Source organism: Molossus molossus, unplaced genomic scaffold (assembly GCF_014108415.1).
Source record: "Molossus molossus isolate mMolMol1 unplaced genomic scaffold, mMolMol1.p scaffold_m16_p_4, whole genome shotgun sequence".
NCBI lineage: Eukaryota > Metazoa > Chordata > Mammalia > Chiroptera > Molossidae > Molossus > Molossus molossus.
Genome location: NW_023425377.1, coordinates 125,235,586 through 125,306,143, shown reverse-complemented (window position 1 = coordinate 125,306,143; position 70,558 = coordinate 125,235,586). Strand labels below are relative to the sequence as shown.

Below are 70,558 nucleotides of genomic sequence, written 5' to 3'. Positions count from 1 at the left end.
GGGCGGGATGATGACATCTCCTGGCGCGGGGGCTGTGTCAGGAATGACATGTCACTACCGGTTAGGGGGGCTTCAGACAGTCACTTGATTTTCTCGGGCAATTTGAGTGAGGACAGAAGATGGAAAACGGAACCAGGGAGGATCTCGCAGGGAGAGGGGACCCTCGCGGTGAAGGGGGTCAGCAAAGTGGATCCTGTATTGGCACCCAGTGGGATTTGAGCCAATAAGCCTTAAGGCGGAATTTTCCCAAGGTTTTCCGAATTTAAACACAGCCTCTACGATGACTTAACTTGATTTGTTTAAACTGTGGACCTTCTGTTTTAAAATAGCTTATTTTAAAAGGAAATTAACAACCTAAACAGTAATCTCTGTTTCATGGGCTGGTTATGTTTTGTTTTTTTTTTTCTCATACACATTAAAAGAAGTGAAATATTTGCTACGGGCCCAGCAGCTCAGCCTAAGGCGGCACCTCACGCCGTGACTGCCGTGGAGGGAGGCTGCAGGGTCTCGTCTGACCCCGGTGGCCGAAGCTCCTCGGGGTCCCCGCGGAGGCAGAGGCAGGGGGAGATGTTCCTTGAGGTCCTGCAGGGAGGGGTCCACCTCCCACACCCCCTCATTCTGCTGATCACAGCAGCTCACAGGCTCCGCTCCGGATGGGCTGGGCGCTGAAGGATTTATGGCCGTTTCTTCTCCATCTCAACTCATAACCACAGGACGAAAAACCCAGCGGAGTCAGCAACACACTCCAGAGGAGGCGGCGTTAACTGGGGATGTGCTCTTCGCGTGCTGTCGACGCTGTGGTAGGTGTCACTGTGTGTGACAGGAGGTCCGGTTCAGGAGAGCTGTATTTGAACTCTCACTGGTAACTTCGGGAAGCGGAGCTGTCGGGACACACACGTAAACACACTTCCCGTCGGTTGTAGGTTTTCTGCTCTATCTTTGTTTAAGTGAACTAGAAAAATCTTTTTTTTTTTTTATCCTCATCCGAGGACATTTTTCAATATTTTGTTCAGATAGAGTGGGAGGGAGAGAGAGAGAGAGAAACATCGATGTGAAGGGACACATCGAGTGGCTGCCACCCGCACGACCCAACCAGGGCCGGTGACAAACTGCAACCGAGGTACGTGCCCTTAGCGGGAACCGAACCCGGGTCTCTCCGGACCGCAGGCCGACGCTCTAACCACTGAGCCAAACCGGCCAGGGCAGAAAAATCATTTTTTATCATAAGAATAGGAAAAACCAAATTAAAGGCCCGTTTAATTTATTTTAACCGAAAGCAAACACAGAATGTCTGTACACCTCGTGTAAGCCTGGGGAGCCAGCCTCATCATGTCCCCGGACCCCAGCGTCCGTCCTCAGAGGTCTGGGCTGCGCAGAGGTCAGCAGGGCCCAGTCGCAGCTCGGACACAGGGGCACAAGCCTCTCTCATCCTCAGAGGTGGAGGTTAAGCTGCACCAACTCCTCACGCTGTGCAGTCCAGGCTCCTTGGGTTTAATGATGCTGCCTCTTGGCAGTGCTCGGAGACCCCGATATTCCCTCCTTGCCTGGGTGTACCCGTTCATGTTCCTCAACTCCTGGTTCTACTCCATTCCTGCTTTAGAGTTTGTTTTTAGTGATTTTTTAGAGAGAGAGGAAGGGAGAGAGAGAAACATCAATGTGAGAGAGAAACATCCATCTGCTGCCTCCTGCACGCCCCCTACTGGGGATCCAGCCCACAATCTGGCATGTGCCCTGACCGGGAATCGAACCGGGACCTCTCAGTTCATGGGATGAGGCTCCATCCACTGAGCCACCCCAGCCGGGCGTATTCAATTCCTGTTTGAAGAACAGACATGGCTTCTGTCTTCTCTGATTGGTTGCTGCTTCCTGTTTGAAAGGAACTCAAACTGTTACCTTGGCTCCATTCTTCCCGATTCCAAAATCTTTCTTCCTGATTTTGTTAACAAAGTGGCTAACGAGTCACACCGACGAGACAACAGCTTCACAGCCTTGATCATTCCCGTGGGCTCTTGGCAGACCAGGAGGCACCTACCCGATGGCTTTAAAGAAATTCAGTCTTTGAGAAGTTTCAGGGCTCACAACCCTCATTTGATTTGGTTTATGAGTAGAGACTCTACTATGAAAACTACACACTTCACCTAGTTAGACTTTCCCTCGAAGATTGGCAAGAGCTTCGTAATATTGACGCCTTTGGTTACCATGCACAGTAGTCTAGGGACTCCGGTAGGATGTGAAGAGCACACACATAAGTTGGCCAGAGATGGAGACCGTTTCGAGTGTGCTCGTTCTAACCAGCACAGGGAAAGTCCAGATGTAAGGCTGCGGCACGGATGCTCGTCCGTTGGCAAAGAAGGAAAGAAAACGAGTTTTCCATCCTTTTGTCTCCTGAGCTCCGAGTTTACTCTTATCTTATTGTGGTAACTGTTTGGCGCTTTATTGCATTGAAAACAGCAACACTTGGCATCATTAAGAATGCCCAGCTGTCCTCGAGGAGCGACGGGATTCAGATGCCCGCTGCCAAGTGCCCGCTCCGTCAGCCTGGAGCAGTTCTCCAGTCTGCTTCCTCGATGTTTTGGGTCTTCGAACGGGTGTCAGGGTTCCACAAACAATGACGATATAAAGTGCGAGAAAAACGCATCCACGGATGTTATCTGTTTTTTAGTATTGTCATTCCAGGTAAGGTTTCATTCAGACAAGTTTTACAGTCTCAGCTAGACAACCTAGGTCACTGAAGTATGCTCTCAGTGTATCAAGACTTGAAAATCCGAGCCAGGCTGCAGTGTTCACACAACTGTGAACGAAGGGATGGGGCAGCCAACACGGTGTGATGGAAGGAACGGCAGGAAGGTGTGGCCAGTGGCTCACTGTGATGCTACCAACAAGATGGGGAGCTGCTTCTGTGTGGCTGGGTGACCTGGGCCATGAAGCCTGACCTTGCAGGACGCTGGCTCCTTGTCTGTGTGACGGAAGAATTGGGAAAGACGACCCTTGGTCCGGCTCTTGCCGACGGTTTGCCAAACGCTTTCTGGGTTAAGGCACATTGCCGTTGATTTACTTTCTGCAGCTGGCCCTTGGGACCGTGAAATTGTCACCCTGATGTCGATTTATAAAGGTCGCTGAAGGACTCACCTCGATTTGTGAGTGGCTGGGATTGTCCAGCACGATGCCAAGTGGTTTCCAGTGGTTCAGCATCATCGCTGGTAAGTGACTGATCCAACGTCAATGTCCGTGTGTAAACACTCACGGATGGACAGACGCCCTGCCTGCTCGTTTATGCTGATCCCCCTGAAGGCCAGGGCTGGTCGTGCAGGGTGACCCAGATGCTGCAGTCTGGGCAGGTTTGCCCACCTGTGTCCCGGGGAAGCTCGCGTGGTGGGCTTGCCCTACCTACCTTTCCCGAATGTGTAGGAACACGCAGTTGACTTGCTTGGATGACATCATTGTTATCTCAAGTCATTCATCACATGACAAAACAAAACACAGAAGGTTTTGTTTCTCCCCAGTATGGTAGGTTTGGTTGCTTTTCAAAATTCATCACGTCTTCTGTACATTTTGAGCACCTGTGATCTCTGTAACCTCTGCTGGCCAGCGCTCTGTGCCAGGCACTGTGCTTGGCTCTGCGGTTACGGCTGTGCACAGAGCAGACGCTGGCCCTGTGTGCCAGTCCACGAGCATACAGTGTGTACGCAGGCAGGATCAGTTCCGTGTGCTCTATGACGTAGATGCACCTGGAGGTACATGGGACAAATACCTGGCCCAAGTGCGCAGGTCAGTGACACCTCCCCGGGGGAGGAGCTGTGGGTGAGTTGAGAGCTTGGTACACAGAGAACCGCTAACCTGAGATACAGGTGATCTGCACGGGAGGCGCCGCACCTGCACGGCCTCCAGGTGAGAGAGCTTGTGATGTGGAGGGAGAGCGGGAGCGTGGGGTTTGGAGGGCTGAGACCGCAGAGGAGGCCTGAAGTCACCGGCCACAGATCTGCACACTACTGCAGCATGTCCCGAGGAAGCTGGACGTGGCCGGTGAGCCACTAGAGGAGGGGGCGTGTTTGACCGGGGGAGGACAGTTTCGCGTTTGCCGAGGTCACTCAGCCGGCCGCGTGGGGAACGGACGGCCAGAATCTACGACCGAGCCGCGGGGCACGACGCGCACAGCAGACACCGGGCGAGGAAGCAGGCGCTCTCAGCCGCTGTTGGAGCGGAACGGAGGACAGACCGTGCTCAGAGGCTCTGGGGCGCACAGAACTAGCTGGACTCCGTGTCTGAGCGGGTGTATGGAGTAGGGGATCGGGACGATCCAGGGAGGGAACTCTGGTTTCTGACAACCTCACGAATGGTCATGCCTTTCCCTGTGACGGAGCGAAAACCAGGCAGAAGGCTCGAGTGACGGGAGAGGAGGGACACAGGGGTCTCGGGACATGCTGTGGTCTGAGTGCCTATGCACCACGCAAGCAGAGAAGTCCAGCGGGTGGTATCACGTGGGCATGAAGCCAGAGGGAGGTCCCGGATGCAGACAAGACAGGGACCGAGCCTCAGGGCGCGAGTCGCTGTGGATGAGATGACCGTCCAGGGGCGGCGTGCGGACCCCAGTGGAAGGCCGAGGACAGACCGTGGCCCAAAGCCCACGTTTTAGGTGGTCGGAGGTCCAGGAACATGCAGTCACAGCAGGTCAAGGCAAGGGGCACCCAGAAGGGGAAAGAAATGGTCAATCGTGTCAGGTGACCGAGAGCGGCCAGTAGCGAAGGGTCCAGACGTCTGTTTGGAGTCGGCGACCAGGAGGTCATGGGTGGCCCTCTGGGGACAGTTCCGCCTGATTGATGGGGACGGACACCAGGTCGCACAGGGTGCAGAGGGAGTGGGAGCTGGGGTGTGGTGACCGGGTACACAGAAAACCCTCTCAGGAAGTCTGGTTGTTAAGGGGGAGAGAGTGGTATTGGGAGAGTATAGGGTAGAAAGCGGGCTTTCGGGGACCCCAGCACGCTCATAGGCTGATGGGAAAAGCCAATAAGAAAGGAGAGCAGAGCGGAGGCAGGAGGCCCGCAGGGTGGGAAGGAGGGCGAGATACACTGGGCGTCAGTTCTTTACCCTCCAAGTCCCAGGAGGGAGGGTCGGGGGCCCCGATGTTGGCAGGTTGGGTGCTGGGAGACAGGGTGATAGAACTTTCAAGATGCGAAGATGAATGGTTGGCTCCAGGTCCTCTCTCAGTGGAAGGGGGGATACCCAGCAAAGGCTTCTGTTGTCAAGTGGAAAGTGACCCATGTCGGCCACGCAGCGTGAACGGCACCGAGTGGTCGCTCAGAGAACAGTGGTGTCCGGCGGGCTGGGGCTGCCTCACAGGGAGATGAACCCTGAGCTGTGTGTTGACGCGTGTGGGGAACTCCGAGGTGGGGACATAGTACAGCAAGAGGATAGTTCAGGCCAAGGGAAAATGCCCGTCACGCGAAGGTGCTGTTGGGGGATGGTGCGTGGAGAGATTCGAAGGGAATCTAAGAAGGGTGAGAGACCGGCGAGAAGGCTCCAAGTGGAGAAAGACACACAATCGGCCACGGAGGCGGCCGTTGGACCTGTTTTCCGCAGGCAGTGGGAAGTTCCAGATTTTTTTTTTAATGTTTGAAAGCAGAGCATTCAGGAATCAGACGACGACGGCATGACAGCGCAGTACAAATAGAGACACGGAGACACTGAATGCCGACCGGAGTGTTGGGACTGCGGTCGGTGCTGACGGAGGGATGCATGTGACTGGATGGAGGGGCGAACAGGAACGCACACTAGGCCCAAGGCCGGATCAGGGCGCCGCTGGCCTGCCTTGGCCACCAACAGCACGCGAGGGTCTGACGTCACCTCCCTCCCCGGTGCAGGCCAAACACCGCCTGTGTGCGGTCATTTCCCCAGCCGACTGGCCCACAACCCCCAGCCGACTGGATCAGGCGTCAGCTGAGGGGCTGGAAAAGGCGTCGAGCGGTTTGAGAACGAAGACTTTACAAGGTGTGGGCTGCGTTTGCCGGCGTGCCTACGGTACGAAGTCAAATCAAAAGTCATTTTGACAAGGGACTTAAAGAAAGACTATGAACTTGTGAGTTAGTTCTTGAAAAAGTGATTTACTTGCTAAATTTTACTATTATGACATTTACGTAAGGAAGACTATTTACTCTCAAGACTTTGAAAATAATTTTCCATTGTGAAGGCTTTGAAAAAAATGTAAGAGCGCGTTCTAACGATTTCAACTTAATGTTTTAAGAATACCCCTCAACTTTTATAGGGACAAAAAAGACCACTGTGTTTTTTATGGCATCATGGTGACTCAGACTTGCTTTATGAAATACGTACTCTATGATCTTTCCAATATATATTAATCACCCCTGAGGGTTTGCCAAGGGCCTGGTTGATTTCTCCTTATCAGCTGCTGAAAATATACACTTGTGGGGTGATGTGTGGAGGAAGCTTGTCATTAAGTTGGAGGTTTGAAGCCTCCAAGTAATACTGTGTCATAACTTGGTGTGTTCAGATTGTACTTGCTAAAGATAAATTAATAATTACTTCCAAAGCCTGTTTAATTATAACACGTCATATGCTATAAGGCATGAAGTTAATACTTTAGAAGTATTAGTCATAAACACTGTAGTGACAACAAAAAAACTGCTTCAGACACTGCCTTAAGTATGCTAAGGGCAAACCTGACACATTTTAGTTAATAAAGAGAATTTTTATACTTGAGGTAGCAACTTCAACAGGCCTGGAATGGAATTTGCAACTTTACTGTGCTATTTGCATTAGCAAATAGGTGAAATATGCACTTTAAACACAGTTGTGTATACTGGGCAAGAATGTATGACCACACAAAGATACTGTTTCCTTGAGAACTAGACAGACATGACTAACAGACATTCACATCGAACCTCTGTGTGTACCTTTCCACACTTGAGCTTTTATCTTTCTGTAGCTTTCGAGATTTTATTTAACTTCTGTGAACTGTGGATTTAAAGGCACATTTTATAACGAAGTTGTGTTCATTTGCTGCCGTGAAGCCTATCAAGGGTGCACACAGAGGGGAAAGTGTTCAAAAAAGAACTCAGCTTGAATAGCTGAAGTACAAACGCCGTAAGAGAGGCAAAGGTTTTCAGAAGATACACTGTCCAACGGCATGCGTTTTAAATGCTAATGCCATCAATGTAAAAAGAAAATAGCTCATTTTGAAAAAGGAAAGAAAAGACGTTCTCTGTCAGTTTTTAATGACGTGACTTTCTTTGGGGAAGTTTTAGGAACAAGACCTTCCCAGGCGTCACCTCGTTCTTTTGAAACAATAGCGCCATCTAGTGGACATTTTGCCAAGAAACAAATCTTTGATTCCAAAGGTTAAAAGGTTTCTTTTAATGAAACCATCATTAAAAGACAATAAAAAGATAATAGCATGTTTCCAGGTAGAGCTAGAAATGGAAATAAAAGCTGCCCTTGACCAATCAAAAGTGGCCTAAATATTTTAGTAAACAAATCCAATTATTAACCTGTGAGCAAGAGAAACCATCAACCACAAGGATTTGCCCCGGGCCAGGTGGCTGTGGGTTGACCATTGTCCTGTGCACCTAAAGGTCGTGGGTTCGGATCCTGATCGCGGCACATTCCCAGGTTGTGGGTTCGATCCCCAGACGGAGTGCGCGTAGGAGGCATCTGATCGATATTTCTCTCACATTGATGTTTCTCTTCCTTCCTCTCTCTAAAATCAATCAAAATAAACCCTCAGGTAAGGATTTAAAAACATTTTTTTAAAAAAGAGGAAATGACATGTTATTTCAGGCCTGACAAGGGAAGATGTTGTCAAGCTCGGGTTTTTAATTGATTGGAGTTTTATACAAAGAAACACGTGCACTAGGTGCTTTGCAGCCTGCGCCTGGTGCTGTTCGAACTGTCCTCCTTTGCTCCTCCGCGAGCGCCCAGTCCCTGCCGTGGACCAGGCATGGTGCTGAGGAGGCAGCAATGAAGCCCAGTAGACACAGGTCCGGCCCTCCCGGGCGCTCGGACGGCGTGGAAGGACCAGGGGGAGGGCATCTCTGCAGGGCATCAAGTCCGCCTCACAGCTGTCCAGCCTGAGAGGACCCAGGGGCACCCCAGGTGCGGTGGAGGCTGGGAGGCTGTTCTCAAGGGCAAACAGTTACCAAGTCCCTCGTGGGTCAGGCGCCCCTGGGGGTGTGCACCACGTGTACGCGAGAGTCTGCGGGGGGCTTGCCGACACCCAGCCAGGCAGGTCCGCGCCGTTTGGAGATGTGGTTCTCACGAATCGTGCTTTGCGTGAGACAGAGCAGCGAGGAGTGGGGGAGGGCGGCAGGCACAGGTCGGGCTGTGGTTCTCCAGTGATGCGCCACTTGGGCTGTGGGGCGGTGTGGGCCTTGAAGGCCAGCCCCCCGACCCCGGACTTGGTGAGCCCCGAGGCCACAGCCGCCTACAGGAAGGTCATTTGTCTGTGTTTTGTCCTCCCAGAGGGACCCTTTGTAAGATACATGCCCTGGGGGTGTGTCTTTTTAATCAGTGGTCTGTCCAAAGGGACCACTTCTCTGAACGTGGCACACACCTGGGTTTTGCCAGAGGCTGGGCGGGCATGTGAGTGGGACAGGAGATGACTTGGAGCCCAGAGCCCCCGGGAGGGAGCGATGGCTCCGTGCAGCCAACCTGCTCGGTGTGTTCTGACCCCCGGGAGTCCCCATGCTTCTGCACAGGCGGATTGTGCGTGGAAGTGCCCCCCCCCCCCGGCACTGTGCTTACCCGTCTGTCCTGGAGCCCCGACTCCGTGGGCTCCTCAGCCGCCTGCCCGAGATGCTGTCAGACATCTCAAACAGCTGCCGGGAGAAGACAGAGACACGGACTCCGATGGAAGAAAGCGGAGAAAATCGTGGCTCGAGTGGAAGGTAGTGAGGGATGAGGGAGGGGCACAGGTCTGACCTCGGGAGGAGGGAAAGGGGCAAGGGGCGGGTCAGGTCGGTCGGCAGCCCCAGAGTCGGAAAGAGCGGCCGTGTGTAGAGGTGCCCTGGCAGGAGTAAAGGCTCTGCTCGAGGGGAAGGCTGGAGTCCACGGGCAGAACAAGGACAGTCTGATGGGGGATGTAGCTCCGTGATGAAGAGAGGGGACATCTGTAGCTGGGGAGTGTCATCCTACAACGCTGAGAGGTTGTGTCGTGGGAACGGTGCCTCCTCTGCCTGCTCCCTCTGTCCACCAGGCCGCTCCGAGCAAGGATGGCACGACCGTGTCCAGACGGCTCAGGCCAGACCAGAAGTCAGACGTCAGGACCTCAGCAGTAAAGGCAAAGGCCCCAACGAGGCGATCGCGGTGTCCTGTGCAGAGCGTGTGGAGACCTTCGGCGCCCAGTCTGTTCCCAGTCAGTGTGACGGAGGAGCCGCTGTCGCCGGTCTGGGGAAGCTCCGTGGCATCCAGGCTGCCAAGGGCCCGGCTCTTCCTGGGCTCCGGTGCAACTTGAAGACCGAGAGTCTGCACGTCCAACGCGTCCCCAGCTGGTGCTGACACAGCCAATGGGACCAGGCTTCTGAGAGCCACCGATTGTGAACAGTCAGGTCCTGTCTCACAAGGAGATCAGCCCGCCGATGGGCGGAGCCACAGCTCCGGGCAGCTCGGGTGTTGGGTAGAGTCGCCCAGCTGCCCAGGTGCGACGCCTGAGTGAACGTGTGCACCTCACTGCGGCGAGGCTGTGCTGTGTCCAGCTGCCCCGTGCCCAGCTGCCTCGTGCCCAGCTGCCTCGTGCCCAGCCTGCCCTCTGCCCAGCTGCCTCGTGCCCAGCCTGCCCTCTGCCCAGCCTGCCCTGTGCTCAGCCTGCCCCGTGCCCAGCCTGCCCCGTGCCCAGCCTGCCCCGTGCCCAGCCTACCCCATGCCCAGCTGCCCCGTGCCCAGCCTGCCCTCTGCCCAGCCTGCCCTGTGCTCAGCCTGCCCCGTGCCCAGCCTGCCCCGTGCCCAGCCTGCCCCATGCCCAGCTGCCCCGTGCCCAGCCTGCCCTCTGCCCAGCCTGCCCTGTGCTCAGCCTGCCCCGTGCCCAGCCTGCCCCGTGCCCAGCCTGCCCCATGCCCAGCCTGCCCCGTGCCCAGCTGCCCCGTGCCCAGCCTGCCCCGTGCCCAGCCTGCCCGTGCCCAGCTGCCCTGTGCCCAGCTGCCCGGTGCCCAGCCTGCCCTCGGACAGTGCGTGCACAGAGCCGGGGCCACCCGCAGTGTTCCCCGTTATCCTGGGGCAGACGTAACGTCAGGCAAGGCAGACCAGTCATGCCACGCAAATGGAGGGCATACAAAACAAAGACAAGTTGGTTTGAATTTCCTCTTAAACGATACGAAGACTCCCTGAAGGAACATTCGAGAGCATATATTTGCTGCACTCGTGGGTCCGAGCGAGTGTGGGCTGCGGGTCTCTGAACGGCCGCTCGGTGTTTGCAGAACTGGCAGCCGGAGGTGGGCACGCAGGGGCGCAGAGCAGACTTCCCGGCACGGCGCAGGCAGGTCTGGGGGCCACGCCGATCTTCGATCAAAGGAACCCCACGGGGACCCAGCGAGCGGCCGCTCGCCCACGCGGCGTGTACGCCCTCCCAGATCAAGTGGCTGACTTGGCCACAAATAAATCACTGAGATAATTGGAAACAAAGAGCTTTTGCACACTGTCCTCCCTCCTTCGGCTGCTGAGCACATCTCCTCAGGACACAGCTTCGCCCCCGGATCGGGGCTCCTGTGGACAGGCTCACACGGGACGGGCTGCCAGCGTCTACCTGTGAGCGGCCAGGCTTTGCGTTAACATGTGTTCCTGACACGCCTGGTCTGTTACTAGGTAACCTCCCATGGACAGGCTAATCCGGGAGAACGGGAGGTGACGGGGTCCTTTCAGAGGGGACACATGTACCATGAGGCTGTTGTTCTGAAAAGTAGCGCAGTTGGTTCTGCAAGTGAGACCCTGTGGCCGCCAAACCAGCAGCCCGGGGACTGGACGGCCGGCGTGGGATTAGGGACACCGCTGGGCGGAGGGTGGCGGCGGGTGGGGGCCATGCCGTGAGGGGCAGGTTGGGACTATTGAGGGGCGCTCAGCTGCTCTCATTAAGAGGGACTTGAATGCAGAGACTGGCTGTGAGGGGCGGGCGGCGCGGCGGGGCGAGGAGGCGGCTCCTGCCCGAGCCCAGTCGGGGTGGCACGGAGGATCCGCACGAAGGACGCCTCTGCTGCTCCTGCGGGCACTGCTGTCTGGGAGGGAAGGCCGGCGGGTTCGTGAGGGACCCCCCTTTGGAGGGAGCCCTAGAGTGGGAGCCAGATGGTACAACAAAGGCCGGCAGAGGCCAGTTGCCGCGGCCCCCCGCACCCTGCGGCGACAGCTCTGACCCCCGAGAAAGGTGCTGCGGGGTGCCGGCCATGGACGCGCCCCGCAGATGCCAGGTGCCAAGACCGGCGCGGGGTTCCACAGGCCCCGCATTAGCCCTCTTCCCCCGCGGGCCGCATTCTGCCCTCTGCACGGGCTGGAGCTGGGTGACCTCCAGGCCCAGGCCGGCTGATGGCAGGAACGCGGAGCTCACGGCGGCCACGCAGCTCGGCCGTCTCGGTGTCACGGCGGCTCCGCTCCCCTGTGCGCTCTCAGGCGTGGGTGGGCTTCCCCAGCGTGGGGGTGCTGGTCCCTGCCGTGTATCCCCCACGGCCTGGCCTTCAGAAAGCGTGTTCACCGTGAGCGAGGCGAGGGGAGAGATGGGATTCGGAACGGGCCGTCACCGCTGCGTGGCTGTCTGCACGGGCTGCGTCCCAGGGACACGGTGCGGACGTCTGTCCTCTTTACACCGAATCCTGTGGGCGAAGCGCTGGCGTTCCTGAGCCGGAGCCTGGGGGGAAGGCCGCAGGATGGGGCTTCTGGAGGCCCAGCCGTCACCGCGGCGATGGGGTCCTCGCGTCCGCACGTGTGAGCACCCCTGACGCCACACAGCGAGCCCGTGTCGGGCCTGCCCCTGGAACGCGGTGACCCCTTTGTCAGCGCCCGATGCCGAGTCCTGAGGAGGCCTGTGGCCCTGGCGTGGGCTTGCGGGCGGCACTGTGCCCGGCCACCCAGTGTCCTCCCTCCTCTGCCTTCGCTTCAGCCGCATTTCGGTGAAACACTTATTGTCAGCGTTGCTTTTTCAAGTTCAGCATTCTCGGTGATTTGGGGTCGGTCTTAGGGTTGTGTATGATTGTTCTGTGGAAGGAACACGACGAGTCGCGCGGTCATGACGTTGATGACCACCCAGGACGGCTGCTCCAGACCCGGCCTCGTTCTTCATGGTGCCCTGGACAAACCCACCGAGCTGAAAACCACCACCACCGGCACCAGCAACAGGATATTAGCTCGGGGGTGGGGAGGTTGAAGGAGAACGAGCTCACAACAGGCAGGTATTTCGGTAGGAAGGTTGGGAATGACCCGACTGTGACCTAGACCTGCAGAGGTACGGCTGTCACCTCCAGGCCCCCAGACCTCACTGCCACAGAGAGCTCAGGTCTCCCTCGTCACAGCCGCTGCGGGGGGCATCTGCAGGCTCCGGGGGGCATCTGCAGACTCCGGGGGGCATCTGCAGGCTCCGGGGGCATCTACAGGCTCCGGGGGGCATCTGCAGGCTCCGGGGGCATCTGCAGGCTCCGGGGGCATCTGCAGGCTCCGGGGGCATCTGCAGGCTCCGGGGGCATCTGCAGGCTCCGGGGGGGCATCTGCAGGCTCCGGGGGGCATCTACAGGCTCCGGGGGGCATCTGCAGGCTCCGGGGGCATCTACAGGCTCCGGGGGGGCATCTACAGGCTCCGGGGGGCATCTGCAGGCTCCGGGGGCATCTGCAGGCTCCGGGGGGCATCTGCAGGCTCCGGGGGCATCTACAGGCTCCGGGGGGCATCTGCAGACTCCGGGGGCATCTACAGGCTCCGGGGGGCATCTGCAGACTCCGGGGGCATCTGCAGGCTCCGGGGGCATCTGCAGGCTCTGGGGGGCATCTGCAGGCTCCGGGGGCATCTGCAGGTTCTGGGGGGCATCTGCAGACTCTGGGGGGCATCTGCAGGCTCCGGGGGCATCTGCAGGCTCCGGGGGCATCTGCAGGTTCCGGGGGGCATCTGCAGGCTCCGGGGGCATCTGCAGACTCTGGGGCATCTGCAGGCTCCGGGGGCATCTGCAGGCTCCGGGGGGCATCTGCAGGTTCTGGGGGGCATCTGCAGGCTCCGGGGGCATCTGCAGGCTCCGGGGGCATCTGCAGGTTCCGGGGGGCATCTGCAGGCTCCGGGGGGCATCTGCAGGCTCCGGGGGGGCATCTGCAGGCTCCGGGGGGCATCTGCAGGCTCCGGGGGCATCTGCAGGCTCCGGGGGGCATCTGCAGGCTCCGGGGGCATCTGCAGGCTCCGGGGGCATCTGCAGGCTCCGGGGGGCATCTGCAGGCTCCGGGGGCATCTGCAGGCTCTGGGGGGCATCTGCAGGCTCCGGGGGCATCTACAGGCTCCGGGGGCATCTACAGGCTCCGGGGGCATCTGCAGGCTCCGGGGGGCATCTGCAGGCTCCGGGGGCATCTGCAGGCTCTGGGGGCATCTGCAGGCTCCGGGGGGCATCTGCAGGCTCCGGGGGCATCTGCAGGCTGCGGGGGCATCTGCAGGCTCCGGGGGGCATCTGCAGGCTCCGGGGGGCATCTGCAGGCTCCGGGGGGCATCTACAGGCTCCGGGGGGCATCTGCAGGCTCCGGGGGCATCTGCAGGCTCTGGGGGCATCTGCAGGCTCCGGGGGGCATCTGCAGGCTCCGGGGGGCATCTGCAGGTTCTGGGGGGCATCTGCAGACTCCGGGGGCATCTGCAGGTTCTGGGGGGCATCTGCAGGTTCCGGGGGGCATCTCCAGCTCCGGGACGGAGCCTTTGCAAACAGAGCTCGTGAAGCTCCAAGTGTCAGGATCCCGTGGCCTGGCGCGCTGCCCGCCGTCGATGTTTCTCAGCGTGGTTCCGGTCAGCTGCCCACGTGGGCCAGCCTGGGGAGGCTGCGCCATCACCTCACGCGCGCTCTGCCCCAACCTTCTCCAGCCCTGCTCGGTCTTCCCCACCAGCCCGCTCCCGGGCCTGTCCCCGTGGTGCCCACCGGTGGGCAGTCTGTCCGGCCGCGGCACTGCAGACCGCAGGCTGGCGGCGTGTGAGCAACGCAAGCTTAGTTCTCACAGCTGCGGAGGCTGGGAGTCCAGGACAGGGTGCCAGATGGTTGGGCCCTGGTGACAGCCCTCTTCTGACCCATCGAACGTCGGCCGCTCCTCCCGGGGTCCTCCTGTGGGGAGGGGGCAGACCAGCTCCCTGGCCTCGTTCATAGGGCCCCTGTCCCATCATAAAGTCTCCATGTCATGACCTCATCCCTCCCAGAGGCTGTCATCTGGGGCATAAAGTTTTCAACATATTGATTTGGGGGGGACACACATTCAGGCTGCAGTACCAGAAACAGACACTGTTGTAGACTGAACGGCATCCCCCCAACACTTCGTGTTGAAGCCCTGACACCCAGGACCTGACAACCTGACTTTATTTGGAAATGATGTCGTTGCAGATATAATTAGTGAAGCTCGGACGCGTTCACATAGAGCTGAGCAAACCTCTAATCCAGTACGACCGGTGTCCTTGCAACAAGGAGAACCGTGAGCACAGGTGTGCACCCCGGGGAACGCGGCAGGGTGGAGAACAGAGACAGAGTGACCTTCCCACACAGCAGGGAGCAGCGCTGGTGGCCACGTCACCGCAGAGCTCGGGCAGGCAGGGAACAGGGCTTCACGGCCTCCGGAGGGACAGCCCTGCCCACACCTTGACCTCGGCCCTCCCTGCCCCCGAGCTGCGGGAGAGCCATTCCCTCGGGAGGCCGCCCCCACTGTGGTTCCTTCCCCGCAGCCCTGGCTCATGCAGACCCAGGCCCGTCCCTCCGGCGTCCATGCTTCACGCGGACGCCGTCCTGGGGCTCGCTGCCAGCGCGGCTGTGGCTTGTCGCGCGTCGGGAAGGACACCCTCAGCGGCAGGGGCGGGTCCTCCCTCTTCCCGTGGGCCCGGGGGATGTGTCGGAGGCGGTCTCCTCTGAGGACGGCGCCTCTGCAGGTCGGTGTGCGTCCGGTTTCTCCAGGCTGTGCACCAGGCCGGGGGAGGCACGTGCGTGGGGGCGTCCTCCCCCCTCATTCCTCCAGCCCCTGCAGCCGCCCAGGGTGATGCTGGGTGGCCCAGCTCACAGGTTCTGGGTGTCGGTCACGCCCAGAGCTTGGGGACCCGTGCTCAGTACCATTTCTGCAGGCATTTTGAAATAAATGGTCACTTCCAACTCTCAAGTTGTGCCCCCAGATTAGCTCATCTAAGTCCAGTTTCATTTTCCAACTAGAGAATTGAAAACTTATGTGGAATTAGATTTGACGTGGAAATATATTTTCCTCTGAAATATCAGATTCATAGTGCAGTCAGTGTAAATGGATATTATGATATTCGTAACCATGTTCCACTCCACCATCTTTACGCCACGGTGAGGTGTGGTGTCGGAGGCTCTGCCGAAACATGACTTCAGTCGCTACTGTTGTTTATCTTTATCATTTTTATTTATCTATTTATTTTTATCCTCACCCGAGGACATTTTTTTTCTCTTTTGCATTTATCTTCAGATAGAGCAGGAAGGGGGAGGGAGGAAGAGAGACAGAGAAACATCGATGTGAGAGAGACACATCAAGTGGCCACAACCCCAACCAGGGCCGAGGACAAACTGCAACCGAGGTACGTGCCCTTAGCGGGAACCGAACCCAGGACTCTCTGGTCTGCGGGCCGACGCTCCAACCGCTGAGCCAAACCGGCCAGGGCACTACTGTTTTTTAAATCCCTACACTGTCCACGTGACTTCTGTACATTATGAATCTCCCCAAAACTGTCAGAAGTTAAGCCTTGAAGCTAAGGTATAAGGACGTTGTGACTCAAGAAAACAAACAAACAAAAGGTCAAGTAAATCGCCTAAGGAAGTCCACGCGGTGAGCAGAGAGCTGGGCTGAGACTCGGGTCCGCTGGCCCCGAACCTGTGTGTTTTCCACCACGACTCGGGCCGTTACGATGATGTTTTCCTTCAGAAGAGAGACTTATTTTAATATATTTGGGAATAATCATATCTTTTTATTTCACAATCTTGCCAGGCCGAATAGGACATCATATATCACAGTAGCAAGTTCGGTGCCCCAGACTCCGGCGAAAGATGGGTGTTTGTCCAGGGAACCCATCAGCTGCCCCCCCCCCCCCCCCCGCCCCCTGACTGCGTGAAATGGTACAGACATTCGCGCAGGATTTAACTTCTCTAACTTCCTGCTGGAAAGTACCCCTGACTTCAATAAATCTAATTTTTAACGCATTTTCTACACTCGTGACACTAACTTTAACAGGTATTACTTAGTTTATGGATGTTGAAGGAAGGAATTTTCACCTTCCAGTAATTTATGTCAAGTGGCGACACCCATTGACGATGTGTGGTACTGCAGCCTGGGGTCAGAAATTCTTCAGAGTTTAGACGAGGAAGAAACTGTTTTGTTGAGTTTTCAGACGTCAGAAGGCTTATCCCTGGAGGAGGAGGGTATATCTGGAGTATAAATAGTCACAGAATATACATGGCACATCTTTCTGATATCTCAATTTTATTTAATATTTATATCGGAAAACAAAGATCTATCTGCAAAATTGGCCTGCATTTTTTTTTTTTATCTGGGATGGAAATCTTCCAAAAGTGTCTGCACTCCAAACACATTCATTTTTATCTTGCCTTTAGAGGTTTATCAGTATGAGATTTTCAGGAACACTGCGTCTAGCTCCTCTCCCTCGTGTGAAGAACGAGAAAATGGGGTTCTAGGTCCAGCTGTGGGTCTCGGCTCAGAGACAACGCCAGGGAAGACGGGGTTCCAGACTCGAGGTCCTCATTTTTCCATCTGAGTTCACTCGGGGTCCTCGCTTGTATAATCTATGCCCAACCAAAAGTAGAAGAAATGGTACTTCGGGGAGTCACAAACATGTGGTCCGAGAAATGGAATGTGTCAGGCAGAGAAAGACAAATACCACATGATCTCACTTATATGTGGAATCTAAGGATCAAAATAAACAAGCAGAACAGAAACAGACTCATAGACGCAGAGAGCAGACGGGTGGTTGCCAGAGGGGCAGGGGTTGGAGGCTGGGTAAAAAAGTCGAAGGGATGGAGCAGTACGGATCGGTGGTCACAGAACTGTCACAGGGACGTAAAGTACATCCCAGGGAACAGAATCAGGAACGTTGCAGTAACTATTACTCCAGGTGGGTGCTGGAAATATCAAGGGGAACACGTCGGAAAGTAGACGATTGTCTAACCACTATGCCACACACCTGAGACTAAAACCGAATACGATCGAATGTCAGCTGTAATAAAAAAATTAAGAACAAAAGCAAAACAGACAATTTGGGGACTGGGAGATGTTCCGTAACCTGGGAACCACTGAAAATTGGTGGCAGTGCTAGAATAAGAATCTCCCACGTGAGACGCTGGTTCTCGGTCACCTTCGGACCACGAACTGGCGATGGGTCTCTTATTGCTGGACGTTTCCAACTCCCACTCTCCTGGGAGCAGCGTTCGGTTGGGAATATGCCTTTGAATTTGAGTCAGACAACAACTAAGCACCAGTGTCTTCAACAGTCAGCACCGTGAGGCGCATCTCCTGCCCACGACGCAGAATACACAGAAGTGGCCACATGTTTCAGTTCAGCTTTGATGGGAGACCACAGATGAGCCTGTTGGTTGCTTGCCTTGTCGCCGGTTAGCTCTCCAGTTTTTCTGAGCCCAGCCTCTGTGTCCCACTTGGTTTCTCAGGAGCAGGGGAACTCGTTAGGTGCAGCCTGACAGTAGACAGAGCACTTCAAAACTGATTGCTCACCGTGGAACCCCAGCCTGAGGCTGGTAAAGCGAGGACTGAAGACGAGGAGGGAGCATCACCACCCCGGAGAATCACACCTGTCTCCCGGCGTGACAGGAGCTGCTCGTAGCCCCGAGGGGACGGCCCTGGGCTTGGACTCCAAGCCGCCCGGACACGTCACTGTTGCCCACAACTGGGGTTTCAGATGTAGGGAGGCCGTTCAGTCCCCACGGTCATTGCTCTTGTCCTTCCTGCCTCGCTGTCCTGGAGGGACCCTTTCCTGTCTGCAAAACGGCTCTGTGGTCACCAGTTCATGTGCGGAGGCAAAACACAGAAGAGCCAGACACTGGCGAGACGGAGCGGACACTAACGAAATGGGAGGAAATCCAATGTAAGGGAGACCCGATGTGATGTGAACCTCCACTTCCTTGTATTTAAAAAAAAAAAGCCACTTTAACGTGGCAAATTTCAAAACAATTAACCTACGCGCTAAGGTGAACGTTTTGTGGGCAAGATGGGTTTCTGTCATATTGTTAGAATCATATCGCATGAGGAATGATAGGAACATAAAGGGCAGAGTTGTCTTTTGGGGGAAAACAGTTCTAGATTTTGCTGATTACTGAAAATACATTTTGTAAAGAAAAAATAAAAAAGAAGAAGAAGAAGAAAGAAAAGAAAATTTGCCAGAACACATGAGTATAGTAATATTATGCTCAATTTAAATTGCCAAGTTTTGCCCGATTGACTCTGGTGATTTATATGAGGAATACTTCTAGGGACGGTGAAAGACCCATAAAGGAGCATCCCTGTCCCCTGGCTTTGGTGCCCCCACCCAGAGCGTGAACAGTTAGAAAGAATAGGAAATGCCTCATGTCTTCTGTATCACCCATCACTGCACACACAGTGCATTTTTATCGAACAAAAGTAATTTGTTTGGCACTGATCAAAGTGGATCATTGATCAAGATGAGAGTTACGAGATGTGGAAAACCGACCAACTGTCCAAAAACATGCTGACTCCCAGAAAATGGCAAAGCCCTCGGGAATTCTGCCTTAATTTCTCACTGAGGAGGCCCTCCACATTGAATTAAGATTTTGCTACAGAGTAACCTGACGTTCACAACGCGAGAGCTTGGCTGAGAAGAAACCCATCGCCCACTGGCTTTTACAGACCCCACGGGGTACAGTTCTTGCACAGAGGGATTGCATTTCCAATGGCTGATTTATTGACAGCCTGTTGAAGTATCAGTTACCAGTTATAGTCAAGTATGTAGTTCAGAAAAAGAAATAAGGAAATTAGACACAGGCTTTGGCGGTCTTACTCCATTGGAACTTTCCCCAGGATTACTTCAATCAAACATCTTCTGAAGGGGCTTGGTCAGACGTAGGAGAAAACGCAAGTGAAGAATTGTATTGTGTTTGTTTGTTATGGTGTTTTCCACGTTAAAATATATGAAAAGGTGCTGCTCAGTCATCCAAGGTGCAGTTTTGTAAGACTGGTGAGCATGACCTTTGAATTGAACGCACCTGATCATGTAGGATCTGATTATACAGGTGTGAGCGAAGGAGGTTCACAGGTGTTCACGTGGAAAATAACATAGTAATAAATGATACTACAGGAATATACTCTGTCTGCGTACTCACTACTGTAGCCTACGTTTGCCCGCCCTGTCCATCCCGTCATCTTGATCGGGCTGGCGGCGAGGCTGCCCTACCCCCTACCGGTCAGGCAGAACCCGGAGCTGGGCGGTCAGCTTCCAGCGGGGCGGCCCTGGGCACGGATTTGTCTTTGAGGAAGGAGGGGGGTGTCCGCTCCCAGGCAGAGTTCTCCACGGGAACAACGCGTCTGTTGTCTGTTCAATCAACAGCTACTGTGTCCTGAATGCGCCCTCCGTCCTGATGGTGCATGAGGCGCTGGGTTACCTGGGGGACACATCCGCCTGGCAGAGAAGGGACGTGTCCGCATCTCCGTGTCTCCCTGTTCTCCAGGGTCCGAGTGGGGAGCGTGGCAGCTCACTCAGTGCAAGTCTGTCTGCTTCTCAGGACCTGCTGGAGGAACAGGCTTCTCGGGTTCTTCCTAGAGGGGGGGCCGGTGTTTCCGTAGGGGTGCCGCGTGGGGGGCGTGTCGGTGAGGGGGTGCGTGTGCCAGCCAGGCGCAGGGACGCCCAGCTTTTACCCAGCTGGCTGCACCCCCATTGGCAACGGAACCCACCATGAGACGTTGATGAGAAGGCAAATGTAAAGAAAATGCAACATGTTTCAGGGCAACCGACTTGTTAATTCTGTGGTCTTTCTGATTCAGCCCCACGGAGGTGCTGCCCACGCGTGACTCGTGTCTTTCATAAGCAGAAGCAAAAACAGGACTTTAGAGAAGGAGGATAGTTCTCTCTCGAGACGCGTGTTCGAGTAGCCAAAGACTCGGGCTGAAAGTACTTAACTTTCTAAGGCTCTTCACCTTCCTCCGCACAATGCTTCGAGTATTTCCAGAAACTGGCCCTGGCCGGTTTGGCTCAGTGGTTGGAGCGTCGGCCTGCGGTCCTGAGAGAACCGGGTTCGGTTCCCGCTGAGGGCATGTACCTCTGTTGCAGTTTGTCCCCGGCCCTGGTTGGGTCGTGTGGGTGGCAACCACTCGATGTGTCCCTTTCACGTCGATGTTTATCAAAGTTTCTCTCTCTCTCTCTATCTCTCTCTCTCTCTCCCTCCCACTCTATTTGAACAAAAACTGGACAAAATGTCCTCGGGTGAGGACAAAAAAAAAGTATTTCCAGAAATTGGAAAGACAGAGTTTGCGTGGGAGTTAAGCAGCATGTTCTCTGGGTGTCAACGCTGGACGGTCTCAGCGCCCAGGGTGCATCGCTGTGTGTGACTGAGCTTCCGCGATGGTCCTAGCTTTTGTGGGTGCTTCAGTAGGGTCTCACACTCCGCATGTGGGGGACCTCCTGTTAGTCCTAGCAGGATCCTTACTAAACAGATGAACTTAATACTGGAAAATCTGCTTAATCTCCAGACATCTGTCACACCACTGTGTAATTTAATGGCAATAAAATTTGGAGACATTTGTTTTTCATTTTAATTGGTTTGAGAAGTCAGGGTTATGCTTTTCATGAAAAACTACTCACATCCACAGGACAGAAAGACGCAGATGTAAGTGCAGATCCCTCGGTCTCTGAACTGCTTCTACGAGTACGTGTGATGCAGCCAAGTCGTCACCATGGCGCTCGGACTTGACCTTTCATGCCCTAGTCCACCCGAACACGAGGCGGGCTCCCCATTTCTCAGCGTCTTGAGGAATGATCTGTTGAAGGAATAGTCTCCAGTGTGTCATTGCATTGGACTGAATTGCTCCTGTAGTTGAACCAGATACGTGCACCTCCTCAGTCCCGTCTGCAGAGTCTGCGAGGCCGGGTGCTGCCCAGGACAGCGAGCGAAACCGGCTACAGGACTGAGCCCCTATAAAAATCATGGGAGCAAGTGACAAATTCACAACTGCAGACACTTTCCCGCAGGGAATATATATTTAAGACAACACACACTATCGCTACACCCAACTGGGAGCTGGTGAAATCATGGGGGCTCCCCTGTGAACCCCAGCCTCGCGGCGAGGACACTGGCAGTGTACTGGCCCCTCAGACGCGACCAGGATCTCGGCTGTCACAGGCTTTTCGTCTGTCCATGCCAAAGGGAACATCACACAGTGGTGCAGGTGACACGCAGCTGGGCAGGCGTCAGCCACTGTGGACAGAGAAGCGCGGCCCGGCTGGCTCTCCGGGTACCGCCTGCGCCTCTGCTCACGCACGCAGCTACTGACTGGCTTTCTTTTCTGAGAAGAAACCTATGAAAAACAGCAGGAACATGTTTCAGATTCAAAGCAGAAAACGCACCTCTCTTCTTCCGGCTTAGGGTTAGCGAACCTCTGGGCCGGCACGACACAAGTACAGTGATACCTCGGTTCTCGAACGCCTCGGTTTTCGACCAAATGGAGATTCGAGAAACTTTTGTCTCGGAATCCGAACAAATATTTGGAACTCGAACTTCCGAGATGAGCCGAATGGCGTTCATTCGGCCCAGCACGCCTTGCTTGCGTCAGCAGTGTGAGTGCAGAGAGTCACGCTTTGTGGAGTCACGCTTTCCTATTGGTTTCATTGCTTCGGTTCTCGAACAATTCGGTTCTTGACCGTCCTCCTGGAACGAATTATGTTCGAGAACCGAGGTATCACTGTACTTGACTCCTGAGCTGCCCGCGGGCACACTGCGGAACCACGGGGCAGGACGTGGGCAGCTCCTGTTTGGAGCACGGGCAAGGGCTGCGGTTCCAGGGGTCCGGACTGGCCCAGTGCCAATCGCGCCCGAGAGGAATGCTCCCTCCCGCTCCTCACACGGGCTGGCATTTTGGCAGCTCGGGCATTTGCTCGTGATGATAAGTCCCAGGTGTTGCTATTAGGATCAGAACTCAATCCACAGCAAGATAACTTGCCAGATAAACTACTTTTAAAATGTGGCACCGGGCACGTGGTTGCCAGAGACACAGAAGAGATGTCAGTTCTGAGGGTGCGCCCGCGGGGCATCGCGGAGGCAGGACATCGTGATCTGACTGACAACTTTGGGATATTTTAGTCGGACCAAGAGAAGATGCCACAAACGGCAGCACAAGAAGACAAATCCAAAGCGGTCTACTCACGGAAAGAGGGGGAAATCACGGAAATCCCAAGAAATAAGGTGTTTTCCTTATTCGTGGTAACCACTTAGAACATGTTTGTGCTGTATCCCTGCCTTTGGCCTTTCGAAGACGTGCTAGACACACCTGTTAGTAGCAGGAACACAGTAAGTTACGTTCCCCTGGCTTAAAATTGTGCTCCTGGGAACTGTGGTCGTTACACTAGAAACAGATCCCGTATGTTGAGACCGTGAAGTCGGACCCCTCATCCACTGATCTAAGCAATCTGACGTTCAGAGTCAACCCATCAGCTGTACCTGCTCCGGGGCATCTGAAAACGTTCAGAAAAACGAATCCCTTTGTAGTTTTGACAGCGCTGTTGTGAGGCAGAGGCAAAGGTCGCGATGCCCACACTTTAGCTGGGGGGACACTGTGCTTACACAGGATAATCCCTGGCAGGATGAACATCTGGACACGGGCGAAGACAGGGCCTCCGGGCCTCGGGGAAAAGGCAGAGCATCCCCATCCGTGAGGGAGGAGGCACACTTCTGTCGCGAGATGTGGCTCTGGTGGCAACCACAAGGCTAGAGAAACGCCACAGGGAACTGTGGGGCCTCACGGTGCAGGAAGAGTGGTCTCTACCTTCCTGGCGGGTGAAACCCCACTCTCTCGCTGTGCGCGGGTGATTCATTCCCGGCCTTGGGTCTGGTCCATGCGTTGTGTTTGCAAGCATGGGGGCTGCGTAGCATGAAGCTGGAGGGACCGAGGTAGGACCTAGAGATGTCGGTGCAGAGGGGACGTCCTGGGTCTGCAGCAAGGAGCCGCTGCATCTGACCTTCAGTTGGTGCTCAGAGGACAGGGAGACACTCCCCCCCCCAAGCCCCCAAACCTCTTAGAAGTGGACACGGAGGCTTGAGCAGAGAGGAAGCTGAGGCGGGCACAGTTCTCCCCAGTTGGGGTGCGAGGTGGCACACATCGCTTTCCTTCCCTGCAGGGCTTTCCCCACCATGAGAGGGTGCCTGCGACTCCCTGAAGAGGAACTGGGACTTGTCTAGACGTGTCGTGTGCATTTTTCTCCTGAAACCCGTCTAGACTAGCTGCAGGGAGTACGCGCACATGTATCTACAGAGCTGTGGTTGCTCATTAGAATGTTGAGCATTTGCGTTAGTATTTGATCGGAATGTTTAGTACTTGCTTATAAAATCCGTGTTTGAATAGGAATATATCTGCCACCTAGATTTCCATAGATGTGTATACATTTGAAATACACTTTTATACCTTACTGGATGTTCCCTTAGCAGTCACTGAGATCACTGACACGCCGACCTTGATGACTTTCTAAGGTGAAGAGGCCTTTCTTCGGCCGGTTTTTTCCTGAAACGCTAGAAGCAGGTGTAAAAGTATCTGCCTCTAACGTTTTGCCCCATCTTCTACAATAGCCATAGGTAAGATGATTGGGAAAGTAATGGCTTTTAAAAAATAATAATATTCGTGATGCTTTATGTATCTGTGTTAAAATCATAGTGAATATGGGTCTCTAAGTCTTTTGTTTCTCACATCCTTTAAGTAGCTGTTACTATTTATAGCGGTTCCTTCATACTTCCAGGAACTAAGAATCCAACTAATCCAGCCGTTTAACCACAGAAAATTATACATCATGTTTAGATAGAGAGACAATTATAAACAGACACACACTGCATAATAAAGACTCTGACTACTGGGATTTATTTGAGTAAAACACACACAAACTGATGCGCTAGGTTTGCTGAGGGACAGCGCGGCCTGAAGAGACCACTTTGCTCAGTGGTCACATGTGGACTTGGCGTCAGGCTGGCTTGTCTGCGTCCCAGCCAACAGCAAGCTGTGTGGACCAGTTACACTGTGTCCCTGTGCCTCGGTTTCCATTTATAAAACAGGGCCCCAGCAATACTCGTCCCACAGGCTGCGACGAGGCTTTGACGAGACGATGTATATAAAGGGGTCGGGCCTATAGTTAGTACCGTGGGTTGAACTGTGCTCCCCACAAAATATGCTCAGGTCCTAAACCCAAGCAACTGAGAATGTGACCTTGTTTGGCAATAGGGACTTTTAGACACAGTCAGGTCAACATGCTCTTATGCTGGATTAGCCTAGTCTAATCTGACTGGTGTCCTCATAAGGACCATCACGTTGGACCTCACAGACACAGAGGGAGGATGGCCGCGTGAAGACAGACCGAGATGGTAGTTACACAGCTGCACCCCAAGAGCACCGGGGGCTGAGGCTGGAAGGAAGCCGGGGGGACCCTCCCCGCATCTCAGGAGAGGCTGCGGCCCTGCCAGCGCCCCGCCCGGGCCCTGGAGCCTCCAGAGCTGAGACCACGTTCTGCCTGCGCACCTGCCGTCTGCGGGCCGTGCACAGCAGTCCAGGGAAGGCTCCAGCCGTGTGCCGTGAACTGCGTATTATCAGACATCACAAAGGCCAGTAGGAAGGGTGGCCTTTGATCCCTTATGCTGGGAAGAGTTAGCTCTGCCGGCTCCCGACACAGCCCAGGGGCCTGCGTGTCCCGCCTTTGCAGACAGCTGAGGACAGAGCGCGAGCTCCGCTGGCAAAGTGCAGCTCGCGCCCCAGGGAGGGTCTGGAAGGGACGGAAGGGACGGGCGAATCCTCAGTCAGAAAATACACCTTCCTGCCGCTTCGCGAAGGAGGAAGCCAACGTGTCTGCGAGGTCGCAGTAACCTACGGCGCCACCGTTGTGGTGGGAAGTCATACATTGCATTCTGATCACAGCCGAAGCCAGGCTTCTGTGTGCAATCGCAAGCGTCTCGCCCTTGTGGTGAGACCGGAACCCTTGGCAGCGGTGGACTCCCACGAATAAACCCCCTTAGTTAAAGCCGTGCGGGGAGGGCCAGGTGAGTCCTCTGAACACCTGCATTTAAACCTTCGTTTCTGAAGGGAGAGCTGGGCCCTGAGGAGCCGCAGAGGAGCTGGGCGCAGCGGACACGGCTGGCCCGGAGACTGCCTGGGAGGCGCCCAGGGCCCACGGGCGAGTCCCTGGCCAGGGAGCCCGTCGGCGGGTCCCCACTGTTAGAAGACGCCCCTCCATCCATACCCCTCATGGTGTGAGCCCGGCATCTGCTGGAATAAGATCCTGGTCCCCAGACCCCAGTCCTCTGCCCGGTGACGGGGGCCCGCTTCCAGACCTCGAGGCCTCCTCTCCCCCAGGCCCACCGCGGGGCGCCATTAGTGGGGTGTGAGGGCGTATGGAAGATATACCAGCTGGGCTGCCTCAGATTCACAGTCAGACCCTCCCGGAGCAGGGGGGAGAGAGGAAGGGGGGGCCATGGCGTCAAGGCCGGAGCAGCTGACCCCTGAGCATCCCGAGCCCTGCGCTGACCTCTGAGCATCCCGAGCCCTGCGCTGACCCCTGAGCATCCCGAGCCCTGTGCTGACCCCTGAGCATCCCGAGCCCTGTGCTGACCTCTGAGCATCCCGAGCCCTGCGCTGACCTCTAAGCATCCCGAGCTCTGTGCTGACCTCTGAGCATCCCGAGCCCTGCGCTGACCTCTGATCACCCCGAGCCCTGCGCTGACCTCTGATCACCCCGAGCCCTGCGCTGACCTCTGAGCATCCCGAGCCCTGTGCTGACCTCTGATCACCCCGAGCCCTGTGCTGACCCCTGAGCATCCCAAGCCCTGTGCCGACCTCTGAGCATCCCGAGCCCTGTGCTGACCCCTGAGCATCCCAAGCCCTGTGCCGACCTCTGAGCATCCCGAGCCCTGTGCTGACCCCTGAGCATCCCGAGCCCTGTGCCGACCTCTGAGCATCCCGAGCCCTGTGCTGACCTCTGAGCATCCCGAGCCCTGTGCTGACCTCTGATCACCCCGAGCCCTGTGCTGACCTCTGAGCATCCCGAGCCCTGTACTGACCTCTGAGCATCCCGAGCCCTGCGCTGACCTCTGATCACCCCGAGCCCTGCACTGACCTCTGAGCACCCCGAGTCCTGTGCTGACCTCTGAGCATCCCGAGCCCTGTGCTGACCTCTGAGCATCCCGAGCCCTGTGCTGACCTCTGAGCACCCCGAGCCCTGTACTGACCTCTGAGCATCCCGAGCCCTGCGCTGACCTCTGATCACCCCGAGCCCTGTGCTGACCTCTGAGCATCCCGAGCCCTGTGCTGACCTCTGATCACCCCGAGCCCTGTGCTGACCCCTGAGCATCCCGAGCCCTGTGCTGACCTCTGATCACCCCGAGCCCTGTGCTGACCTCTGAGCATCCCGAGCCCTGTGCTGACCTCTGAGCACCCGAGCCCTGTGCTGACCTCTGAGCATCCCGAGCCCTGTGCTGACCTCTGAGCACCCCGAGCCCTGTGCTGACCCCTGAGCATCCCGAGCCCTGTGCTGACCTCTGAGCACCCCGAGCCCTGTGCTGACCTCTGAGCATCCCGAGCCCTGTGCTGACCTCTGATTACCCCGAGCCCTGTGCTGACCCCTGAGCATCCCGAGCCCTGTACTGACCTCTGATTACCCCGAGCCCTGTGCTGACCTCTGAGCACCCCGAGCCCTGTACTGACCTCTGAGCATCCCGAGCCCTGTACTGACCTCTGAGCATCCCAAGCCCTGTGCTGACCTCTGATCACCCCGAGCCCTGTGCTGACCCCTGAGCATCCCGAGCCCTGTACTGACCTCTGAGCATCCCGAGCCCTGCGCTGACCTCTGATCACCCCGAGCCCTGTGCTGACCTCTGAGCACCCCGAGCCCTGTGCTGACCTCTGATCACCCCGAGCCCTGTGCTGACCTCTGAGCATCCCGAGCCCTGTGCTGACCTCTGATCACCCCGAGCCCTGTGCTGACCCCTGAGCATCCCGAGCCCTGTGCTGACCTCTGATCACCCCGAGCCCTGTGCTGACCTCTGAGCATCCCGAGCCCTGTGCTGACCTCTGATTACCCCGAGCCCTGTGCTGACCCCTGAGTATCCCGAGCCCTGTACTGACCTCTGAGCATCCCGAGCCCTGTGCTGACCCCTGAGCATCCCGAGCCCTGTGCTGACCTCTGATCACCCCGAGCCCTGTGCTGACCCCTGAGCATCCCGAGCCCTGCGCTGACCTCTGAGCATCCCGAGCCCTGTGCTGACCTCTGATCACCCCGAGCCCTGTGCCGACCTCTGAGCATCCTGGCTGACCTCTGATCACCCCGAGCCCTGTGCCGACCTCTGATCACCCCGAGCCCTGTGCTGACCTCTGATCACCCCGAGCCCTGTGCCGACCTCTGATCACCCTGAGCCCTGTGCCGACCTCTGATCACCCCGAGCCCTGTGCTGACCCCTGAGCATCCCGAGCCCTGTGCTGACCTCTGATCACCCCGAGCCCTGTGCTGACCCCTGAGCATCCCGAGCCCTGCGCTGACCTCTGAGCATCCCGAGCCCTGCGCTGACCTCTGATCACCCCGAGCCCTGTGCCGACCTCTGAGCATCCCGAGCCCTGTGCTGACCTCTGATCACCCCGAGCCCTGTGCTGACCTCTGATCACCCCGAGCCCTGTGCCGACCTCTGAGCATCCCGAGCCCTGCGCTGACCTCTGATCACCCCGAGCCCTGTGCCGACCTCTGAGCATCCCGAGCCCTGTGCTGACCTCTGAGCATCCCGAGCCCTGCGCTGACCTCTGAGCATCCCGAGCCCTGCGCCGACCTCTGAGCATCCCGAGCCCTGTGCTGACCTCTGATCACCCCGAGCCCTGTGCCGACCTCTGAGCATCCCGAGCCCTGTGCTGACCTCTGATCACCCCGAGCCCTGTGCCGACCTCTGATCACCCCGAGCCCTGCGCTGACCTCTGAGCGTCCCGAGCCCTGTGCCGACCTCTGAGCATCCCGAGCCCTGTGCTGACCTCTGAGCACCCCGAGCCCTGTGCCGACCTCTGATCACCCCGAGCCCTGTGCTGACCTCTGAGCACCCCGAGCCCTGTGCCGACCTCTGAGCACCCCGAGCCCTGTGCTGACCTCTGAGCATCCCGAGCCCTGTGCCGACCTCTGATCACCCCGAGCCCTGTGCTGACCTCTGAGCATCCCGAGCCCTGTGCTGACCTCTGGGCATCCCGAGCCCTGTGCTGACCTCTGAGCATCCTGAGCCCTGTGCTGACCTCTGAGCATCCCGAGCCCTGTGCTGACCTCTGAGCATCCCGAGCCCTGCACTGACCCTGTGCTGACCCCTGAGCACCCCGAGCCCTGCACTGACCCTGTGCTGACCTCTGAGCATCCCGAGCCCTGAGCTGACCTCTGAGCGCCCCGAGCCCTGTGCTGACCTCTGAGCATCCCGAGCCCTGTGCTGACCTCTGGGCATCCCGAGCCCTGTGCTGACCTCTGAGCATCCTGAGCCCTGTGCTGACCTCTGAGCATCCCGAGCCCTGTGCTGACCTCTGAGCATCCCGAGCCCTGCGCTGACCTCTGAGCATCCCGAGCCCTGCGCTGACCCCTGAGCATCCCAAGCCCTGTGCTGACCCCTGAGCACCCCGAGCCCTGCACTGACCCTGTGCTGACCTCTGAGCATCCCGAGCCCTGAGCTGACCTCTGAGCACCCCGAGCCCTGCCCTGGCCTTCTGGCTCTGCCTGCCAGCGGAGGGGAGACCCCCCTGTGCTGGTGTCCCAGCCTGGCTCACAGTGTGCAAGGGGCCCGGCTCCGGGAGTGTGCAAGGACGGTCAGGTGACATCACAGAAGTGTCATCACCTTTTACCCTCTGCACCACCTGTTAAAAACCAATAGGCTCCTGCTTTACAAACTACACTTACAGTAGAGATGCTGGAGCCCATTTGAGGCAAAATTGGCATAAAGAGGGATGATTATAAGGGGAAGACACCAGGATAAAAACATAACGTGTTTCCTATATTGGGGTCAGAAAGCAAACCTATCAGCCGTCACCGGAAATGAACAAAAACTGAGAAGCAGGCAGCCTGCAGAGCACACATGCAATTCAATGTCAATTTAAATACAATCATTGAAATGTAAGTAAAGTGTTTTAAGTTCTTGTATAAATAAAATGTATAGGAGTGCCCTGGCCGGTTTGGCTCAGTGGTTAGAATGTCGGCCCGCGGACCAGAGAGACCCGGGTTCGGTTCCTGCTAAGGGCACGTACTTCGGTTGCAGTTTGTCCCCGGCCCTGGTTGGGGTCGTGCAGGTGGCAGCCACTCGATGTGTCCCTTTCACATCGATGTTTCTCTCTCTCTTCACCCCTCTCTCTCTCCTGCTCTATCTGAAGATAAATGCAAAATCCTTGGGTGAGGATAAAAAAATAAAAATAAATAAAATAAAAATGTATAGGAGTTATAAGAAATAACTTCTGTTTGTAGATTATCAGAGTCAGAGTCTAATTTTTCCATTCATGTTTCCTTCTGTTGCTTGAAATTTGTTATTTGTACCCCAAGATACAAGATACCTTGACTAGTAACAACTTAGGTAGCATGTTCTTGAATAGCGGGGTATAAAAATATATTAGTCATATGATAAAACAATGAGTACTCTTTGAACAACAGTATCTGTATAATAAAAGATTTCTAAACCCATATTTGCTTAGCAATCAACATGACAGAATTATTTTTAAGCATGCGAGCAACTGGGTTGGACCTACACATCAAAAAGAGCTTTCGGATGAAATGAACCAGAGAAAAACAAAAACCAAGAATCAGCGCGGGGATGAAATGCTGGCACCTGAGCGGTCTGCGTGGGTGATTCCTGGGCCTCTGCCCGCTCCGAGGACCGAGTGTGTACTTGGGAACTGCACCCCTCTGGGAGCTGGAGGAGGAGGTCCAGGGGCCCCCGACTGGCAGGTTTTTGGGTAAGGACTTTCTCTGGTGTCCCCTTGTCCCAGTCGGCCCTTGTCCCTGCTGCAGACACCTCGCAGGCAACTGCAGACGTGTTAGGAGGAGAAGGACAAGTTTAAAGTGGCAACAAAGCCACAAGGTCGGCTTCCACCAGGGCCAGCCCAGCCCAGGTTAGTTCATAATATATTTTTCACGCACGTGACCTTACACAGGAGGGGACTTTCCCTTGTGACGCTGTCATGTCAAATGAGCAGCACGGAACACATATGCTACGTGTTCGCAGGAAGAAGAGGTTCTCGAGGGTTGGGGAGGCCACCGGTCACGTAATTATCCAAGTTTAAGTCCCCATGCTCTCTGTTTTTAAATCCCCACCCAAGGATATTTTTCTATTTATCTTCAAATAGAGGGGGCTCGGGGGAGAAACACATTGACTGGCTGCCTCCGGCATGACCCCAACCAGGGCCGGGGGCCAACCGCAACCAAGGTCCGTGCCCTTGACCAGAATCGAACTCACGACTCACTGGTCTGTGGGCCGACACTCTAACTGCTGGGCCAAACTGGCCAGGGCCACATTCTCATTTTTACGTCCATCATTTTGGAAAATTTTTTACAGTAGTGGGTGAGTTTTCAGGGGCCCGACAGGATGCAACGCAAAGCACAGGTTTGGAGGCTGTGTCTCGGGAATTCAGCCCAGGACGACATCTTACAGAATGGGGCGTAGGCACCCCCTGACGCCCCCAGCCACAGTGTCCCCCCCTGCAAAGTGGTAGAGTAACACACCCTCCTTTATAGCATTGTTCTGAAAATTAAAACATTGTTTTAAAAATACTTGGGTTGGTATAGAGAGAGGCTTGCTTTTTATTTTAATTCTGCATCTGTAGCCACTCACACAGCCAATTTACACCTCATGAAACTCGTTACATTTCTTCCCGAGTAGACAAAGATCAGTAGGCCTCACAGACTAACTATAAAATTCTATTTTTGCATGTCTTATTTCGTTTCTGATGATCATCTCGGTTCATTTCTTATTTTATATAATTGTTGGCTTCTGTAACGTGGATCCAGGAGGAGTCCAGTAGTGATGTGTAGATGGCCCAATGAGATTACTGGATTCTCTTCTGAGTGATTGCATTCTCTAGTGATTAAACTTTAATTCTGGAAGAAAATATCTTTCTTATATATTCCAGACCAAAAAAAAAAGGGGGGGCAATTATTATTTTGGGGTGACAGCTGAGCTGTGAAACTGCAGGAAGCTTCAGAAGCACAGACAGTGGGCGGCAGTCACTGTGGTTACCAGCAGGCCTTTGTAGGAGAAGCTGTCCATCATGGCAGCGGCCCGAGACCTCATTGGAGCCAGTGGTTCCGTGTGCGGTGGAGAGCAAAGGAGAAAGGGACCAGGCCCTGTGTTACAGAGTTTCCCCTTTCTCTCTTTCTTCTCCGGAATGCTACCGTGAGCCACGGCCTGAGCCACGGCCTGGGCCACGGCCTGGGCCACAGCCTGGACCACGGCCTGGGCCACAGCCTGAGCCACGGCCTAGTCCACAGCCTGGGCCACGGCCTGGGCCACGGCCTGAGCCACGGCCTGGCCCATGGCCTGGGCCACGCCCTGTGCTGCTGCCCCCAGCTGTCAGACTGCATGGGGTGTCCCTGGCTCCCCGTTTTCACTCCATGATGGACTCCTTGCCCTGAAAACTGGAGTTCTGTGATCTCAGGTTGGAACTGAATGAGATTCGATTTCCAGAAGGGCCTGAGTTTGGACTACGGCTCGTCTTCAGCTTTTCTAGATGGATTCAGACCTCTGGACGTTAACCACTTAGGGTCACAAGGGTGTGTCACAGGAGACATTCAATAGGTACATTGCTGACTTTTGACGACACGTGAAGAGAGAAGTGGGTTATGGTTACAGCCCTGTCGACACAGCCCACTCCTGGCCCAGGAGACCCGAGAAACACGCCTTCGAAAGGAGAGCAGGTTCTGGAAAGAAGAAGAATTGTGAGCCATAGGAAAATAGATAAAAGGGTCCTTTAAGTTGTGAGCACTTTCTGGGTGGCTTTTTCATTTTTGCAGCCTGCTTGGGGGTGGGTGTTGAGGGCACGCCAGGCCTGGACTGGGGCCTGACGGTCAGTCACTAGGGAACAAGTTCAGAGCCTCGGGTCTCCTGTCTGGGTGCCAGTGACGTTGAGCACATCTGGCCGGCGAAGTCAGCTGGACGAGTGGGTGTGCGTCCGGCCCTGCAGTGGACTCAGAGCCTTGCTACTGCTGCTACAGTTCGGCTTCCCTTCAAGTCTTCGTTCCAGGCCCCCGATGGAACACGGACTCGGGCTGCTGTAGGGCCGGAGCCAGAACCCCGACCCGCGGGTGTGCGCATTGGAACCTTCCCCCTTCCCCGGGAGTCCCGCTTGCGCCCGGGTACGTCCCGCAGCACGGTGCACGCAGCACACATTTGTCACGGGCCGCAGGGGCCCACGCCCCGAGCCCCCCCCCCCGAGGCCCCTCCCGGTGTAAACATGAAAGATGCTCACGCAGCTGTGGCCTTACCCTGCGCCCGGCGCTGCACATCTGGCGGAAGCGGGTCGGGAGCGCAGCACGGACGGTCTGGCTGTGCGGAAGGACAGCGTGGTTACAGCAGTGCGACAACCCACCGCGCGGGCCCACGGGCTGTGCGTGCGCCCCGCCCGGAGCCCTTCCGGCCCCGGCTGGCACCCCGCTCCTCCCTGCTGCCCCCTCCGTGCTGTGGCCATCACCCCACCCCTCCTAAATCCACTCTGTGCGAGGCCAGAACGGATGCTTTGGGGTGGTGGCATTTTTTCCCCCCGAAACAGATGTGTTCTGGATATCTGCAGAAGTATAAACACTTTTGTGAAACTTACCAAAGCCCATAAATAAAACACAGCCATTTACTATCAACAGACACTCTTTGAGACCCTCGCCCAGGAGGCGGGGGGGGGGTGTGTTCGTGTTTCCTGGAGGCTCAAGGGAGAAGTCGGAGCCATGAAGAGGGGCCCTAGCTCGTTCAGAGGCTCGGGGGGTGAATGGGGCCCAGTCGGTCCCTCTGCATGGTCCCTGCCCTGCAGCACCCAGTCCCTGCCCTGCCCAGGTAGGTGAGGCTAGAGAAGCCATGAGGGTACATTTTTCCCTCGGGATTGTCTCCTGGGTTCACGCCAGCCAAGGGCAGCTAGACGCTGAGCACCAGGGAACACGCCAAACAAACTGCAGGGCATAAATCGGAGGCAGCGGGCCCCAAGTTCAGGCTGCGGTTCCAAGGCCTGCACCTTTGTGCTCAGCCCCTGGGAACACAGCGATGTGGGCTCTGCCTGCCCACTGGGTTCTCTGTCTTTCTGCTCCCGACGCGCACCCTGCCTCCCTGAGGGACAAAGTGTACAACTTTTCTTCTCTTATTCCGTTACCTCTCAACAATAACCCGGGAGGCTTTCTCTAACGAGGAGCCAGCGGAGAGCACCGGCAGGGCCGCCAGAACAGGGGGAGCACCTACAAGCTCAGCCCCCCAACAAGGCTCCAGAAGCCAGGCTCCGTACAGCCTGACCCCACTGTGCCCCCGCGCAGACACCTCGGCTCCTGGCTCCCTTCGCTGCACACAGAGCTGACGAGGAAATGAGATCACCTCTGCTTTTTATCTCCTCGTTTATTTTTAGATGTCTCCACTAACACATCCGGTAAGTGACGTGACCCCCACTTTATACCCCAGGAGAGCTGCCAAAAGAAGGTGGATATGCTGGGATCTTACACACTATTGTATGTGCTTTCGTTTGGGCTTAGAAACAAGCAGGAAATACTCTCTTCAAATTAATTCTGGGAGTTTTTGTACATTCTATTTACTTAAGTATTTCTTGAAAATGTAGGCCATTATGCATGGCCTGGAATCTTTTGTCAAATGCAGACCTTGGTTGGGTAATAATTCCATGTGACTTGACCGTCTTGCCTCTTGTAACTGATAGACAGCGTGTGATGAGTTATTACGGCAGGCGAATTTTTACCTTCCTTACATAAAGGAAGATTTGAAGAAAATAGTCACTTTTACTTCTAGATAAAGTTGGATGACTTATTGGTTTTATAGTTAACCTATAGTTAACCAGAATATTTTTCCAATTCCCCAACCTGTAGGATCTAACTTCCAAGTAAATGCGTCTCTCTTTATAGTTTCCATAATATTAATTCACTCCTACGGTCTATAAAAAAATAGTTACGGAATCACAGCTGCATTTGGAGATTCCCAGAAATGTTTCTGTAAAGACTGAAAAGTAAGCAAACGCGTCAAGGAAACCAGAGAAGGGGGCGGCGGCAGGCAGAGCGGAGATTCTGCAACAAGAAGAGCTGTTCTCCGCTCCGGGCTGTGTCCCACTCCGGGCCCAGCGGGGTGCTCATTACATCCTGACGCCCTGTGCCACCCACAGGCATGAGCCTTCCTTGGGAAAAGGACTGGAGTCACCTTCAAATACAGACGTTTGGGACCGGGAAGGTCACGTTCTCTGTAGATGCTCTGCTGGGAAAACCCACTGAAAATCTCACATTCTTTGCGAAATCAGTTTATAAAAACAAAGGGACGGGGGCGTTGTCTGACTGACCACACGCAAAACAGAAAAATGCATGTTTTTCCTTCCTGTAGGGAGATTCTGTCGTTGTGAGCAGAATGGAGGGTCGTGGGGGAGGGTGACGGCACTATGCTGCTGACAAGGTGGGAAGGGTGCTTGGGGCCGGCTTGTTCGGGCTGACTGTTCAAATCAATTCCACTCAAAATTAATTGCCTGCGTAGACACCACCGTGGAGAGCAACTTAAGTGGGTCACTTTTCCTTGGATCCTTTAGAAACCTCCTTTCAATTGGAAAATGTCAAGAACTGTTTTGCCCAGATGGAGCGACACCCACAGCAGTTCAACGTAAGTTTATCATGGGAAAAGGCACCTCTCCTACTGACTTTGCTGTATCCACTTTGCTGTTCTCGATACGTGAAAAGGTCCTCTTGGTAGAGTCAGTATGTCACTGAAAACGACCCGTAGTAAAAAGCTATGTGTTTGTTCAAGGGAGTGTAGCTCAATCTGATACCTGGCAGCTAATATTCGCTTCTGTGTGTCTGGTGAGCACAGTGTCATGAAGTGGACGCTAGTGTACGTGGACCGTGTCACTCTGTAAACGAGGACCTGTGGTGATGTGAATACTGTCTGCGCCACAGGTCCAGAGCCAGCTGCACCAGCACAGACCCCGAAGGAAGCGTCCTGGTTGGCACGACAGTTCTCACTTACCGGGTGCTGCTGCGGACTCTGCTCAGCCCCGGGGCCGGTAGGTGCGCAGGGATCCCGCAGGTGGGAACCCAAGCTGCAGCGACAGGTGGGGAGGTGCATCTGAGGAGACAAGGCTGTGGGTCACCGGGAGGGGGTGCAGCTGGGGACTCACACCGACATTTGCTTCATGCAACCACATGGTTTGGTTTCGGTCTTTTAAAAATTGTAATTGATTTCAGAGAGGGAGGGAAAGCAGGGAGAGAGAGAGAAACGTCGATGTGAGAGAACATCGATTGGTTGCCTCCTGCATGAGCTCAGACCCGGAATCGAACCCACAACCCTCCGGTGCACAGGACGATGCTCCAGCCAACTGAGCCACGCGGGCCAGGGCTGGTTTCAGTCTTAAGGCTTAGCCTCACCCTGGCATCACCCCCGCTCAGAATAGTAGACACGTCAGTGTGGACCCCGGAATAACAGATGCGCCACAGACTGAATTTCCTGAAGGCAGAACTGCAGTCATTACCCCAAGTCTGAAGAAATTGGAAAGACCTGAAAGGTGTGTAGAGCTGACTGAGTTGTCTCCACAGAGGGTCCTCACCATGGAACTACAGTAAGTTCTCCTACGTGGCAGCCAGGCACCCGTGGGCATTGGTGTCGGGGGTACTTAAAAGTGACTGTTAGGGTCACTGCAGAGCCCGTGGGCTGGTGGGAAGGGGCGTGGCTGTTTCCAGAGGGGGCGCTCGTCTCTGTTGTAGTTCCCACCCTAACGTGTGGGAGCGACTGCAGGGAGCACCAGGGACCTGGGCCTGCAGGTAGCTGTGGTTCTGCAGAGAACCCTCTTCGTGTGAACGACCCCAAGGCCGGTGCTGCCGGTCACGTGTGTGCAGAGCACGCGCGTCCGTGCGCCGCAGGGTGGAGTCGCCCGGCGCTATCTGTCCACTGCCGGGTCAGCGACAGTGCAGGGGTGCTCTGGGCCCTGCTGGCAGCACTGGATAGGCCTTCCCTGGGACTTCGGGGCGCTGCTGGGCCGGGGAGACCCGTGCGGGGGAAACCAGGGCTCGGTGGCTGTAGGGAAGGGTCCCCGTACCTGTGTCAGCTGCTTTTCTAGTTGCTCTTTCTCCATCTGACAGGCTTTCATCTAGGGAGGAAACAAAGGCGTTTGTTTATCAGAAAGAGGTCCAATGGCGAGTTCTGCGGCTGCCCTTGACCCAGCTCGGGGTGAGCTGCTCGGAAGCAGAGGGCCGAGCCGCTGATAGCAGGGACCGGGGGGAACAGGTGCGCCGGGGTCTTCCAGGCATGTGCCGGCTCTAGCCTGCAGTTGCCCAGTGCAGCTTGAGAGTGGAGTGGTTCAAAACCGTTCTCCCAGTGTGTCTGCGGCCATCACAAAGCTCCGTTTCGGGCTGATGTATTTAGCTACGGGTGAGGTATGGAGACAGGCACACAGACACGCTTCCATGGTTGACAGCATGTAACCGGCCTTAGTAGCCGGACATGCGGAGGCTGCCACAGCGTCACAGCCTGTCCCATGACTCTTTCCCGCTCACTGAAAACACTGCATGACTCTGAAAATCAGACAGTTTTGTCGTTCCTTTTCTTTTCTTAAGTCAAAAGTGTGTCAGCTGCAGTTGCCTCATTAACATCAATATTTACCCGTCATGGCAACTTCCTGAGTCTACTTTTCATATCCCCTATTATTCTTCATTTTGGTACGCTTACATTTACTATATTCGATTCCAGGAAGCAGGCTAACATTATCTGGCTTCCTTGAGCGTGCCCCAGTTACATGGAATCCGGGGACCCCCGGAAGAACATTCGGGTTTCACTAGGTATATAAATGATACTTATAAATATGCACGATTTCGGAAGACAGGGACATTCCAACATAGCCCTTCAAAGAAAACGACAAGAACTTAGAAACAGCTTCGCTGGAGAGTTGCGGGTCTGAATCGGAGTACTAGGGAGGTCAACTCCCATTCTACCAAAATAAATATTAGGAGGAAAAGATAAAAAGAATTAGACTTAGTAAAAGACTCTGGAGTCCAATTGCGTGGGTCACCCCTAACTATACGTAAATTAAAAGAAATCTCCAGTTGTTTTCAACTCCTTACAAGATTGTTTAAGAATGGTTTCATCCCAGGTGCTAACCTCTCAAAAAAAAATCCAGTATCAATCAACAGACGCCAGAGAGGCCCGGATCTCTTACGGGAGAGAATGATAGTGCCTACGCAAGGGCTGGCAGAGACCCTTCGAACTTGTACCTGAGACTTCAGCTTGTTCAGCTGGGACTGGGACGTTTGGTTAATTTGCTGTAGCTCCTCTTTCTCTCGATTAAGTCTTTCCCGGTCTGACCGCTCCCGGTGGAAGTCCTCTTCGTATATCTGCACCTAGGAGACATCAGTCTGCCGTTACTGGGAGCACCCTTTCCTCAAAGCCGTGTGCGCGGTGTCGGAGCAGGTGTTATCTCGGCTGGCCTAAGTCGCAGTACACTGACCTCCTTTCGTGGGTATTTCTCTGTGGTGGGGCCCATCCCAACACCCCGGACCGTGCCAGCATCGTTCACTTCGTGTGGCACGGGGGTTCTCAGCTCAGCTTGGGTACGGTAGTCACGTGCTATTCTGAACCGCATGGCCCTCGGGCATTGCTGTGCTGCCGTGTCTTCCCCGCGCGGGCCTCCTCCAGCGCCGCGTGCTGTTCTGGGGACAGTCGCCCGTCCCAGCACGGGCTCAGATGTGGGGAGACTGCTTGGGGTTCTGAAGGACGTGTGCTGACTACAGTGATTAAGTGTGTATATGCTAAATGTGTATATGCTGTGTGCAAACACATATGTTACGTTGAACACAAAATAGAATCGAAAGGCTCGTGTATGTAGACAAGCAGAGCGGGATTGGTCGAAGGGCTTCACGGGCCCTGGGAATTCGGGAGGAAAATCACAGAAATAGAAACGTAGCCATGTTTCAATGAACACCGCCCCTGAGATGCTCCAAGTATTCCAGAAAAGGAAGCAAACCGAAAAGAAAAACAGATCGAATGAGTGTGGTTTTTCATTGGCATCGTGTTGACGAATGGCGTGACAGCTAGCATATGGAGCTGTGGAAATAAACGCAGCTTTGGGAATGAAGCAAAGGAATCCATCCAAGACCGTGACTTAAATGACAACTTCTATTGGGCCCTAGTAGTTAGAATTTTGTCTATTAACACTAACGCATATTTTAACTTCATCACCAACAGCGCAACCAGTTTTAACTAAAGGTCATCCATTGTAAGTCTATAATAATACAACAAAATGTAATAGACAAGCGAGGACAAAATTGAACATTTTATGTAGGCTTAGATGCAGATATGCGTATTTAATTTCTAAGGCTCCGTTCACCAGAAATGTGAGGACACGCCACCCAGCCAGGCTGACACTCTGGTTTTGAGTTCTGGTGGCGAGCGGAGGCTCCGTTTCAGCACATCAGCTGGTGTTCTGCAAACAATTACTAGAGACATTTGAAGTGGGAGAAGCCATCTGGTCGCCACTGAGCTCTCTAACGAACAGGGCCCCCGGAGAGAGGGCATCGTTTAGTCAGGGGGCGAGATTCCAGCTCAGCTGCTTTGTGGGGTTACGTCCTTGCAGGTTGCACGTGGCCCTGGCTGACGTTAGGACTGTGGGCGCCCGGTTAGAAACAGGCGCAGTTAGAGGGAATAGGCAGGAAGTCAGCAGAAGTCAGCAGTGAGGACGTGGATTCTGGTCTGTTCTTGGGGATTAGGAAGGGAAGCGTGCCTACCATTGTGTCACGTGGGAGCCACACCATGAGCTCAGGAAAGAGCCCTTCCCAGCCCTGGGTCTAGGACAGCCTCTCCCAGCGGCTACTGTGTCAGCGACAGCGTGCGCTTCAGCATTGGGGTTCCTGTGCACCCTGCTCTTGGCCCCCACCGACCTGAGCGGTGACATTCATCCATTTCACCTCCATTGAATGGCTCACAGGAAGGGAGGTGTTACACATGGGTGGCCCTGGGCCGGGCCAGCTCCAGCGGGCTGAATTGACAGCCGGGTTGCGTCTGCTCTATGTCCCCTCCCTGTGCTGCTGGTACGAGCAAAAGCTGAGAGAGGATCCTTTCCTGTCGCTGTGGGCAGTGGGCGACTGGGTGAGTGGGGAGGGGTCCATGCCCATCAGTACGCTGCGAGGCGGTGCCTCGGCCGGGGCAGAGGAGGGGTCCAGCTCTTCGCGGATGATATCGCTGCGAGTATTCCCTTAACACGCCTCGCTGTTCCAAGGCCACCGTCCTCTGAGACGGTCCAGAGAGCGGGTTAATAGTGTTGCAAACTAACTCGTGTCTACCCAACACAAATAGTACCTCCGATATGGGCCATGAGTGTGATCGTGGGCACGCCACTGAGCCCGCCCGACGCTCAGCTCCCTCTCTCAAAAAGTGTGAGTTGGGTCCTGGCCGGTTTGGCTCAGCGGTTAGAGCGTCCGCCTGCAGTCCGGAGAGGCCCGGGTTCGGTTCCCGCTAAGGGCACGTACCTTGGTTGCAGTTTGTCCCCGGCCCTGGTTGGTCGTGCGGGTGGCAGCCACTCGATGTGTCCCTTTCACGTCGATGTTTCTCTCTCTTTCTCTCTCTCTTCCTCTCTCTCCCTCCCACTCTATCTGAACAAAAAATGGAAAAATATCCTCAGGTGAGGATAAAAATAAATAAATAAAAAGTGTGAGTTGGACTCGCTGGTCTATATTCGCCCAAGGAGCTTTAACATTAGATGATTCTACTGAACGTAAACACTCAACATTTCACACGTCGTGAAGAGCAGACTCCCCCAAATGTCTGAGGGCGCATGGTCTGCACGCCCTGTGCTCTCCGCGTGACCACGCCCCCCACCTTCTCACCTGCTGCTTGAGCACCTCCATCTCCGTTCTCATCTCCTCGCGGCTGCACCCCTTCTCGGGCCTCCCCAGACGGTCCTCGGGCAGCGGAGAGCACTCGCGTCCTAAGGCCTCCTGAAGAGCCTGCGGCAGGAGATAACGCGCTGTTGACCTGAGAGTCACGGGACGTGAATGTCGCGCTAACTGGCACCCAGGCGGTGCATCTCCTTTTCAACGCTACGGTCACGATGGAGTGGCTTTCTCCCTTCTGGTTTTCTAGCATCTACGTGTCACTTTGCAGAATCTGCCTTTCCCGCCTGATGGTGCTCACGCTGTTCAGCTCCCAGCGTCGTTCCGCCGGGCTCTCCCCTGGGGCCCCTGCGCCCAGCCAGCCGCAGGACGACACTGACCCGTGCCCCATCTTCCTCTAGATTCTCTGCTGCCCTTCAGGGTGTCCTCTGTCAGTAATGAGCACCGCGTAGGGAGCATTGGAATCAGCTGGAGAGGCAGCAGGCACACCCGCCCCTGGGCACTGCCTCCGGAGATCCTGAGTCAGCAGGTCGGGGGTAGGGTCTGAGAGGCGGCTCCCCCCAGGCGGATGCTGCTGGCCCAGGTGACCTTCTGAGGGGTCTGCTATGTAACCATGCCCCCGTAGGAGGGGGAAGCACACGGCGATGTGAGCCCATGCAGGGCATTCTGGCGGCTCTGCCCGGTCCCCCTCAGCACAGACTGCCCTGGCCGCGCCCCTCACGTTGTCCAGCAGGACACCCAGGACCGCGCCGGGTGGACACAGTGCTCTCCTTTCTTGACATTCGGTCCAGCTTGGCGTTTTCACCCCGGGGTGAGGAGGTGAAGGAAATAAGAGACCCTTGGACTTGCCATCAAGATGATCAGCCTTACTCATTAGCCTGTGACACTAACAGACACTGTGCTTGGTCGGAGCACATCAGTGACATCGCCTCTGTTCTGAGGACCTTCGATCAGGATGAGTTTAATGTAACAGATGCCAAAAAAGGGCACGGGCATACCTCATCCCGGTGTGGTCTCAGAGGACACACACTGTGTGACCACTCGCGTACTGTCGTGACACCCCCATACAAGTAGCTCACCCCATCCAAGTCAGAGCTGCAGGAACTCACCTCCTCTGTATCTCTTTAGTAGCTTCGATGATGCCATTTTGGTTAAACTATTAGTAACGTAATTCCCCGTATTCCTAATACAATGTGATCATCAAGGTAGGAAAAGAAAAACACGTGTATGGTTTTGAATATGTGTGGACAGACCGAGAATCCTGTGCCGGAATGTCTTGGAGTCTATGCACACTGTCCAGGCTGATGTAAATATCATTGTTCAGGAAGTTGTCAGAGAAATAGAACTTTTTTCCTTCCTCCAAAGAGGATTTAAAGAAACAACAAAACTTGTTTACTAATTTATGTTGTTAAAATGTGTTGCTTAGCTACCTAGTCTTAGGCAGTAGTATCATAATAGCTACAATGAAAAAAAAAATACATCAGTAAGTAGCAGAGAATCCAGGGTGAGCTGAGCCAATCAGATGTGCAGGTTCCATGTCCACCCCTAGGAACAGACCAGTTTTCATGGGTCTTGTTACATTTGAATTTCCTGGTCCGCCTTTCATGTTATGGCTTCTAGAAATTTTGCAAATGAGTCACCGTTGAAAGGGGAGTCTCCTAGACATTCATTCTATCTTGGGGTTTTCCAGCTTCCTCGAACAGACACCTGTAACCTGTTCTAGAAGGAGCAGCACAGTCATTGACTGTCGGCTCAGATGCACTACACAGATCCACCCTCACACACTGCTGAGACTTCAGACAGAGCGTGGGCCCCCAAGGGGCCCTGGCTGACTAACCTCAGGTAATTTCTTTCACATGGGTTAAACATCTGGCTTTTCTTCTAGAACTTGACTGAAAACAAAGCCGTTGGGTATTTCCTTCAAAGCACATAAGTTGAACTGAGTACACACACAGTTGGGTGAGCTTCTGAAAACCGTACATTAATTACCAAGGTGACAAGCTACAAATTCCCCTGGTCAGCAGGCAGCTGACTTTCCACTCTGGGGTGAGCAGCGTGTCCCGTCAGCCACCCAAATCAACGTTTTGAGTACCTTCTACTGATCACAGTGGTTAAAAAGAAGGGGAAAATATCTACTGTGTAAATTAGAGTAATTTCTCATATTCCAGGAGACCCTAATCCATGGGCTCCGTGAGGAGAACCCTGTTCCAGAGGCATTATTTTGTATCTACGTTTGCAAAGTGGCCGTTTCAATGGGCGTGTGGGATGAAGCATTTTCTGGTGTGAAGTCTGCTCTTACTTCTCACTGCTCATCAGTCACGAGTTCCGCCTACCAGGCATGGGTTAATGCTTCCACAGGTCCGGAGCGAGCTACTGAACAGCTTATGTCCTAGCTAATCCAATCCGTCCACTCATGCACCCACTCAGCAAATACCGAAGCACAGAGTATGAGCTGGGCCATGTTCTAGGCACCCAGGACTCAGCGGCGAACCAAACAGCAAAGTCTCTGTGAGTCCGTTCCTCGATCTAAATATAGCTTGACATTCTACTTTGTAACTGCATTCTGCAAAGATGAGTATATGAATATGAAAACATTTTTTTTTGAACTCAACGTTTACTTTCATTTTCTTCTGATTTTCAGAGACACTGACATATTCATGAGCCCCTAAAAGGATCCTGGGCCCTGGACGCTGTGCTCAATCTGTCTAATAGAGAAGCTGGCCCTGCAAAAATCTACCCCCCATCTGGAGCTTCCAGTCAAGATTGGGAGTCTGGAAACGAATAAGATACTCGTTATGGGACATTAAACATGTCTTAGATAGCGATACATTCCAAGGGAGAATTAAAGCAGACATGCTAGAGGAGAAGTATGTCATTTCAACTAGGATGGGCAGAACCGTTCTCTTTGAGGAGGGGCTACTTCTATAAAGACCTGATTTTTTTCTTTTCTCATCCTCCCCTGAAGACATTTTTCCACTTTGGTTCAAACAGAGTGGGAGGGAGAGAGAGGAAGAGAGAGAGAAACATCGGCGTGAGAGGGACACAAGTGGCCGCCTCCCTCACGACCCCAACCAGGGCTGGGGATGATTTGCAACTGAGGTACGTGCCCTTGACCGGAATCGAACCCACGACTCACTGGTTCGTGGGACGCCGCTCCAACCACTGAGCCAAACCAGCCAGGGCTCTAAAAGACCTAAATTTTACTCAAATTAATTTTTCTCACTGAGACTTTACAATGATAATCACAAGACTTATACAATTAGTATTTTTCTAACTTCAAAATTTTTTCTGATGGCTATAAATAAAGATACACAAAAAGAAAGGGGTTACCCATGGGCATGAGCCAAAAACAGAGTTCCTAGCTGTCGTGATTTCTACAGGCTTTGCACCCTGTGGCTACGCGCAGAGACATGAATTACAGCAGTTGCTTCTCAGCCTTGTCCCTCTCTGGGCACACATAAACGCGTGACTAAAATTCTGCTGCGCACCAAAAACGTATTCTTTTGCCCATCTGACAAACAAATAGGTCTCATTTGCGATCATTCACACCAGATGGCCATTGCTGGGTGGGCTGTTGACCTTGTGTTATTAGACCCTCTGAGGGAGGAGAGGTCAGTGCCCCTGGCTACGGCGACAGCCGCTGTGTGTTTTAAACATTCTCGTGGCTGAACATCGCTGGACGGGAAAAGAGAAACCGTATGGAGGGATGTGCCGGGAGGGGGAGGGGCCTCAGGTAGAATCTCTGTGCTGGTCCCTCTCGGTCATTAGTGGAGTTTCCAGTAGAGGAGAAAAGGGGGAGACGCACATTTGCCCGAGCTTGTGTCTGACCTCTGTTTTTCTCTCTTGGAGGACAGAGAAGCAGAGTTTAGGAAGTCTGCCTCCCCGTCCCCATCTCCGCGGAAGGCTGGGCCTGCGACATCACATGCCACCAGCCACGCAGCACGCAACCCTGCAGGAGTCTCTCAATGCCACCTCTGGACACTCGGGCACAGTTCACAACGGCCGCACGGTCAAGGCCGGTCAGCCCCCTACCCTGGTTTTGGAAGACAGTTTCTACTACTTTGGTCAAGAAAGGTCTAGCTTGAGAGGTGCGTGTCTCAACCACGCACGGCCAGGGTTCTCTGGGACGTGGCCCTCGGAGAAGTCGACAGCAAAGGACTTCCGTTGAGCCGTGGTCCCGTCCCGCAGAAAATTAAGCCAGTACCCGTAGAACACACACGGGCGCCCGCCCCGCCGGGGGCGCCCCCGGCCCCGTGGGGATGCGAGAGCCGGCTGCTTCCTCAGGAAACTGTGGTTGACCGAGAGGGACGCGGTTGTTCTCAGACACCTGTTTGCGCCTGTGGTTCTTCGAACTGAAAAACCGTTCGGACGTCTTCTAGAATCTCTCCCTGTCCCGTGTTCGTGCTGACGCTGGGCAGGGACGTGCATTGCCAAGTGTGCTTACCAAGTCAGGCCCGGCCACGCGGGTGGGGTGCGGAGTGGGGACCCCTCCTGCGCACGCCGGGGGGGACCCCAAGCAGCCGGAGCGCGTGGACCTGCCGGCTGAGCTCATGACACAGGCCCCCGGGGACCCCCAGCCTGACCCGCCGTACCTTGTTAAGGCGTCTGATCTCACACTCATAGTGCTCCTTCTTCCTGCTCGCGAGAGCGTTGTTTTCCTTCAGTAGCTTATTTTCTTTCTTCAGCTCGTGTAATTCTCTGTTCAGGCTCTCCTGTCCCTTCTGAAGTAAAGAGCAAGGGGACAACGTCAGTCTCGCTTGGTGACTCGCCCCCGGAGGCGTGTTCTGAAGTGCAATGGACCAGGACCTGCGGGTCTCCCCGGGCATGGCCCCGGGCTGCCTTCTGGGGGGCAGGTGAGCACAGAGAAAGCTTTCTGTTATCCTCAGTGCTCTGCAGCTGCGGGGCCTCAGAAAAGGGTCTGATCAAACCCCAGGCTCACTGCCAAGTGGGTCTGAGAACAAGCGAGTCCCGTCCCTGCTGCACAGGGACAGGCGGGTGACCTGGGAAATGTACTAAAAAATCCCGAAAGGAAGAGTGTGGTTGCCACAAAAAGACCACCTCTCCGGCTCCCAGCCCTGTCCTGCCCCGTCCTGGGCCGGAGAGGACGCGGAGGGCGAGCTTCGGGCCAAGTCCCTCGCACAGAAAGCGGTCTGAGCCCTGGGGGGGTGGTCGCGCCTTTCAGAGGAGGGGCAGCCGGCCCAGCGCCGTCCTGCCGTGGCCGCAGGTCACCTGCGGGGCCCAGGGCTTGACCCGAACAAGGGAAGCCCGGTGGCTGAGTCACCCACAGGCTCTGGATTCAGGCAACACCTGACTCTCTCCGCGTTACGTCCTGGACAGTCAAGTTTGTGCATGACTCAGGTCCCTGATGAATTCGCGATTTTCACCCAGGAAAATGAACATGCCAGGACTCAGGTATGAGGAAAGGGCCCTACAGGTGTCAGAGGGTGTCGTTTCAGCGATCGTATTTCCCACTACCAGGACCAGATGTAAGACCTGGGCTGCAGCGAGTCCTTCTCAGGAGTCAAACGTCTCTGCTAGCTTTTACTTCAGTACAATGGGACGAGGCACCTAGAAGGTGGGCCGGTCGTTTTCTAACTTAGCACAAGCTGAGAGAAAGTGATTTCGGCTAGAAAGCAGTCCCTCCCGCATGAGGAAAACATCGCCCCATCCCTGGTCGGGGCGAGGCCGGAAAAGGCAGGCGGCCGAGAGGGACTCCCTGCGACAGAGTGGTCCCCGGCACCTGGGATACCCTGACACTCCTTGTTTTTCTTAACACCCCTGAGAACGAGCGGCCTCTGGAGCATAAGATCTTCCTCCCATATTTTCCTACAACCTCCGTGAGGTCCGGTAACCGTCACCGGATGGCCACCGGATGGCCACCGTCTGGCGCTCAGCAGGGATCAGGAGCCCCGAGAATCGGGAGAATGGGTTCACACCCCGTTTTCCCTCGCACTAGGTGATCGACATCGGCCTGTCACCGAACCTCCGAGTTCAGCACTCTCGTCTTTAAAATAGCAGGAATATCTTTCTTTCACAGGTGGGCTGAGGTTACACGAGTGAAGAAGGTTGAGGGGCTTTTTCAAATGTTCTCTTTTCTGATTACAAACCTCATACCTCTTTGTAAAGCTTTCTGTAAGCTGTACCGGGTCAAAGTATTGTCATATTATTGTTAAATATGAGTAACACACACACACACACACACACACACACACGAAATAACACTGGATTTTCCCCGAGGCTGAAATGCCCTAGAGAGATGTCACCAGCTCCATGGCTCAGGGTCTAGCTGGCAGGTCCCGACCTGCCTGTTTGAGGGACAGAGGACAAGTGGGCATGTCCTTCCTTCTGAGTCCTGAGAAGTGGCCCCTGTTTGCGGCCCTGAGCCCTTGCGTGACTGTCTACCCGCACACGCGTCACTGCCCCACGTCCTCGGCTCCTCGGGCTGGGGTCCCCCGGGGCTGCACCCACCTCCTGTCTCTGCTGCTGCTCCGGGGCCGGGTCCCTGGGGCTGTCGCCCTCCTTCTGGCTCGGTGGCAGGGGCAGTTTCTTTTCCAGGGTGCTGAGGAATCTCTCTGTGGCCTCCAGTTTCGTTTTCAGCTCTGCAACCTGAAGCGGTCGACACAGGCAGCTGCTGACTGGAGCTCACTCCCAGGGGGTCTCCCTCAGCCTGCACACATGGGACAGCCAGGCCCTACTCCTGGGTGTCCCCCGGGCAGGGTCCCCTCCCCACTGCCAGGAAATTTGCATGTAAAAAGGAGCAGCCCTACTGGGAAAACAAACACCCCACAGCCTCCAGCACCTTCCTGCTCACCCCAAACCACATCACCACGCAGGGGATAGAGCTAGAGTCAGACGGGGACCCTCGGCTGGCATCTGCCCTCCTATGTCATCTACTCTCCTGCGGCACCTGCTCTCCTGTGGCATCTGCTCTCCTGTGGCATCTGCTCTCCTGTGACATCTGCTCTCCTGTGGCATCTGCTCTCCTGTGTCACCTGCTCTCCTGTGGCACCTGCTCTCCTGTGGCATCTGCTCTCCTGTGACATCTGCTCTCCTGTGGCACCTGCTCTCCTGTGGCACCTGCTCTCCTGTGTCACCTGCTCTCCTGTGACATCTGCTCTCCTGTGTCACCTGCTCTCCTGTGGCATCTGCTCTCCTGTGACATCTGCTCTCCTGTGGCACCTGCTCTCCTGTGGCACCTGCTCTCCTGTGTCACCTGCTCTCCTGTGACATCTGCTCTCCTGTGTCACCTGCTCTCCTGTGGCATCTGCTCTCCTGTGACATCTGCTCTCCTGCGGCACCTGCTCTCCTGCGGCACCTGCTCTCCTGTGGCACCTGCTCTCCTGCGTCACCTGCTCTCCTGAGGCACCTGCTCCCCTGTGGCATCTGCTCTCCTGTGGCATCTACTCTGGGCTGACATCCTACTCTTGGCTCTCAAGGTGTGGCAATGAGGGGGGAGGAGCGGCCCATGCCTCAGGAACGCAGACATGGCCTTCCTGTCATCTAACCTGCAGCTTGACCGATCCCAAAGGCTGCATTGGTCCCCAGAGCGAGGACAGTCAGAGAGAGCAGCGGCAGGGACGGTGGAGTCCTGCCCATTTTCAGCGGCTGCACACGCCCGCCAACCGCTCAGGCACGTGGCGCAGACGTTCCCCCGATCACGTTCCTGCAAACTTGGAGGCTTCTAAGCTCCCAGACTCAGTACCAGCACATGGCCTGGGGGAGGGGGACACTGTCCTGCTCTTTCTAAACCGACTCTTCTGGGTGTCAAAACGGGGAACAGAGGAGCAATCCTCTTGCATGATTCACTGGTGGTCAAGTTTCTTAATTCCGAATTATTTGGCAGAATTTACTTTCCCTTTTCCCTCTGTGTAAATGTGGAATGATTTTAAATTCTAAATTGACTTTGACCTGTTAAGAGATATTTTCTCCAAAAAAGCCTTTCTCAGCAAAGCAAAGGCTGCTTGAGAGAGCTCAGGATTTGGGGTGGCGGGGGGACCCCACCCCCACCACGCGTTCACTGTGCTGTCCAGCTGGGGAAGCGGGGGGCTAGCCTTGCGGGAAACAGCGTGGACTTGAGGACGTCCGGCCCTCCCGGTAGCCGGGGCGTGTGCGGGGCCGGTCACCCCGCCGAGGCCGGCGTCCTCTGCGCCCTGATGGGTGAGGGTGAGGACTCCAGAGACTGCTCCGGAGGCGATGTTTGGTGCCTGCTGGGCCATCAGGGCAGTTCCGACCAGTTCATCTTCAGTGGCGGAGGCCAGAGGGGCACTCAGCACCCTCCCCTCCTTCAGCCGTGGGCGGCCCAAGGCCCCGCACCCGAACCTCGGAGCCCTCCCGTGCTGGCGCCCCTACAGAGGCCGCGTTACCTTTGTCTCGTACAGCTCTTTCATACTCCGGAACTGCTGGTCCCATTGCTGGTTCACGTCCAGGAGCTGCAAGTAGCCCAGTGGGGAAGTCAACACATGTGGCCCAAGTGAAGTCACGCTTTGAGGTTTCTGAGAGTTTGGAGCCCCGAGTGAAGACTGTATTCCCGAGAACCGGCGGTCTTTGGCAGAGCTGGACCAGGCCACGTTCATCAGCACTTTTTAACTCTGCTGAGTTATGTGCACTTTTCTTTGTTTGATCTCACCGGGATCTGGTAAAAATTTGTAAGTACTGATGGCTTTTTGTAAGATTCATTCAAATATAAAAAGTTGCCCTGGCCGGTTTGGCTCAGCGGTTAGAGCGTCGGCCTGCGGTCCCGAGAGACCCGGGTTCGGTTCCCGCTGAGGGCATGTACCTTGGTTGCGGTTTGTCCCCGGCCCTGGTTGGGTCATGTGGGTGGCGACCACTCGATGTGTCCCTTCACGTTGATGTTTCTTTCTCTCTCTCTCTCCCTCCCACTCTATCTGAACAAAATATAAAAATATATATATATATAAAAGGTTTTTTTTGCAAACCTTTCTATATTTTCCAGTGTGCTTATATTGATTACTATAATGAAATATTTCTCCCAGCTTTTAAAAGGAGAATGTATATTAACAAATTCCACAGCCCATTAACTGAGCATCATTTGCCTGTGGTATCGGCCCTTTTGAATTCACATGTGCTCTGGGATGTGGATCAGTACACGGATAATACCCAGTTTTGAAAGCACAGATCTCCATGAGATAGTTTTGTCATAAAACAATGTTCAGAAATAATATTTGAAAGTTTAAAAAACTTTGTGCTAAGCAGAAGGAAGAAAAAGGTCTGTGACCTGCGTTTAGTTTCCTTAGAAGGGCGGCCTGCGACCCCCTCCGTGGAAGAGAGACTGCAGACACACCTGCAGACACACACTGACAGTCACAGACGACTGCAACGCGGGAAGACTTTCTCCTCCTTAGAAAACAAAATATCCAATCCAGACCGGCAGTGACTAGGTCATTCTTACGCTGGAAACACGTGTGGGTATTTATAAGACCAGAACATTATATACCTGGTCTGCTGGCGTTTTAGGACTGACGTGTCGGGGCTGTGACAACGTCACTCTGCTTTAGTTCCGAAGCTCTCCGGACGCGCCGTCCTTGCTGCGGCACCCACGCGGCGCGGAGCACGCGCGAGGACAGCGTGAAGGGGCAGTTACCAAATGGGCATGCGCGGTGCTCCCCCGTCCCACTTCCCACCTCGTCCTGTGTCAAGAAGAATAAAGAGGTTCTAACCCTCACTGAACTCAGAAGAGCACCACTCAAACAAAGCGCATCCATCTTAGGAACATTTCTGATGGTGATGCTCCTCGACCCCCATCGGCCGATGCCCGATTCGTGAGAGCACAGCGCTGAGGTCTTGGACAGTTTGAGTCTCCAGGTGTGTCAAGTTGCAAGGTGTACAGGTTACAGGTGATCAGCTCACCTGGCCCATGGGGAGGGAAGGTCTAGGTTTTGAGGAAAATGAAGAGGAGCGTCTTGGGATTTATGACTGTCACTCATTTGCACAAACACTGAGAGGCCAAAGCAGCAGATAAGCAAGTGACTAAGGAAAAGCATTTGCTCTCAAAAGAACAAGTCCGGACCCTACAGATGATCACGGTGGCCTAGTAACAAAATGAAGGGCCCTGGGGGATACGCTCTCTGTCATTCTCAGCCTCACTCCATGCATACGTGGGTTCGACTAATATTTCAGAATTACCTCTTTTCTCTGTTTTTCCAAGTGCCGTATCTTTCGTTCAAGAGAATTTGTGGAGTTCTCTCCTCTCGACGGTTTAGCACACTTGAACAGAAAAAAAAAAAAAAAAAAAAGAGTAGAATAAAATACACTATAAAATAAACAAGAAAAATACTGTCCTTCACAAACTCTGTGCATTTGGCAAACTCTCGTGTTGGGATTTGTTACACAGTATCTTATTCTGACGGTAACAATCCTCGTACCCCAGTCCTCATAGAGACCGTGATGACTAAGCTTCACGTTGCGTTCTAGACTCCTTTCTGTACATCAATCGCCCAAATAATTCTCTAACAAATGACCAAATATCTATGTAATAGGCAAGCAAGAAATGAGGACTTTTTGAATTCGGACTTCAATGCCTTTAACAAAATGAAAATTCAGAGTAGCTGGCACATAGAAATCTGGTGAGTCTCATGGGTACATGTTCGGTATTCTACACAGGAAACGTTTCTCTAAGATCATTTTCGCAGGTGTGTCTGCCACTGGAGGGGTCTCTGGCGGAAGTCAGAGGGATGACGGAAGCAAGAGAAAGACCAGCGTGTGCAGTTAGAGGCAGGACCCTGATGCTCGCTCCAGTGAGTCGGCTCCTCGGAGACCCTCGGGCAGCTGTGCAATGGAGGTGGGTGGGGGTAGGATGTCTGGAATTGTGTCATTTTCATCTGCCCTTTGAATAAGGCCTCTAGGGTACACATTTTCGGGGTCTTTGGGGGGTCGGGTGGGAGTTTTCACTTAAAGAAAGCAGCCCTGGAAACTGCCTGCCCTGTGTCCCCGTCGGCCACCGACAAAGCTCACTTAAGTACTGTTTTCTCTAATTCGACCGGCTCCTGCCATGTCCTCTTTGAGTCACACAGTGATCCAGTGACTTGGGTGGCAGCCCCAGTCTGCTGTCCGTTTTCACGCTCAGCAGACGGAGCCCAAACTGGCTGAGAGATGCTCACAGCCTCACACGCTCGGAGCGTGCTGGCCTCAGCCAGGAGCCAGGGCAGGACATGCCCCTGGCCATCATCAGGGGCCGCCCCGGACGTCTTTCCTTAGATCGGTTTACGAAACCAATACCTGTCTTTTCTCTGTTTACCTGTGTTGCAGCCAAGGTTTTACGGTTTGGTGCTATTCTGTGTGTCTGTAGATGCTATTCTTAATTTTCTTAACTTCTTCCTATTCAGATCCATGTACAGTTCAAACCACCTTTTAAAAGTGACATCCTCGCCCAGCCAGTGTGGCTCAGTAGTTGAGCATTGACCCAGGCACCAAGAGGTCACCGGTTCGATTCCTGGTCAGGGCACATGCCCAGGTTGTGGGCCCGATCCCCAGTGGGGGGCGTGCAGGAGGTGGCCAATCCATGTTCTTTCTCATCGGTGTTTCTATCTCTCTCTCCTTCTCCCTTCCTCTCTCTCTAAAATCAATAAGGAAAAAAAAAAAAGTGACGTCGCCCCTGGGTCCACACATTCAGAATGAGTATACTTGCTCTGAGCTCCGGCTGCTTTGGCCGAGGGCCAAAAGTGACATCAAGTAAACTGAGAAAAGACAGGTGACAGGTATGTTGGGTGTTGTAATTGGGCTTTCCCCTTGCAGAGAGACTTCCCAGAGCCGGGGCCCACTCTGGATCAGAGCAGACGAATTGTAGGCACCTCTGATCTGGAAAAGGCTGCAAGTTGCCCCCACTCGGAGTGCCCTGAGATGGGGCTCCCGGCCAGTGTCCTCACACAGGGATGATCAGTCACATGGGAGCCGGCACCCTGGACACTGACCCAGCATTTCTGAAACAGAGCCAGAGCACCTCTGTTTTCTGTTTAATAAATTTCATTTTTAGAGCAGTTTTAGGTTCATAACACAGTGGAGTAGGGGTACAGAGATTTCCCATACTCCTGCTGCCCCCACACATGCGTAGCCCTCCCCAGTATCAACAGCGCCCAACAGAGGGGTACATCTGTGACAACAGATGAACCTGCACTGACACATCATCATCGCCCCATCCACAGTGTGCATTAGGGTTCCCCCCTGGTGCTTTACACTGGGTTTGTGGCACGTGTCTGTCACTGTGGTATCACATAAAGTGGTTTTACTGCCTTAAAATTCCTCTGTGGTCCACCTGTTTGTCCCACCTCTATGCTTGATAAATTCTGCAGGTCATAATGATTCATACTAAAGTGCAAGTTTCTCCTGTTTTACACCATGCTCGGGAACATGGGTGTAGGCTCTTTAAAGAGTCTCCTCTCGCCCTGGCCGGTTTGGCTCAGCAGTTAGAGCGTCAACCTGCGGTCCGGAGAGACCCGGGTTCGGTTCCCGCTAAGGGCGCGTACCTCGGTTGCAGTTTGTCCCCGGCCCTGGTCGGTCGTGCGGGTGGCAGCCACTCGATGTGTTCCTTTCACATCGATGTTTCTCTCTCTTGCTCTGTTCCTCTCTCTCCCTCCCTCTCTACCTGAACAAAAAAATGGGAAAATTTCCTCGGGTGAGGATAAAAAAAAAAAAGAGTCTCCTCTCTGTTGGTGACAGGGACAGAAAGAATCGGGGGTCAGCAGGTGTTTGCAGGGTGCTGCCTCTGGGGCTGCAGCTTAGGAGAGATCAGACGGTGTGCATCCTTTTTGTGCCATATGTCATTTCTCTGAAAGAAATATGAAATGTGTTGATCCTTAACTTTTATTTTATAAATAAGAGTTCTTGAAAGGCGGCATATGGTTCTGGGAGGGAGAGGCAGAGGAGGGAGGGGGGTGGGAGGGAGGGGAGAGAAAAAGAGAGAGAAAGAGAACAGTAATAGAAATGGCTTGGAAGCCATGAAGACATCACCAGAAGTTTCTCTGGAGAGTAACCCACATTTTACCCTGATGCTTATGTCTCAGGTGTACGTTAAAATGAAGCAAATTCTATCAAACACAGTTTTGGAGAATCTTTTCATTTATATTTGCTTTGCTTTCCCGTTGCTAATGAAGGCATCAGCTATTATAAGAACTACACAGATTTCAAGTCATCAGTTCTACTCAGGGCCCGGTTACGTAGTAACTATTTCCTATACAATGTAACCTGTGCTCAGGGCCCGGCTACGTAGTAACTATTTCCTATACAATGTAACCTGTGCTCAGGGCCCGGTTACGTAGTAACTATTTCCTCTACAATGTAACCTGTGTTCAGAGCAGCTGGGCATTTCCCTCTCGTTCACTGTAACCCCCAGAGCCCTTCTCACATGGTCACGTTCTGACACTACTGAATTAACACCACGTGAGCAGAGCAGTCTCGCTTAGTTTCCTATCATGTCTTGGTTAGCTCTTAAAACAACTTCAAGAAAGCACATTCATTCATTCATTCGTTCGTTCATTCGTTCATTCAAATAGGATCTGTTGTAGTAACCAGTACCCCAACAAAGACTATGGCACTAATTCCAAACATATATATAAAACTACAGCTACTTTATTGCTATAATGCATTTGCTTTCCAACCACATTAATATAATATTTTTTTAAAATCTTACATGGAATTGAATTCTTCTAAATCAAGAGCAAAATATGAAACCCAGAGAGCTGGGGAGCCGAGGGAGCAGGGCGTGCCCTCGGACCAGGGGCAGAGCAGGTCAGAGGTCAGAGGATCCCCAGCATCACCCAGGGGGTTTGTCATCGACAACATTGTTCATAAATGCAGAGCGGTCGTCGCCAGAGGCAGCGACGTGGCCGCGTGCAGCCTCAGCCCCCCGGCAGCTGCGGGAACGGTCGCAGCCCCAGAAGGGTGCTCTTACCTCGGCGTGCTCCCCGGGACTTCCTGCAGCGCCCCTGCCTGAGCCCTGCTCCAGATGAGCCATGGGAGCTGGTTTCCCCGGTGTCTTGGGAAGCAGAAAGAAAATGTCTCGTGAGCTGTGTTTGCAGTGAGAGCGCACGGAATTGCAGAGCCCACGGACCCAGCGAGCGGGTGATGGAAAGAACAGCCCCAGCTTCCACGGAGCGTGGACAGAAGTGCCCCCGGAGGAGAGTTGCGCAGAATAAGGTTCTGAGCACAGCCACTGTGACTTTAAGGTTTCTTCTGCTCCACGCAGGGATTTCCCAGGATGTGTCAGACGGGGCAGGCGGTGACTCAGAGGACAGGATGGACGGCCCTGTGCTGGCATGCAGATCCGCGTTCTCCCTTCCTGGCAGTGGTTCCCTCGAGGGGAAGTGAGCGCAGAGAGCCGGGCAGACCAGGTCCCCTCCGCAGCCCTCCGTCCACCGCGTTTCCCAGGCAGTGAGGCACCGGGCACTTTGTCACAGCGCTGTCCCTCACTTGCCTACAGGCCCGGTGTTCTGGCTGGGCCTCAGGAATGTCAGCCGGGCTGTGTGGGACTCCATGAGTCACTGGGGTTCTGTGAGTGCTGCTACTTTTATGGAGCACAAAGGGAAAACAGTCCGCAAGCGAGGACGCTGTTTGCAAAGCTTATCTCCCGCGTGGCCAGGCAGTGTGGACATGGCCGTCCAGGCCGGGACTGCCCTCTCCACGGTGAGGTCCAGGTTTCTCCAGGACGCGCCGGGAGTGCAATCTTCCCCGCGCTAACATTTCAGCCTTGATTAGTGGACGCTTGTCCTACCAGGGCACGGGGCGGTGGAGCACAGGGTAGGTCGGACGGGCAGCCCACACATGGGCACTGGGTGCCGTGCAAACGGGCCAGGTGGAGCACACACCTCAGCTGGACGTGGAGGGAAGAGCAAAGATAAAGCGAGAATGCAAAAGGGAAGCGTGTGTTGCTAAGAGAAAAGAAACAGTTTACAGTCAATCACATAATTTGCATTTTTCTTTAGATTTCCCTGAAGACATCCACATATCTGTGGTATACATCCTTGAACTCCGGAAATGACAGCTCTTTCGGGGGGGGGGGGCGGTGAATGGGTGTCCCCGAGCGGGCCCTCCCTTTTGTCCTTCCTATCTCCCGCTCCCCACATCCCCCTGGGCCCCAGACACACTGCCTCTCCTCCTTTCCCTGCAGCGAGCCCGTGTCCTGATGGGTGCTGCTCATTCCACCCGGGACATCCCCGGGTGGACCCTCCGGCCCGGTGGCTGCCGCCCTGGTCTGCCCGCTCACTGGCCAAGCAGAGTGCGTCGCTTGGCATTTGCGATAGCTTATTTACATGGGCGGTGCCCCTCTGTACCCACACTTCGGGGCACAGGGCAGGTGTTCACACATTCTGCCGAGTGAGTGAATGGACGAAAGTCCACAAACCACATTTATAGACGCCGCGCTGCGTGCGTGTGTGTGTGTGCTTTTTGCTGGATTCTTGGTCTGCTGTGGAGTACACCTGAGCGCAAGGCAGCGACATTTCATCAAGGCAATATCCAAAGACACACGCAGGAACCAAATTGTGCAGAGAGCTAAAGGGAAAAGCGATGACTCGGGTCGGGTCTGATTTGAGGGGCTACAAGCAGAGGCTTCCTGGAGACTCATACTTCACCCACCGAAGTCCGCTCAGCAGGAAAGAAGGAAAAAAAAGCCAATAAGGTAAAAAATGTTTTTCCCACACACACAGCAGAGTTATATATGAGTCAAGGTTCCCTGCAGTCTTATCTGTGCGGTTGGCAGTGACCCCGTGGACGTGACAGCATTACTGACCAGGAAGCGGGTAGAACTCCTTCTGCCAGGAAGCTCTGTCCGTTGTCCCTGGGTGTTCTCGGTGCTGGTGTTCGGCGGTTGCTTCTAGTGAACAGAGGTCCCCTGACCATCCCTTCGCCTCTGCTCTGTGTGGCGTAACAGCAAACAGATTTCTGATACTCCGGAGGGCCGCGTGGACATTCGTGAGTGACCGGTAACGCCTCTGGTCAGCCCGGGTGTGGCTGGAGACAACGGAACTTCACCCGGCCAGTCCTGGAGGTGTGCTGGGCCGTAGCCCCTTCCCCGCCCCTCCGCGTGCTCGCGCGGCTGTGTGGCCTGGTCTGAGCTGTCTCGCTGGCTGCCGGAACGTTCAGGGACACAGACCCATGCGTCACGCTGTGTTTCCCAGGCGGCTTTGGAGCGTCCTCATTTCTCAAGTGACTGCTCTTCAGAGAGGACGATACCAACCAGGAGAAATACGGCAAAGGGAAGGCCCAGGCGATGGCCAGTCCCTGGTCTGTAACTACCATTCGAGTTGAGATACTTTTCTCAAAATTAGCCTGGCGAGGTCATCACCTTTTGATAAATGCTTGGAGCTGTTCTTTGGCAGATAAAATAAACATGGTCTTTAATATCCTTTTGGAAGGGGGGGAGGGTCGAAGGACATCCCTGCTTCCTGAATGTGTTCACATGAATTTTTTTTTTTTTTTTAATCCTCATCCGAGGACATTTTTCCATTTTTTGTACAGAGTGGGAGGGAGAGAGAGGAAGAGAGAGAGAGGGAAACATCGACGTGAAAGGGACACATCGAGTGGCTGCCACCCGCACGACCGACCAGGGCCGGGGACAAACTGCAACCGAGGTACGTGCCCTTAGCGGGAACCGAACCCGGGTCTCTCTGGACCGCAGGCGGACGCTCTAACCGCTGAGCCAAACCGGCCAGGGCTGTTCACATGAATTTTTAAGCCAATGTGCTGTCCGGGGAGAAGGCAGTATCTACTGGTGACTAAAAGACCTGACTCCAGAATCCAGTCGCCGGGATTCAGCCTCAGCTCTGCCGTTGGCTGCTTGCGACTCTGGGCACAACGCTGAAGGCCCCGAGGTTCCGCTTCCGCGTGTGTGAAAAGGGGGGCGGTAAGGGTGTCCCCTTTCTGGGATCTCTCATCTGTGAGAATGCACATGAGAGCTTAAATGGCCATAATAATATGACCCTGAAAGGCAGGTCATCAATCCGAGTATTTATGCAATAAACACTGTGGCAAAAGGGAGGGGCCATCAATCACTTACGGTCATTGACCATGCACTTGGCACTGAGTGGGTTCCAAGGGAGAAGAAGCAGAGGTCCCTGCTTCGAGTGAAATCGTGTGAGTGTGTGTGTGTGTGTGTGTGTGTTGTGTGCACGTGTGTGCCTGTTGGTAAGAACTCAGAGGCGGCCCTGGCCGGTATGGCGCAGTGGTCAGAGCACCAGCCTGAGGACCGAAGGGTCTCGGGTTTGATTCGGGTCAAGGGCACGTACCTGGGTCTCGGGTTTGATCCTCAGCCCTGGCCAGGGTCGTGCAGGAGACAACCAATTGATGTGTCTCCCTCACATCGATGTCTCTCTCTCTCTCTCTCTCCCCCTCCCTCCCTTCCATGCTCTCTGAAAATCAGTGATAAAATATCCTCAGGTGAGGATAAGAAAAGGTCAGAGGCAAGTGAGCTTCTTCTCAGCCTTAGGTGCTGGGCTCGCAGGGGGCTGGGCTCGGGCAGGAGGGCGGGGCGTGGGGGCGGGGCAGGGCACAGAGAAGGCCGGCCCCAGTGGGGAGCTGGGATTGGGCAGGAGGGCGAGGCGTGGGGGCGGGGCAGGGCGCAGAGATGGTCAGCAGAGATGGTCAGCCCCAGCGGGGAGCCTGGCCGGGGCTGGGATTGGGCAGGAGGGCGAGGCGTGGGGGCAGGGCAGGGCGCAGAGTCGGCCGACCCCAGCCGGGAAGCGTGGCTAGCCCCAGCGGGGGAGCGTGGCCGGGGCTGGGATTGGGCAGGAGGGCGAGGCGTGGGGGCAGGGCAGGGCGCAGAGTAGGCCGACCCCAGCCGGGAAGCGTGGCTAGCCCCAGCGGGGGAGCGTGGCCGGGGCTGGGATTGGGCAGGAGGGCGGGGCGTGGGGGCGGGGCAGGGCGCAGAGACCCCGGCCCCAGCGGGGAGCGTGGCCAGCCCTGCAGGCAGCGCTCACAGGTGCGTCGCAGGTCGGGTCAGGTCAGGTTGTGAAAGGCTCTCAGTTTCTCGCGAGGAAGGTCCGACTGGGTTGCGCAAGCCCGGGGAGCCACTGAAGACCCCTGAGCAAAGGCATTCCATGACCAGACTGGCTTTTAGTCCAGACAAACCTGCACGCGTGAGCTCTGTGAGCCACGGGTGACACTGGCCACTGCAGTGCCACGTGATGGGTCCACTGAACGTAACCTCTGAACCGTTTCACAGGACGTGGTGATCACAGGGTTCGGCAGCGAGCTCACCGTGGGCACGCGGACCCGCCCGCACTGTGAGCCGCGGCCTGTGTCACGTGGCTCCTCGCCCACTGTCACCATTGGATGCGGACGAGGCATCTGCTTCCCCACCTATAGAAAGCCTGGCTCCTGGACCTCCCCACCAACGTGCCTTCCCGGTAACAGTCACCACAGCTCGGTGCTGCGGGCCAGACCGAGCCATCCTTCCTCCCGTCCCCACGGCGAACGTGTTCCCCGCCCCTCTGGAAACGCCCAGAACGGAGGTTGCCCAAGAGCATGGACACTTCCCGGTTAGATGAGACAGTGGCGCGGTGAGGTCAACATGCCTTTTTATAACTTTGTCAAAATGGGAACTTGGACGATTGCTTCCGATTTTGTTCACAAGAAGTTCTTAGGAGAGCGGCCAGCGGGGCTGAGGTCTGCGTTGGTGTCAAAGCCTCGCTCCATCGCTGGCTGCTTAGGGGACCTGGATGCTTAGCCATCTCTGGACGGACCAGGCCACCACCATCTCTTCCCACGATGACCTGATGCCTCCCAGCGTCACTCTCTGTGCTCCCACCAGTGATCAATCCGGTGGCCACCATGAGCCTCTGAAAGGTGGCATTTCATGGCACTCCTCGGCTCGAGAGCGTTCCGTGGCTTCCGGCCCACCCAGAGCGAAAGCAGACCTCGGTAGGGCCCTCGAGGCCCACACCTCGCAGCACGGTCTCCCGCCTCTCAGCCTGCCCCTCTCAGTCTGGGAGCCACTGCAGTGCCCCCGAGAAACCCACGGGGCTCCTGCCCGCACCTTCAGGAGCGAGGCTTTGTGACGTCCCCTTGCTGCGGCCGGACCTGGTACCTGGCCTCTGACTCACAGGCTCTCCTCCCGACACGTCCCCCCTCTGCTCCGGGCTTCCCTACGACACGCCGTCTGGTTCCCTTCCTGTGCCCTGCCTCCCTGCCCCAGAGTGCAAACTCCAAGGCAGCTTACCCTCTGGGCTCATTCCGTACGTCCTGAGCGGACACGGTGTCAGTGACTTTCGTGCCCGGGACACCGTGCTCGGGCGCACAGAGAGCCCCTCCCGCCCCAAAGTGCACCTATAATTGCGGCAGAATCGGATTCCTCTCGAGAGCTCACGGAAGATCTAAAGATCAGAAATGTCAGCGTCTTGGCCTCCACACTAGTGCCGTTCCTCTCTGTCCCCCAGATCTGGGCTTGGACCAGGAAGAAGCGTGTCCCGAATTTCACAGCCCACTGGAGGGGTGCGCCTCCCGCCCGGGTGGAATGCGGAGCAATCTCCCACGCGGTCTAGAGATGCTCACACAGGCAACATTGATCAGTCTCGCACGGCCATCACCACTGAAGCGGGATCATGGGGGTCAACGAGGAAGCTGGTAAATGTACAGAAAAACTAAGAAAAATTTGAGGCTCCAGCTAATTTAATAATAATACAACAACAACAACAACGTTGTGTTTGCTTAGCCCTTTATAGTTACAAAATACTTTCTCATTTTCACTCACTCTATATTCTCGTCAAACCCCATTTTACAGGTGAGAAAAACAAGATTCTGATCATCAGAATTTCATTTTGATCAAGAATCACCAGCTTAACTTTCAAAAAGGGAAATAAGAAAACAGAAACTGGATCTTTCTCCCTTTTTTTTTTTTTTCCCCAACAATGTGGTTTCAGAAAACGGTGTCAACTTACTGTAGTTAGCAGGAAGTTTCTCCCTCGACCTCCCAGAGTGTCCTAAGTTCACGTTACGCTCTTGACCCCCAAAGCATTTTCCCTGGACAAGAATGTCCAGATCTAGAGTGCACCCCCAGGCCCTGAGGTGTCTGGCCTCAACTTGCACCACAGTTATTTTCTTTTATTTGTTGATTTGCAAGAGAGAAGAAGGGCGGGAGAGAGAAACATCGATCTGTTGTTCCTCTTTTTTACGCATCACTGGTTGACTCTTGGATCCTGACCGGGGATCAAACCTGCAACCTTGGCGTATCGGGATGGTGCTCTATTGAACTACGTGGCCAGGGCTGTACCAAAATTATTAAAAGCCAATTTTTGGTAATGTTTTCCAGGTAAAATCAGAAAAGCGAAATAGAATCCAAAGACACGACAAGGTCCTTAAGCAGTTCAATTCCGGGGGAACTTCTTCAAATTGGGACACTTTCCCCTCCTGCTCCCAAGTGGCATCCTTGATCCCAAGCATCACTGGAACTGGGTGTGTTGGTCCCTGACACGCATTCCAAGCCTCCCATCACTTCCTTTTGTATTTGAAGATGTGAGTTACAGGGTCATAAACTAATAATGTTTGTCTAGCCGCGCCCTGGTTTAGTGTAACTTGCCTCTAGCCCTCGTGTTGGGATCGGTTTGTTTTTCTCACTCGGACGATGATTTTCCCTTGGCCTGTACGACTCCAAGGGCCCGTGTTCTCCTGGGCGCTCCTGCAGGCCTCCCCGAACGTGGAAACATGCTTTCCCACCAGGGGAGTTCCACCTCATCGACGATGGTTCTGTTTCCTCAGAGAGATGAGTCAGTCTTCATTCTCTCCCATAGAAACTCTCCCCCTGATTCTTGGCCACGGTAGTTGAGCAAAAGGGGAACTTTGTCTCAGGCCTGCTCATCAACTCCCGTCTCTTTCATTCCGCCACGTTCGTCCATCTCATAAAGTCATAAAGAAATGTACTTCCGCTCCGGGAAAGGGGTCCCCCGACGGTGCCCCTGCTGGCCTCATCCGTGGGAAGCCAGCGACGCCCCCACAGTTCCTCCGTCACTGGCTGTCCCTTGACTCCCCCGAGAGCAATTATCTTCGCAGTGCCCAGTGCAGTCGGTATCGCAGGGAGGGTGCGGAGGTTTTCATCTGGTTTCAGACGCAGAGTCAAGAGTAGCCCAGCAGAGGTTCCTACTTACGGGGTCGCGAGTGGGAACATCCCTTCGGATGGCAGTCAGAAGGTCATGCCGGACGTCTGTCGGGATGGAGAGAGACGTCCAGGGGCGATTCCCGGGAGACCTTCCTCTCGAGCGTGGTGAAGGCGCGTGGCTTGAGCCCAGGCTGGTGCCGGGAGCCCACAAGGAGGGTTTGCCCTGACGGCAGCATCGCTCTGACGCCAGCTGGAGTCCTGGCCCCCGGGTGAGGTGACGGCTGCCATCAGAAACAGGCAGCATGTGACAGGCCAGCGCCCAGAAGGGCACGGGCTGTGGGGTCTCCGGGTGGCTGGGACATAGGTGTCTTTGGGGGAGGGGCCAAATGCATAGGAAACAGGGTGGCGCGGCAGGGACAGTTCACCCAGAGCTTCGCTCCCTGTCCTGAGACGGGCACTTGACAAGCTGGGGAGTGTAGGCACCGTTTCCACCTTCCCGTGAAGCTTGGTGTCCTCAGCTGGAAAATGAGGACACAGACAGCCGTATTGGTGTGGCCCCTGATATCAAACAATAGAGATATTCACCTCCATGCCTGCGCGGTGGGTGCCCAACGAGTATCAGGTCCTAGTCCCCATGTTCTCCTTTAAGCACAGCAGGGCCAGATGGTGGCGGATCTACAGATGAGGCCGGGGAGCGTGGGCTCTGTGACGCAGCAAGGGAGCTTACTCCGAAGGCCCGGCACCTGCCTGGGCGCACACGTCGGTGAGTGTGCCTCTGTGTGGGCAGAACAGGGAAGGCAGCCCGGGGGGCGTCTCCTGGGGGTCGTCCAGACGAGAGCCCCTGAACAGCTGAGCTTTGGCGCAGTAGTGAGGATGCGGGAAAAGAACCCAGGTCCAAAGATACTATGGAGACAGACAGGCAATTCCCCGAGCATCCAGGGCGACGGAGAGAGGGGGCCGTCCTGTGAATGGCGCCCCCTGGAGTTGTGCGGCAGGAGGCCCGGAGGAACCGGGATTGTGCCCGAAGGTGGATGACTCGGTGGATAATGACCCCGTAACCGGTGTAGGCCAGGGAGGAGGGGAGGCACGCTGTTTGACCAGGAAGAGGCCGGATTCACTTGCGCAAATGCCGAGTGAAATGGACATGCAGAAAGAACTCCGGTCCACGGTCTTGTCCGGAACCGCCAGCGTATCCCTTGTGGTTTAACGACCCGAGGACCAGGTGCAGACCCGGGGACTCTGATGAAGCACAGGCCGTGCCAGGGCAGCCAGTGTGGGGGAGCGAGAAGGAAGGGTCCGGGCAGGGATTCCTGCCACGAATCTCAGTGGAGACCGACATTTGACTAAGTGGGTTGGATCCAATGCAGATGATAGGACAGGTGAGAAATGAGGCGTGAAGGGACCACCGGGTCCATCAGAGTCGAGCTTGTGGGGGGATAATAAGCAGCTGGGAGCCTCTGGCGGTGCTCAGGAAGCTGGGCTGTGGCGTAGGGGCCCAAACACCCTTCGAGACTGGTCCGCCAAGCTCAGCTCGGCCCTCCTGCAGCTCATCAACCCTTTCCTTTCACGGTCTCCTGTCTCTCTGTCTCCCGACGGCCAGTTCATATCTTCCCCAGTTAGCCCAGTCGCTGGGCCTCACCCGTGCCCTCTCGCTCTCTGTGGGTGTCCATCTCACACTCCCCAAGGGAAATGAGAAACCCCCTTATTTCACTCCCCCTTGCCTGGGTGCGTGGAGTGTAGGAAAATGAGCACATGTCATCAAAGCAGTGATGGGGGAGACAGTATCCTGGAGAGACACGCGTCTCAATAAGCCCCCAAACGAAGGGAGCTAATCACCAAGAGGATGACGGGAATGGAAATGCGTTCATTACCACGGGAAGGAACCCGGGGACTACACGGACGGAGGTGGGAGGGGAGGCAGGCGTGAGCAAATGATCTTAGGGGCCGCTGGCCAGGGAACGTGAGTGTCAGGGTGCTGGGGGGACACAGAGAGACCTCTACATGTCTCTCCAGGATCAGACAAGAAGCTCTAGGAAAAAGCATAGGGTGCGCATGTGTGTGCATGTGGTGTGTGTGCACATGCGTGTGTGTGTGCATGTGTGTAAGAGAAACACGGAGCCCCACATGCTCAGCGATGATGCTCGGAGTGGTGGCCTGGAGGAGACTTCACAAGCACACCTGTGCTTTGTGAGGCCTGGGCTTGTACAACTCCAGGGCCTCCTTTTAAAAAGGAAAGGATACAAATCTGTGAGTGCAAATTAGGTACCAGAGTAAATCCTTGTGTAAGGGAATCCAAACTTCACTAGTTCCTCTGTAAATCCATCTCGACATGATTTTTATAGTTTTCTTTGTGCTTAGTGTAACTTTTCCACAACGAGCATGGATTACTTTATTTTTTATTTATTTCTTAATCCTCACCCGAGGACATTTTTCCATTTTTTGTTCAGATAGAGTGGGAGGGAGAGAGAGAAAGAAACATCGATGTGAAAGGGACACATCAAGTGGCTGCCACCCGCACGACCCAACCAGGGCCGGGGACAAAATGCAACCGAGGTACGTACCCTTAGGGGGAACCGAACCCGGGTCTCTCTGGACCACAGGCCGACGCTCCAACCGCTGAGCCAAACCGGCCAGGGCAGTATGGATAACTTTAGAAGTAGGAACTAAAACAGGAGTTAGGCAACATTGTTTCATGTCAGCTCTCAGGCTTACTTACGTTAGACGTTTTGGAGACCGGCAGCACAGACTGCCCCAGTCGGAAGGCAGCCGGCTTAGAATGCTGGTCATTTACGATGCATTTCTCCAGGGCCGCCCACAGAACTCCCCGCTCGGGCTCAGCCCAGGCTTATTTGCTCACGTAAAGCGCCACAGACAAGTACCCTGAAACGAGGAAGCTGACAAACAGCCTCATCTCTTCTCCAAAACTGGACCTGCATTCTCTGATATCCATAGCCCGGTGTGAACAGGTTGACACACACTGGGTTCTTGCCCTGGCCAGTTCGGCTCAGCGGACCAGAGAATTGGCCTGTGGACCAGAGAGTCCCGCGTTCGGTTCCCGCTAGGGTCACGTACTATACATTAGGTTATTTCCTCCCCAACAGGGGTTGCGGCTGCATTAAACATTCCTTCTAATTGCAGGAGCTGCTCCGAGCTTTCCTGGGGTCCCAGGTGCCCGGGGTCCCCGTTAACCTGGAGAGTGCTTCTGCTGAAGAGTTGTAACACAGCTTTGTCCTCTCGGCTGGCAAGGAAGTACCTTTGCTACAAGAGATTTGGGGACTATCCCCATCCTTCTGCTTGGTGCAACACGGCTGAGCGGCAGGTGTCCGGAGACAAAGTAGGAGGAAGGCGTCCACTTACCGTGAGAGAGCAGGAGCTCCTGCAGCTCGGCGTGGGCCCTGCGGGGGCGGCGTTGGGACCCTGAGACGCACTCCTCCCGATCAGGTCGCGGATTTCATGGTCCAGCTCCCGGCTCTCACACCTGCCAGGGGGACAGGCAAGGTCACATTTCACAAGGGTGATCAGAACTTTCCCGTGAGCGTGTGAGGGACCTGGGGGTGTGACTGTGGGCGGCCCCCTTAGAATCCTGGTCTCTGATCTCACTGTTGTTCTGAGTCCAGGCCCTCAGAGCACTTTAAGGGATAGAGGGGTCTGACTTCCACTTCTTGCACATTTATGCAGAGTGCTAAAGCGAGACACAGGTACGTGTAGGGGTTTTCAGTCTGACAGCAGCGACCGGAGCTGAGCACGCGCAGCAAGCCGGTGCTTCACACGTGTTCTTACCCAGGGGGCACCGCAGCGCAGGGAGTGTGCAGGAGTGCGCGGAGGAGGCGCACCGTCTTGCTAATGAATGAGAACGTCAGAGTGGGACACTGTGGTGGGCCCCAGGGCAGGTCCCTGAACTTTCATGAACCCCAATGGCCTGGTTCATAAAAAGAGAAAAAGAATGATCTGTTGTGGGCCGTGGGTAGGATTCGTGGTAACGTGTGTCCATTGCTTAGCACAGGGCCTGGCAGGCCATGCTCGGCACCCACTGGCATGACCCTGACCGTCTTCTGACCATCCGCCATGGTCACCAAGCATTCTAACGACCCAGTCTGGAAATGGGAACCCTTCATTTGGGGATATATTGCTGAAAACAAAAGAAACTCAAAAAGCACAAAAACATTTCAGTTTCATTCGAAAGAGAATCAAAAAGAAGTGATCACATCTTGGGTGAAAGACAGCCGGGCCATCTACTTGGGTTTTACAACTTTCTTAGCAGGTCTTTGAAATCATTCTTTGGTATAAGAATTTAGTGGATGAAACTATTTTTACATTCTTTTTTTAGCTAGTGAAATTCATCATATTTCATGAATGTCCACTGGTCTTAGACCTTCTTTTGCAAAAGAAAATGTTTACCAAGGTTCCTTTCTTTTCTATGAAACTCAAAGTTCTGACAGTGGAAAGGAAATTAAAGCTGGCAAGTTCTGCCTTTTCTTTTAGATTATTAAATAGTGGCATGCAATATAATTATATATATATTTTTAATATATATTTTTTTAATTTTAGAGAGAGAGGAAGGGAGAGGCAGAAAGATCGATGAAAGAGAACATTGATTGGCTGCCTTCTTCATGCCCCCCACTGGGGATCGAGCCCGAGACCCGGGCATGTGCCCGAACAGGGAATCAAACTAGCAACCTCCTAGAGCATGGGATGATGCTCAACCAACTGAGCCACACTGGCCGAGCATATAGTTATGAGCCAAGTTTTGGAGCCGAGGTAAAAAGAAAAGAAGAACACACTACAGAACTTGGGACCACAAGGAGAACAAATTCTACGTGACTGGTATTGGTTTTGCCGGGTGCAGATTACCCAGCCTTGTGACCAGCTCCCTGAGCCACTCAGCTGATCAGCTGAGGGCTATGGCTCCAGGGGCGAAGTTCTGGGCCCCCTCCTTCGTCCTCCTTACTTAGCAGGTGAGACCCTGGAGCCTTGGTGAGGTTAAGTACCTTTTCGTCAGGTCACTTGGCTTGTGAGGCGCGGGGTTAGGATGTACTTTGAGGCCAGGGACTCTGCGCCCTGCCGCCGGGCCGCCAGTGATTTTAGGAACGGTCCATACGGCGGGTCCAGAGAGGCTGTGTTACCCAAATAGCTGGGCTCAGGCTTTCCATTTTGATGGACATTTCTGCCGGTGCCAACAACTGAAACGTAGCTGACTTGCAACGTCGGAGGATGGTTCAGGCTCTGGAGACAGGCCCTGAGCACCAGGGTCTCACCCCGCCCGGCTCCTGTGGCCCCCTCTTCTTCTACGTTATGAGTTTCTGACCAGGACCCGTGGATGGGACCAGGGATCCACAAGTCATTCCCAATCAAGTGAAATACAAGACAGTGTGGATGTTCTATGCCCCCTGGCTCTTTCTAAAGAAGGGGTGTCTAGTGTTTATCATGTTCTTGACCTCCCCAAAAAGCTAAAAGTCATGAACCCGACTTCAGGGATTGTCACGAGTGACCGCTTTAAAATCACATCTCATCGTGGCTTTCTCTAAGCGAACACTTAATTTTTTTTTTTTTTTACCATGAACTATGAAAATGTAGAAATGATGCTGTGGATCAAACCCTCTTACTAGAATCTTAAATGTTGGTGGTCTCTTTGCTCAGTTGCAAGTGACTGATAGAGAATTATAGAGGTGATATGTCTAGGCTAAGAGTTCTTAGAGATGAGGGCACAGGCTTGGTGAAGTCCCTGAATGCCCACTGGACCCTTGGCCGAGGTAGTGCTCACTCTAACTTACGTGGATAGAAATTTCCTCTGCTGCCGTTCCTCCTTCCTCCCTCCACTCACGAGAACAACTGAGCAGGGAAAGTCGGCAGGTATGCAGGAAGTCCATACGAACTACAATACGTTAGGCCAATGTGACAAACTTTGAAAAAAATAGTTCCCGCGTTACATGTGGTATGTGGCTGTTCCTCCCCGACCACCCCTGGGGGTGCATGGCCTGCCCGGGCACCCAGGACTGGAGAGAACCGGCAGAGGTGAGTGGGTGGCAGGAGTATCTGGGCCCTCAGACTTTTACTACGTATCCAGGAGTCTCCACAGCAGGACCCTCAACATATTATCCAATAAAGCCAAGGACACAGCAGGCCCTTGAATGCACGGTTTAATAGGCTCATCCAAGTATTATTTACATTTTAGTGTTTGATTAGAGCCTAGACATTGTTAATTTGTAGATGCCTCTCTAAAAAAAAATAAATAAATAAATAATAAATCTCACCGTGGCGAGTTTGGCTCAGCGGTTGGAGCATCAGCCTGTGGACCAGAGTGCCGGGTTCGGTTCCCGCTAGAGGCACGTACAAAAAAAAAAAAAAAAAACTTCAAAGGGTGCTGCTTCCTGCCTGGCAGGGCATCGTCCAGCTTTGTGTAGGCATCTACCCTGCCTTGAGCTCACCCTCCTTGATTGAATTGCGGCGAACACGTAGCTCGTCCAGTGCTCCCTGTCATCTTCCTGGCTGCCCACTCAGTGGTGAGTTGAATGAAAACGGTGGGTGTTTGTTCGTTTTATATTTGTATGCGTGTCACTTTTCTAACTTCTTGTGTCCCATACGTGAACCCCGCTGGACGTCTGTCCCGCAAGACCGTCGAACTGCTGGCTGCAAGGAGGGACTCACGGTGGGAACGCCGCCCTGCCTACCGGGCGCGGGGTTCCCGGCACCCGCCACGGCGCCTCCTCGGCACACGGCACACGAGCCTGAAGAAGCCATGACGCTCACAAGGCAGCGCAATGCAACCACAGCCTTGGAAATGACTGACGATGACTTCATGCGTCTCCGGCATTTAGAAGACAGAGGAACGAGGCCCAGGGGCCAGGGCGAGAATTTAGGGCGCTGGTGGTGTTCCTTCCTTCACGCCCTCGCCCACCTCACATGTCCATGCTTCCTGCCCGCCCGCGGCCGAGCTCACATCCTCGGCTTTGATCTGATGTCCTCCGCCAAGTCTTTGTAGGGAAGAGTCTGGAGAACAAAGCGCATTGTCAACTGTAAGACGAGGAAGAATCAATAGCAGGCTCCTCCGGGACGGAAATGTTTCCAGATGTTCAGAGACCAGGAACTGTAACCTTTGTGGACCTCGAAATGGGGGCGTTGTCCAACAGATGACAAGTGGTGATTTTGAGGGGCCTTTTTTGTCATTATGATCAGTTCTCGGAGTGTGCTACTGGCTATTCTGGGTAAAATAAATGGCTCGGTAGGGAAATGACTCCGTGTATCTGTGTTTTAGGTGAATAAGCTGTGATGTCTTAATTAATTTAGTTCATGGGAGCTTTGACCGCTGTGGCTTTGGAATGAAGTAGGAGAGAAAAGGCTGGCTCAGAGACCTTTGGGCAGGAAGGCGTATTTCCAGAGTTTAACCCGAGCCCCCGTGGTCGAACACTATAAATAAGTGTCTGCGTTCCTCTTGTCTGAAACCCTAGCCCAGAGGAGGGGGGCCTGTCCTTGCCCTCGATCTGCATTCTGGGCTGGGCCCCGGTTCATTTACCCTCTGCTCTGTGACGGGTTGGTCACTGATGCCACATGCTTCAGCCAGGCCTCTGTGGCTGTGCCCAGGAGGGACCTTCCGGAGTGGAGCCAAGGGGCAGCCACAGGTGCTGTCAGGCCTCGAAGTTTCTGTAGAAACCGCCTCCTCCCGCAGCTGCCCCCCGAGCCAGCTCAGCCTCCGCATTGGACGGCTCCACGCAGGTGCAGCGCTCTCGTCCCCAAGGGCAGAGGGACCAGCGGACAGAAGCTATTCTGAGGCATGTACACCTTTTGCCCAGCTGTGTGTGAGTCATCCTACAGTCCTCTCCGGAACCCTGGGAGGGACCCGAACCCTGGAGTGCACGGACATCCCCACTATACACACCCACCGCCACCTGCGTCCCCGTTGGCAGCTCGTCACACTTCACTGTGACTGCGTGCTCTGTCCCAGGGCCGCCGTCGGTCACCGACCCCGGAGGCTCCCCCCCTCTCCGGAGCCTCGGGAGACAGATTCTGGACAAGAGAACAGACCGTCGAGAACAAGCTGCCCTGGAGTCAGCCGGACAGAGACCACGCGGCAGCAGGAGTGGCTCCTGCCCCCTTCAGAGGGATCTCTCGTGGGACCCGTGATATTTCTTCCTCCCCCCACCCAGCTCTTTGTGTGGAGAGAAATGACACCCTGTCAGATGGGCAGACTGAGCCTGGACGGTCATGGGTGAGTTTCTCCTGGAGCAGGGACCTGGCGAAGACCCACGAAGACGTGGTGACCATGGCCACCATCCCTCCCGCACACTGCAGAGTGGAAAGTGACCCCAGTGCGCCTGACGGCACGGGGCGAGCAGGGCTGGGCAGCTTTACGGGCTGAGCGGGTGTTTCTGTTGTTTTCATACGGCGGTCTATCGTCAAGATTGTTTCTGGTGCATTTACAATGTCATTCTCTTGAAGAGGATGATTAAAAGGCTGAGGCCACAAGAGTGTGGTTCCTAACCAGCCTTGTGAACAACTAAGCCTTTTTTTTTTTTTTGCTTTTAAAGATTTTTATTTTATTTTTTCTTTATTGATTTTAGAGAGAGGAAGGGAGAGAAAGAGAGAGAGCTACAAAGATCGATGAGAGAGAATATCGATTGGCCGCCTCCTGCATGCCCCCCACTGAGGATCGGACCCACAACCTGGGCATGTGCCCTGGACCGGGAATCGAACCAGCGACCTCTTGGTGCAGGGTCAATACTCAATCACCGAGCCACACTGGCCGGGCACAACTAAGCCTGTAAGTCAAGTAAAGCCCGGCACTTCATTGAACGCTCGCATCGCTGGATTCATACTTTCGTACCCTTGCTCCGCCGTGTAAATCTACTCTTCCTGATCGTCAATGTCCGGAGGAGAACGAAGTTGCACTAGCTATGCCAGCACAGAAATCATCCATTTCACTGCCACTGTTGAAGGGGTGTGGACAGAATACCCTCCCCAATATCAGCCGCTTCCCGGGGAGAATTATTCCGAGCTAAAGGCACTTGGAAAAGAGCAGACACAGAAAAGGGTTCTGACCCTCCCACTCCCGAAAGCCAAGAGAAGGCTTTCCCGTGGGGATGCCCTGCCCCCCGCACGGACTTCCCACCGCC

At 54.8% G+C, this 70,558-nt stretch overlaps 1 protein-coding gene across 1 annotated transcript; it reads right to left on the bottom strand.

Annotated features, from left to right (window-relative positions):
- Positions 1–35,424: 35,424 nt before the first annotated feature.
- On the bottom strand, positions 35,425–68,456 carry TNIP3 (TNFAIP3 interacting protein 3). The gene is made up of 12 exons (XM_036282290.1): positions 68,389–68,456; positions 64,809–64,929; positions 54,318–54,401; positions 50,558–50,638; positions 48,778–48,843; positions 46,883–47,020; positions 45,007–45,135; positions 40,409–40,528; positions 37,802–37,927; positions 36,631–36,681; positions 35,565–35,663; positions 35,425–35,448 (listed from the first exon to the last, which is right to left on the bottom strand). The coding sequence occupies exons 1-12, from the start codon at positions 68,454–68,456 to the stop codon at positions 35,425–35,427; spliced, it is 1,107 nt and encodes a 368-aa protein (XP_036138183.1).
- Positions 68,457–70,558: the final 2,102 nt, after the last annotated feature.

Coding starts and splice junctions, on each gene's coding strand:
- TNIP3 (XM_036282290.1), bottom strand. CDS start 68,456: ATGCGCTTTGTTCTCCAGACTCTTCCCTACAAAGACTTGGCGGAGGAC. Junction 47,021..48,777: donor AAGAGCTGTACGAGACAAAG/GTAACGCGGCCT, acceptor CGACCGCTTCAG/GTTGCAGAGCTGAAAACGAA. Junction 40,529..45,006: donor AGATCAGACGCCTTAACAAG/GTACGGCGGGTC, acceptor CTCCTGCCGCAG/GCTCTTCAGGAGGCCTTAGG.